This window comes from Rattus norvegicus, chromosome 2 (assembly GCF_036323735.1).
Source record: "Rattus norvegicus strain BN/NHsdMcwi chromosome 2, GRCr8, whole genome shotgun sequence".
Lineage (NCBI taxonomy): Eukaryota > Metazoa > Chordata > Mammalia > Rodentia > Muridae > Rattus > Rattus norvegicus.
The window spans coordinates 71398806-71470894 of NC_086020.1; positions in this window are offsets into that span (position 1 = coordinate 71398806).

Here is a 72089-nt window from a genome sequence, read left to right on the forward strand (position 1 = left end):
GGGGCAGAATTCAAACAATTGGGGCAGAAATTGTAAAATGGCAACTAGTCAAGGTACTATGCACATTTGGTGGAGACAACTTTCAGATTGGACTCAGTGTACCATTCAAGACTTTCCCAAGGGGCAGGAGGGGGAAGCCACAGATAGCTTTGTGTGATAGTTTGGCTTGTAGCTGTTCCAGGAACTAATCCAGCTTTTTTTTTCCTGGAAGGGAGGGATCCATGTGCTCAGAGGTTTGTGGTTGGAATTTTCCCACTGGCCCTGGATTGGTCCGAATTCTGGCTCTTTCAATATCTCCTACTCTGCCATCAAATGTAATAAAATCATTTAAGTAAATAGTGAATGCACGCTTCATACTTTTCAGTGGAAGTTCATGATCACAAGAAGATCTACTGTTTCTCTGGTGATGAGTTGAAGGACTTGTGGTCAACTCAAGGTGGGAATAACAAACAAGATTGTCTCATGTAGAAATTCATCCTGCCCCACAAGAGAAGGGCCCTGGACTGAGTAAAAAGAAGTTATGCTATATACCAAGAAGACATTCAGTGAAGAAGCACAAATATGATTACACTGGATTGTGGATATCAAAATGAGAGCTCTTAATTTGGTCATTATAAAAATGGAAAGAATGATACGCATTGTCTGACAGATACTTTGATAACTGGATCCCAAAATAACACATAGAATTAAAAAAAAATTAAATGTCTCTAAAGAAAATGTTATCTGGCAATATGAAAATCATTAAACAAAGAAGGAAAAAATCCCAGGACCAAAACATCCAATAATCAGCACGTTGTAACTACATATACCTGGTAACATATACCCTGTGGCAAAAATGTTCAGGTATATAGTTCTGAAGAAAGAATGCACTTTCAAAAACATGTTACAAAAATGCACCAGCCAAGCTTCCTACTAGGCTATGACATATGTGAACCACAACAATGATATCATAATCATAAGTGTATGCTCATACCTTAGCTATAGCTATTATACAACCATTATAACCTTAGCTCTTGTCTTAGGGTTTTACTGACGAGAAAGATACCATGAAGAAGACAATTCTTATAAGGAGAACATTTAATTGGGGTTGTCTTACAGTTTCAGAGGTTCAGTCCATTATCATCAAGGCAGTTTGGCATGGTGAAGGGGAGGTGATTGTTCACTGTTAGAAAAATATTGGCTTGCAGGCAGCTAGGACGAGGAACTTTTTTTTTTCATTGTATGAAAAGATTTTAATAAAAATTAACAAACCAAAAAGGAACATAAACAAGTTCATTAGAAAACAAATGTCAGGATGATACTAAAGATGTTTTCATTAGAGGCTATTGATGGATTTTTTTTTTCTGGCAAGTAAGGTTATACCTCTGCTAAAAAAAAAAAAAAGTACTGAAAGTTCTTCAGAATCTGTGCTTATTTACATTTGATTTGGACATTATTTAAAAAGATGCATATTTTAATAAGTCAAAATGGGGTGGGGAGAGATGCAATAATGAGAAGCTGAGGAACTGCAGCTGTGAGGGCAGTAGGTTCGTCTGGGACAAATAACAAATTTTATTTTGAGAAAAGAATGTTTCATGTACACCGGGAGATACAAGCCTGCAAGGAAATATTCAACCAATCGATCTAAAGCTGGTGCATCCATCTGATGAATATGTGGGAACTCATTTTTCTAATGCTTTTGTCTTTCTTAGGCTTAGACAAATTTCTTAAGAAACGAAGTTGAGGAAAACAGAAACTTTGAATCAGCATTTTACCTGGAGCCCTGAGGCAACTAGCATTACAGGACTAGAGTTCACCTGAAATAGATTTAAGATCCCACACGAAATTGAGAAGGGTACGGGTATTAGAACTTTGTCGAGGCCCTTTAATGAAAAAAATAATCCTCTTGGTAAATAGATTAGAAACTCCGTTCTACTTCAGACCCAGAGTGTAGGTGTAACATTTCAAGTTGCCCAAAACTTAAGACTACAATGATATATTTCTGTTCCCTCAAATGGATGGTATGTTATCTAGTTTAATGCCAACTTGACACTTAGGAAGAGTAAACTTTAATTGATAAAACACCCCAACCAAGCCTGTGAAATTTTTTGATTTCATAACTGATGTGGAAAAGCCCAGCTAACTCTGGCCCATGGCACCCTTGTGCTGGTAGTCCTGTTACTATGAAAAATGTGAGAAGGGGAGATGGGGAATAGACAGATAGAGGTAGACACACAGACATACAGATGTGTGTGTGTGTGTGTGTGTATATGTATATATATATATATACATATATATATATATATATGAAGAGAGAGGGAAAGAGAGGAGAGGGACGAGATAGATAGATAGATAGATAGATAGATAGATAGATAGATAGATAGAGAGAGAGAGAGAGAGAGAGAGAGAGAGAGAGAGAGAAACAGGCTGAAAAATCCATGAAGAGGAAGCCAGGAAGTAGCACTCCTCTGTGGCTTCTTTGTGAGCTTCTGTCTCTGTTCCTGACCTAATTGCCTTCATTGATGAACTATGTTCTGGAACTGTAAGCTAAAATACATCCCTCTTTGCCTATTTTTGTTTGGTTGGTTGGTTGGTTGTTTGTTTTTTAGGTTTGATTTGGTTGTGTTGTATTGTTTTGGGTTGTGTTGTGTTGGGTTGGGTTTGTATTTTTGGTCATAGTAAATTTTCTATTGGATATTTTCTTTACCTACATTTCAAATAGTATCTCCTTTCACAGTTTTCAGTCCATAAACCCCCTATTCCATTCCCCCTCCCCTTTTTATAAGGGTGTTCCCCCCACCCAACTAACCAACCACCCCTTCCCTCCTCTCCGACCTGACATTCCCCTATACGGGAGGTTCCCGCCTTGGCAAGACCAAGAGCCTCTCCTCCCATTGGTGCCCAACAAGACCATCCTTTGCTAGATATGGGGCGGGAATCATGGGATGCTCCAGATGTACTCTTTGACTAGTGGTTAGTACATGGTAGATCTGGGGAGTCTGGATGTTTGATATTGCTGTTCTTCCTAGGGGGTTGCAAACTCCTTCGGCTACTTCAGTTCTTTCTCTAATTCCTCCACTGGGGACTCCATTCTCAGTCCAATGGTTGGCTGTGAGATTCTACCTCAGTATTTGTCATGCTCTGGCAGAGCCTCTCAGGAGACAGTTATATCAGACTCCCGACAACATGCACCTCTTGGCATCAGCAACATTGTCTGGGTTTGGTTGATGTATACGGGATGGATCCCCAGATGAGAAAGTCTGTGGATGGCCTTTCCTTCAGTCTCTGATCCACATTTTGTCTCCATATTTCCTCCTGTGAGTATTTTGTTTTCCGTTCTAAGAAGAAATGAAGCATCCATACTTTAGTCATCCTTCTTATTGAGGTTCAGTGATCTGTGAATTGTATCTTGGGTATTCTAACCTTTTGAGCTAATGTCTGCTGATCAGTGAGTATATACCATGTGAGTTCTTTTGTGATTGGGTTACCTTACTCAGGATGCTATTTTCTAGTTTCATTTGCCTATGAATTTCATTTAGTCAATGTTTTTGATAGCTGAGTAGTACTCCAGTGTGTAAATGTGCCACATTTTCTGTATCCATTCCTCTGTTGAAGTACATCTGGGTTCTTTCCAGCTTCTGGCTATTATAAATAAGACTGCTATGAACATAGTAGAGCATGTATCCTTGTTACATGTTGGAGCATCATTTGGGTATATGCCCAGAAGTGATATAGATGTGTCCTCAGGTTGTACTAGGTCCAATTTTCTGAGGAACCACATGACTGATTTCCAAAGTGGTTGTAACAGGTGTAATACCACCACCAATGGAGAAGTCTTCCTCTTTCTCCACATTTTTGACAGCATCTGCTGTCACCTGAATTTTTGATCTTTGCCATTCTGACTAGTTGAGGTGGAATCTCAGGGTTGTTTTGACTTACATTTCCCTGATGACTAAAGATGTTAAACATTTATTTTTTTCTTTTTCTTTCTTTTTTTTTATTGGATTTTTAAATTTACATTTCAAATGTAGTCCCCTTTCTAGGTTTCCCATCCCTAAACCCTCATCTCATCCTCCCACCCCCTTCTTTTTTTTTTTTTTTTTTTTTTTGGTCTTTTTTTTTTTTTCGGAGCTGGGGACCGAACCCAGGGCCTTGTGCTTCCTAGGCAAGCGCTCTACCACTGAGCTAAATCCCCAGCCCCCTCCCACCCCCTTCTTCTATGAGGGTGTTCCACCACCCACCCCTTCTTGCCTCCCTGCCCTGAAATTGCCTTACATTCGGGTGTCTAGCCTTGGCAGTACCAAGGGCTTCTCCTCCCATTGGTGCCCAACAAGGCCATCCTCTTCTACATATGAGGCTGGAGCCATGGGTCTGTACATGTGTAGTCTTTGGATGGTGGTTTATTCCCTGGTGGTTTATTCCAATCTCTGATTGGATGGTATTTGTTCTTATGGGGATACAGGCCCCTTCAGCTCCTTCAATCCTTTCTCTAACTCCTCCAATGGGGACCCTGTTCTCAGTTCGATGGTTGGTGTCAAGCATCTGCTTCTGTTTTTGTCATGCTCTGGCAGTTCTTATCAACCATTTGTTATTCCTCAGTTGAGAATTCTTTATTTATCTCTATACCCCATTTTTAAAAGGATTATTTGATTCTCTGGAATCTAATTTCTTGACTTCTTTGTATATATTAGATATTAGCTATCTATTGGATGTAGGATTGGTAAAGATATTTTCCCAATCTCTTTATTGCTGTTTTGTCCTATTGACACTATTGAATGAGGATCTTAATGCCCACAACCATAGTGACACACTTCATCCAAGAAGGCCACACCCACTCCAACAAAAACATACCTCCACATAGTGCCACTCCCTTGGACAAACATGTCCAAACCGTCACATCTCTCTCATTAGACTTTAACCTGCTCATCATGAGAACAAATGAAAACTGGATTGGATTCTAAGCCAACAATGTAGATCTAATAATGTTATAGATCTTGCAAAAGAACCACCAAATGCTATTTTACTAAACCAACATAATACTGGACTACTATCTAAATATTTGCCCTTATATCAAAATGTAAGTGTACTCCCCATCCCTCCTCAAGTGAACTTCTCTGTGCAACAGACAGAGACCAATATCACAACTGATCAAAATACAGCTATTAAGGAGTTGGGCATTTTCTTATAAGGCTGTATTTATCCAGGAATATGAGATTAAACATGACAAACGTCTTTATAGACAATCAACAAGATCAGCACACAATCTGGTATGCTTAGCAAAACAGGTTTTAATATGAGTGTTATTTCTAGTATGGACCTGAAATATTTTAATTTTCAATATTTCCCTGATGTCATATATTAAATATCATATTCATAACTATATGGAATGTGTATTTTTAACTTCAAATCTGAGATATTAGAAAAGAAGCTTTTATATATGCTTCAAATTTTCCATTAATATCAGGATATTAATATTAATAATGTTAATATTAATAGCAGGATAAAGATATCCACTCTCCATGTCTCTTACTCAGCATAATAATCGAAGTTTTAGAGCAATAGACCTGCAGGAGGCATACAAGTTGGTAAGTAAGGAAGTATCATTATTTTTAAAGAGATAATTGTTGTGGTAATTAACAGAAAAAATGCACCAACCCATGCTATTGCAGGCACTAGTGTGCCACATGACATTTCTAGGGTATTTTCATCTCAGATAGTCAGACTCTAAAGACTCTCTGGCCCAGAGCTTTCAAATCTCCTCCACCTGACTTGCCAAATTCCCTACTTCCATCCCATGCTGCTGCTGGCTACTCTCTGCCTGCATGACTAACCCCATCAGCAGCCTCCCGTCTAGTTCCCATAGAGTGGATCTCATGGAAATATTCCCTCATGGGCGGTTCCTTTCTCTGTGGTATCTCCAGCTTGTGTCACACACAAACCAGCCACTACACTGAAAAAAAATTTGCTCCATAGGTATTGTAAAATTTATTAGACAATAAAAACTTTCTGATTTAATTATTTTACTTATTAAAAATACGTATCATGGGGTTGGGGATTTAGCTCAGTGGTAGAGCGCTTGCCTAGGAAGCGCAAGGCCCTGGGTTCGGTCCCCAGCTCTGAAAAATAGAACCAAAAAAAAATGTATCATTTTATTGAAGCAATAAACCAAATCTGAACCTAAAATAATTTGAGGTGAGACTTTTTTATTTTTTTAAATTTTATAATCAGTGCAAAATATTTATTAAAAGATTTTAATAATATTAAACAGCAAAGTAAGTGAAGAACATCTATTTATGATCTACTTCTCTCATGAAATAGTGGTTTACTGTGTCCAAAGACACAGTAAACTTTGTTTATAGAAAAACAAAGTTACTGACTTCTGACAAGGAGTAAAATTTAAGTAATAAATTACTAATTATCACAAGATTTGTTTTATTTGTCCATTCCTTCTCAACTCATTATGGAGGTGTAACATAGAACTGCAATAATTTATGAAATATGGATTTACCAAGCATCAGAGTAATGTTTATCAGAATACTATATCTCCTGTATAATTAGCTTGTCTGTTTTAATTTACAAACATGTGGATGCTATTGAAAATTCTTTTGTTATTCTTATTTGTTGTACTATCATAAAATTAATGTCAAGTAAGAAATTCCCTCTGTAAAATAGACTAAAATTTCCCAGAGACAATTTATTACATAAGAAATATTAAAACTATATAGTTTAGGTTTACATGTGAGACATAATTGACCATTAAAGTGTTAAGGAAGGATAATGTTCATTATAAACCATAATAATTTAAATTATTCCAAATCTATTTCTAAAATGAAAGCTAATATCATTTCTGGTAGAGTATTTCCTAAACATTAACATTAATTTTATTTAATCTTCTATCATCATCTATTAAAAGTAAATGAAGAATTGAAATGACATGAAAATTTTCAGTCTGGCCCATTATTCCAATATACATTATTTATTTCATGAGTTAAGATAATCATACTAATGGTTGTCAAGCATTTTTCATAATAGTCACATAAACTAGCACCTAGTTCTCAGAAACTTCTTTTAATACAAGTACTATTTTCATCTTTTTATCTTTTGATACTTGTATAAACTGAATTATAGCAGTTAATTTATCCAACAAAAGATCATTTGAAAAATGAAAGATCAATCTTATAGAATCTTACAGAAATTCAAAATCAGAATTTCCAAATTTGCTTAACTTTAAACCCTTATTCCATAGACATAGAAGGAAAGATGTGGTTTTGTAATTAATTGAATCAAAAAAAAATGAGAATTTAAAAATCGTTAGATATTAAAGAGATGACAGTATAGAAAATATTAAAATCTTTAAATATCAATGTCACCTGAAATTGGGCAAATTATGAAATATTTATTGTGCAAAATACTATCATATAAGACTGATGAAGAACCATTTTGTCTAGCCTCAAATATATATTATGCAGTAACATTGATAATGCTAGCTAATATCTCACTTCAGCAGTAAATATAAGGATTGATATTTACATTGCTATGTGATTTTTAGCTAAATTATACTACTTATGTGTGCAGATAAAGAAATGGAAAATAGTTTATACAACTAAGAAAGCATATGGAATAAAAACATATTTAAAATATAAAATTAAAATATAATTATAGATAAATAACTATTTGTCAAATTTAGTGTTATATGAATCAATACATGTTTATTTTACTTGATCTATTAACTCAGATATATTCTATTAATTATAGTAATTAAGTTAAATTAAAAATATAATCTTATAGATGCAGAATGAATGAGGGGCAAAGAGAAAATTGGAGAGAGGTAATGGTAGAAATATGTGAAATATAAATATATATCTTATATATTTTGATAAATATATATATATTCACATAATATATCGGATATATTTTCATATATATTTGTAAATTTATTGAATATCAAATAATAAAAATATTATCCAAAATTATTCTCTATTATTTATTAATATATTTTACTATTCAAAGCTAATAAAACTTTCTCTCAAATATGACCATTACTTTGCACATGTTATAAAAAGATTTTTTGTTAAATAAAATTTATATGATAATCTTCAATAAAATTTTATATCACTGTTAACATATAGTGGCACTATATATATATATATATATATGTATATACGTATATATATACACACACATATGTGTGTGTATTTATATATTTATATTACTCAATTTCAGCCTACTTTACATTAATAGACAACAACAGAATATATGTTTGTTAATGTTATTTTTCATTTTAAGTAACACAATAGGGCAGTATACTAAGTAAATTCCCTTTTTAATTTAAAAACATGCAAATTTAAAAATTAATTTAACTAAAACATCATGTTTTTATCTTTAAATTTCATTGTTTCAGGATGTTGTATACATAATTTATTTTACTATATTTTATCTTTTTTTCATTGTCTTCCATAAAATGCTTTTTGTTTCTTACTGAAAGTTAGAAGGAGATGGATCTAGATGGGGAGAGAAGGAGAAGTAGGAAGAAGCTGGGATAAATAGAGGGCAAATGGTAAATAGGAGATGCTTGCTATTGGATACATATCAATAGGTTTAAATTGGGAGCTTATCGTTAAATAATGAGCCATCTTTCCAGCCCATAAGCAATAAGTTTTAGTTAGAAAATGAGGCAGGCCAATTTCATTAGCTTCAAATAAGGACTTCATGGTGGATAGTTGATTCAAGTGATTCCCAAGCCATCCTTGAGATGAACTTCTAAAGATGTCTAAGTAGGTGCATATTAATAAGCATTCATGAAAATATATGTCCATAAATTATTCAACCTTAAGTCATGTTTATCATCACTTCATCATACATTTCATCTTTTTCTCTAAGGAATACATTGACATTTTCATGCTTTACTATCTCAATTTGTTTAAATATTTATCAATCTTCTGGGGTAGTTAAATTTCGCAAAACGCTGGTCATTAAAACTTAACATAGCACTTTCTGAGCTGACGAATATCTCTTTCAATTGTGGTTCTCGCAAAACAGATGAACAAGGTTGGTGATTTATTATTTAAAATAGACTAACATTCATTCCATCTCTAGTAAGATGTATCAGAAATATATTTCAGATGAGTTAAGACAATGTTATTTAAAACATACATTTTTAAAATTAAGACATTCAACAAAGAAATCTGGTATTACTTTGTTTTTACTGCTTTCTCCTTAATCAATAATATCTTAGGCTATAATATATACATATATTTGTATATGTATACATATGTGTATATGTATATATATAACATATACATTTTTAATATATGTGTATATATGTGTGTGGGTGTGTGTATTTGGCTTTGATAATGTGCATTGATAACATATAACGTGGTATATTGTTGAATTTCAATAGATTTACACAAAATACATAGAGTAAAACATGACTCCATTAGCATATTCCTCTTCGCTTCCCATCAATTCTACATTTGAATTAAGTTTCTATTTCATAACCTTAGCATATAATAGCAAGCACTCAATGTATTAAGGATTCTTTCCTTAAAATTCTGTAATGTTTTCATGCCATTCAAAGGTATTTTCCCACTGGAGAGCATGTTATTTGCTTTATTAATGATTGAAATATTAAAATATGAAGCCAAAGTCAGAATATGAATATATAGAACACTAAGAAATGAAAATAAAGAAAATGCCACATGTGACTCCCAAATTGATACTTGACACTGAAGAATCAACACATTTTTTTTTATATTTCTTCTTTTTATTTTATCTTTATTTTTACACTCCCGATTTTATTCCCATCCCAGTCCACCCTCTGCCTGTTCCACATCCCATACCTCCTCCCCACCTACCTGTCTCCACAAAGATGTCTCCATCCCACCCAACCCACCAGACCTCTAAAATCCCTGGAGCCTCCAGTTTCTTGAGGTTTAGATACATCTTCTCTGACTGAATCCAGATTCAGAAGTCCTTTGCTCTATACGTGTTGGGACCTCATATCAGCTGCTGTATGCTTCCAGGTTGGTGATCCAGTGTCCGAGACACCTCAGTTGTTCAGGTTAATTGAAACTGCTGGTCCTACTACAGGGTCACCTTCCTCCTCAGCTTGTGCTACTTTAACTGAGGGTCCAAGTTAATTGAGATTTTTCTAAAAGGTTGCCCTCCTCACTATCTTCCAGTTTTGTTTTGTTTTGTTTTGTTCTGTTTTAAATCAGTTCCTTGACCTTTTTGAGTTCTGTGGACTGTATCTTGGGAATTCTGTACATTTTTTATAATATTCATTTATCAGTGAGTACATACCATGTGTGGTTTTTTGGTGTGTTTGGTTTTTTTGTGTTTGATAATTTCGAGTTCCATCCATCTGCCTGCAAATCTCAGGATGTCCTCATTTTTGATAGCTGGGTCACATCCCATTGTATAAATGAACCACATTTTCTGTATCCATTCTTCTATTATGAGACATTTGGGTTGATTCCAGCTAATAGGTATCACAAATAAGGCCACTGTGGGTATAGTGGAACACATACTGAAAGATCCCCGAAGAGAGACCCTTACTCAAGTCTCGGGAAATCGTGGATGTAATACGCAAAGGCGAGGTTTATTACAGAGATCTATTATGGAGATCTCTGGGCCGACACCTATCCCACGCAGGAGACAGAGGTGTTGACCCCGAGTGACTGGGAGAAGGACATTTTAAAGAAAGAAGTCACAAGCTCCAGGAGGTGGGGGGGGGATGTCAAAAGGAAATACCAAAAATGCCACAGGGGGAAACTCTCAAAGTCACAGAATTGTTCTTAAGACTCTAGGATTTAAATGAGGGGAAAGGTCAAGCTCTCATTCTCCTGAAACAGATCTCTATTGTCCTTTAGGGTAAATGTTTGTCAGAGTTGATGAGGCATCTGCACCTGAAACACATCTGGTTAGGTTTGGCAGTCTGGTTTCCTGGAATACTCTCTGCAGGACACAATGGCTGGAGGGAACAGAGGGGACTTGAACAAACACACAGGGGCAGAACAAAACCCATTACTCTTTTACTCAGTCCGGTGATAAGTGGGAGGGTCAGTGTCTCTGAACCAGTTCTCCTGCATTTTTAACAATCTGTCTTCCTGAGTCAGATCCTGTTGCTGAGTTTTGAGCTAATTTAAAACTCTATCTTTCAATACCTCTGTGGCATTGTGGGGCATCTTTTGGGTATATTCTCAAGAGTAGTATTACTGGGTCTTCAGGTCGATCTATTTCCAATTTTCTGAGGAACCTCCAGATTGCTTTCAGAGTGGTTGTACCAGTAGGCAATCCCACCAGCAATGGAGGAGTGTTCCTCTTTCTCCACCATCCTCGCCAACATGTTTTGTCACCTAAGGTTTTGATCTTAGCCATTCTGATTAATGTAAGGTGGAATCTCAGGGTCATTTTTATTTGCATTTCTCTGATCACTAAGGACTTAGAACATTTCTTTAGGTGTTTCTCAGCCACTCACGATTCCTCTCTTGTGAATTCTCTGTTTAGTTCTATACTCCAATTTTAATTGGGTTGTTTGTGTTTGGGGTAGTTAGCATCTTCAGTTCTTTATATATGATTATATGATATTATATATATATATATATATATATATATATATATATATATATATATATATATATTACCTTAGAGAATGAGACATTGGAGTTCTGTTCAGGAAATTTTCCCCTGTACCAATAAGTTCAAGGCTCTTTCCCACTTTCTTTTTTTTAAGATTCAGTGTATCTGTTTTTTTGTGGAGGCCATTGAATTATTTGGACTTGAGCTTTATGCAAGGTGACAAATATGGGACTATTTTTAATTTTCTACATACAGGCAGCCAGTTAGACCAACACCATGCACTGAAGATGCTTTTTTTTTATTGTATACTTTTATTTTCTTTGTCAAAGATCAAGTGTGTGTAAGTATGTTATTTTATTTCTGGGTCTTCAATTCTATTCCCTTGATTAAGGTGTCTGTCTTTGTACCAATACTATGCACTTTTTTTCACTATTACCTTGTAAATACCTTGAGGTCAGGTATGGTAAATCGCCCAGCTATTCTTTTATTGTTAAAAATTGTTTTTGATAGTCTGTTTTGTTTTGCGTTGTTTTGTTTTGTTTGTCTTTCCACATGAATTTGAGAATTGCTCTTTCCATGTCTTTGAAGAACTGTGTTGGGACTTTGATGGGGATTGCACTGAATCTGTAGATTTCCTTTGGTAGGATGGCCACTTTTCCTAGGTTAATTCTTCCAAACCAAGAATGAGCATGGGAGAGCTCTCCATTTTCTAAGATCATCTTCAATTGCTTTCTTTCTTTCTTTCTTTCTTTCTTTCTTTCTTTCTTTCTTCTTTTGATTTTTTATTTTTGGCTTTCTTTTTTTAATGTCTTTTTTATTGGAATTTTATTTATTTACCATTCAAATGTTATCCGCTTTCTCGGTTTCCTATCCATAACCCTCCTTAACATTTCCCCTACCCCTTATCTATGAGGGTGTTCCCTCACCCATCCACCCACCCCTGCCCCCCATCCCTGGACCTGACATTCCCCTACACTGGGCTACCAACCTTGGTGGGACCAAGGGCCTCTACTCCATTGGTAGAAGGACATCTTATGCCAAATATGTAGCTGGAATTATAGGGCTTTCCATGTATACTTTTTTGATGCTGGTTTAGTTCCTGGGACCTCTGGTTGGTTAGTATTGTTGTTTTTATGGGGTTGCAAGCCCCTTCAGCTCCTTCAGTCCTTTCTCTAACTCCTCCAATGGGGACCTTGTTCTCAGTTCAATGGTTGGCTCAAGTTTCTGACTCTGTATTTGTCATACTCTGGTTGAGCCTCTCAGGAGACAGCTATATCAGGCTCCTGTCAGCATGCACCTCTTGGCATCTCCAACAGTGACTGGGTTTGGTGGCTATAAGTATATGTGCTAGATCCCCAGGTGAGGCAGTCTCTAAATGGTTATTCCTTCAGTCTTTGCTCCAAAGTTAGTTTCTGTATCTCCTCCTATGAATATTTTTGTTCCTCCTTCTAAGAAGGACTGAAGCATTCACACTTTTGTCGTACTTCTTGAGCTTCATGTGGTCTGTGGATTGTATCTTAGGTAATTCAAGCTTTTGGGATAATATCCACTTATCAATGAGTACATACCATGTGTGTGGTTTTTTGTGCTTGGGTTACCTCATTCAGGATATTTTCTAGGTTCATTCATTTGCCTAAGAATTTCATGAAGTTACTGTTTTTAATAGCTGAGTAGTACTACGTGTATAAATGTACATTTTCTGTATCGAGATGTTGAGGGACATCTGTGTTCTGGCAAGCTTCTGGCTTTTATAAATAAGGTTGCTATGGTCATAGGGGAGAATGTGTACTTGTTATATTCTGGAATATATTTTGATTATATGCCAAGGATTGGTATATCTGGGTACCGAAAAAAACCCTGCTGAGAACCTCTAATGACTTTCTACAAAAAAACCAACTTTTTTTCTTTTATGTAGTTTATATATACAGATCAAATGTTCATCTTTTGTTTGTCTGATACTGAATGTTGACTTGATGAATGGGAAAGTGAAGTACAAATTATCTGTCTATGCATTATCTGCGGGATTAGGCTAAATGAATGGTGTCTGTAGCTATCTGTGGTAGATTGACTTCACTATGATAAACTGCCTGGGATCACTATTCTCTGTGATAATTTCAATATGTTCTCTATTTATGTCTCGGCCCCAATAAGTGAAAGAAAACAAGGGGTAATGTTGAAACAAAGAACAAAACTCGAACTGGTGCTGAATCCACAGACAAACAAACAAACAATAAACAACAACAACAAAACAAAACCCCAAAAATGCAACTCAGAAGAATCAATTTATTATACAAAAATGAAATCTCCATACAGCAGCAAAAGTCTAATATAGCATATTAAACCTGTAAATAATGTAGAAGGACAACTTAAAAAACCAGCAACATCACATGTCTTTGTGTGCAACATTTTTAGGCTTAAAATTATATATTTTCTGTCTTATCAAGAAAATTCCTTTTAAGTAGTAAGAAGCATAGAATCTTAGAAATTAATCAAATACCTCTTATTAATTTATTCCTACTGTCTTTATTTTCTCAACCCAGAATCCAGTCTGTCAGGACATTGTGGTGCTTTCTATAGTGATTAATTTAATTAATAATAAATGCAAAGTTATCTCAAAACCATAGTATAGTATGACAGGAAAACATTACAAATATAAAGGGTACTGATAAATATAAAGAGTACTGATAGCAGAATCATTGAAAATATATTTAATTTTTTATGAAAGAAAAATATACGAATCTAGTACATTCACCTGTAACTAGTCTTTCAATTTTTGACTGCATTGAAAATGTGTGAAAATGATTTCTAAAATTCATCCTAACTAAATTCAGTGCTGACTTATAGACAGTCAATGATGTGTTTAAATAATACCAAGGTAAATTTCAAGTAATTTCTAATAAGCTATGCAATATTTCAAATTTTACTTATAATTTCTGAAAGGATACATCGATTATGTCAATGTTATGATAATTGAATGCCTTCAATGTGAACATGAATATAGATTATTTAAACAGTTTACATGTTCACACTTTGATGATAGCGAGTTCAGGATGTCTTAACTTCATTTGCTTGTTGACTAACCTTTAACGTAAACATCTTTTAGGAAAGTCCATTGTCAACATCAACTTTATTGGCAATCATAATGATGTCACTTTACAAAACAACTCAGTTTTAATCTTGAATAAAGATTCTGCTTAAGTCTAGGCATTTTAATACATTCATTCAAAACTCTTTTGTATCTGGATAAATCATATGCAGAAGCTACATAGCCATGGAAACAACATAGATGGACAGGTATGTGCTTCATAGCTATGGAAACTTCACAGATGTACAGATATGTGCTTCATGGCTATGGAAACATCATGGATGGACAGGTACCTGCTGTCACAGATGAAATGTTTTCCTCAACAGAGCAGAGGAACAAATTAAAAGCTATATTGTACAATTATAATTATTACTAAATTTTCATACCAGCAGCTTGGAACTTGCAGAGGATTCAGACAATATAAAATTTATGTTTGGAAATAAAAATAATATTTCGCACACATACACATAAGAGAGAAAAGCAGACAGAGACAGAGAGACAGAGAGAGACAGAGACTGCAAACAGTGCTCTTGTTAGCCAGGTAAAGCCAAAGCCTAAAGATTCTTAGTGCAGACAGTAGAAAAAAATTATAATAAAAGATTAAAGATTTTTTTAAATATCTTAAAACATAAAATAGTATATTTCACAAGTCATATTTTAACAGCTGCTACTTGTTATACATAATCAGCTAGCAGGTGCTTGATTATGTCATCACTACCAAACTACTGCTTTCAGAGGAGTCTTCTAGTAGGAACATAAAGCCATAATGTATAAAGGTTCAGATAGTCTCTGCACATGCAAGCTTAGATGGACAAGTGGCAATTCATTAATATACGAAACAATTTATAGTACTTTATTTCTTTGTTTTTTAAACTATAGATGACACTGAGTGAAGGTAAGTATAAATTTAAATTAATAAAATGTGCAGAAAGTTTAATTATTAATATGTCACCTTTTATACAAAATTAGTTATAAATTTATTAAAATGTTGATTATTGGCAGACTGTTGTTATTTGTTGTATCCGGAGTGCTTCTATATCTCACACAATGGTGAACTATTTATTCTTTACAGACAGTAGAGTTTTGCTTACAAATAAACAACTCATGTTTTGCAGATTAATCATAAATACAAGTCAAGAATCAAACTCATACACTTGTAAGACTTAAAATTGAACCAAAATGTTTTAGCTGCCTGTAAATACTTAAAATGATGGGTAATTTCCTACGGTAATTGCCTAGAATAGAATGGTATCCACAGTAAATTTTCTTGACACAGAAATTAAGTAGTTATTGATTTGCGCTTTAGAATTTATCTAAGTTCACATAGTTATAATTTTTAATTGCAAAAAACCACTAACAGGGTTTTGTTCATATGTTTATGTTTTATTTTTAGATTTCACCAAAAGATACACATTGGATCACTTTTACAAGTGAGAGGGAGTAGCAGAATACATGCTGGAAATGTCAGTTTGTTGCTGAGAATAGCTTGTTAATACCACTTTGGATCTACATTCTACTCATGGAACTCCATTAATGAAAATATTAAACACAAAATAATAATTTGTTATTACTTGGTACGACAATGAAATAATAACTTCTTTTAAATTTTAGTTGAGTGTCTTATAAATACATCAATACGACAACTCATTCTGGTGTTTAATTTGTCCTGGATTCGACCGATATAGGTCTCTTCCAGCTGGTGGTGGGGTTTTGTCATGTTCCCATCTGGTATTTTCTGAATATTTTACTGGGCTAAATTTGAATCTGCAGACAAAAATGAGCCTTTCCAACACATTTAATATAGCAAAGATTTTAAATGTCAAAAAAAATCATTGCCACAGAAAGCAAGATATAAACAGAATGTCTCTATTCCATATTATTCTTAATGTTAGTATAAGAATTTCAGCAGAATTATATTGATAACAGAAACTAGAATTACCCAACTTTAGGCTGAGAGTGATTTAGTTTTCTCTGTTCTGTATGAAGTTGGTCATTTCTATTGCCAAAAGAAAATATTGAAATACTTAAAAGGCAATGCTATTCTATGATATCCATTTACACTATGGAATTTACATAATTATATTTAAAAATCCTTCCTAAGAAAACGCACTTCTTAAGTTTCTTTCAACAAATAACTAAAATTAATTGTAACATGTAAATTCATTACAAATTAGATAATTATAAAAATGTTTCCAGTGGTACTTTGAAGGCCTATTGCTAGTTGTATCATTCACTATGACGACTTCATAAACTAAGACTTTCCAATTTAGACTGGATGAAAATAAAACAAATTAGAAAACTTCAATGACTTATAAATATGTGAACATATGAAAATTTTCACCATCAAGCACACTTTGCATAGTAAATAAATGTTTTCTGTAGCTTAAATTTTTTTTTACTTCTATCATATACTGTATCCAGGACTCTGTTTCCCTTCACTTGCCTTCCTTCCTCAGTTTCTCTTACTTCCTCTCTTCCCTAGATCCATGCCATCTACCTCTCCACAGAAAAGAGTAGGCCTCTGAGGGACATCAACTAAATATGGTATAAAAAGCTAAGATAATACTAGATGCATACCATCCCATCTATGCTGGACAAAGAAACTCAGCAAAATATAAGGGAGCCAACAACTAGACTGAAGAGTTAGAGACAAACTCTAGTCCCACGCTTAGAATCCCCAGAAGAGAAGCTACTCAGTCAAAATATACATTCAGAGGACCAAGGTCCACCCCTACAGTCTCCCTGGTTTCTGCAAGTCCCAATGAGTCTGTTGATTCTATGGCCCATGTTCTCAGTTTGTCCCATTTATTCATTTTTCCTATTTATTTCTATTTATTTTCTATTTTCATATATATATATGTATATATCCTATTTATTCATTTTTCCTTTTCTAAATTATTATTTTTTATTTACAATCCAGCTGTTGCCCTCCCCCTAGTACCTTCTCCCACAGTTCCTCATCTCTCTGTCTTCTAGGGGAGAAGATGTGCCTAATCCTATCTATTCATTTTAAGAATGTTTGTATCCTGCCTGCGAGACTTAAATATGTGACTGACTTAGTGCTCACATGTGTGTTTTTACTCATTCCCCTTTTGAATGAGACAACATCTACCTGGCCCACCACAAAACCCTTGATTTGTTCCATCATCCAATGTCCTGTTTCCATTCCTCACATTTGCCAATTTCCTGTAGAACTCCCAACAATATATCCAGTCCCTTGAAGGTTAAGAACCATGCTATAGGATGCTTTCAGTTCATATCTATTCCATAGTGTTTCTTCTCACTGATTAGTTCTATTCCAGTCTACTCTTTAGTTTAGAATAACTTAGGGCACAATCTGCTGACTTCAATTCTTGTTCCCTTAGTGAGAAACAAATATCTGTTTCATAAGCAACTAAGAGTAAAGGTTTCTGAATTCCTGATGTATGATGTTTTTGAAACCTGTTGTATTGGGTTAAGAGAGGCATTTGATAAAAGAACAAAATGCAGTGTAAGAAACTATTATATTAATGAAATAATGTTTGAAAGTCCTTAGATTGACATTGAATGAGATCTATAAAGAGATAGAACCACTCTTGTGGCATCATTTTTATATGTATATGAAATCTTTGTCCTATCTGCTCAGTATGTAAAACCATCTATTATAATTTTAATATATTGATTTTCCCCCTTATTATTGTTGAAGGCAAGGCTTTCTAAACATTCTTGAATGAGTATATATCATACTGCAAGAACTTTCATAATACAACTCCTTATATAATGTATACTCCTATTAAGAGTATACATTCTCAGTGAGATTCACACATTCCCCTTGATCCCTCCTTGTTACTTAGTGTCTTTCATTCACTAGTAATGGCTATGCTTTACTTTATTGCTAGTATTCACTAATAAATGAGTACATAGTTTATTTGTCTTTAGGAGATTCACTTACCTCCCTCAAGATGATCTTTTAAAATTCTATCCATTTGACTGCAAATTTCATGATTGTCTTTTTGATAGCTGATTAGTATTCCATGTGTAAATATGCCATAATTTTTAATCTATTTTTTGGTTGAGGGGAATCTAGTTTTCTTTTTCAGCTACTGAGTATGAGGCATAAAGTTACAAGAAGTGTCCTTGTGGGATGGTGAAACATTCTATGGGGAAATGTCTAGAATGGTTTAGCTGGGACTTGAGGGAGAACTATTAACAATTTTTTGGTTTGTTTGAGAAACTGCCAGATCGGTGTTGAAAGCTGCTGTACAAGATAGCACTCCAAGAAGCAATGCAGGAGTGTTCTTTGACTCCACATTCCCACCAACATGAGAAGGCTTTTGAGTTTTTGACCTTCCCAGACTGATTGTGTAATATGGAATCTCAGAGGCACTTTGATTTGCAAATCTCAGATGACTAGCAAAGGATGTTGAACTTCAGAAATTCCCCTGTTGAGAATTTTCTGTTTAGCTCTGTACTCCATTTTTAAAATGGGTTATTGTGTTTGTTGTTTTCTAATTTATTGTGTTCCTTCTATATTTTGGGTATCAACCATCTGTTTCATATGGAGTCAGTGACGATCTTTTACCATTATGTAGACTCATGTTTTGTCCTACTGATGATTTCCTTTGCCTTACAGAAGGGAAAATACAGATAATATGTGAAATGGTTTCATGCCAGGATCAGGAGAATATATATATATATATATATATATATATATATATATATATATGCAAAGGGTTAGAAATAAATATGTACAACCTACATAGAATAATTATATAGAGGCTTCATAGTAAGATTAAAAATTTGAATACTAGTATGTGATAGATTTTTAGAACAGATAGGAAGTACAATATGCTCATATCTTGAAACAAACTATAGGGAAAACTCAATACAAATCAAATACATACACACATTCATGGGGAAACATTGTTTTATATCCACAGGTTGTAAATAACAATCATTTATTTGGTCTTCTTATTTTCCAAGTAATGATCTTATTGTGGACATTAATATAAATCATATATAAGTGTTTTGTTGCTTTTGTTCAAGATCTTTTTGTCATTATCTTCCTTTTTGGACTTTTTGTATATTACTATGTTTAAGCATATTTGTGTGCATGTGTAATATTACACATATGCACAAGAATATTACATACATGCATATATACATGTGATTTTAAGTTGCATGTATAGATATGCATATGTGAACATAATATTTTATATGCATATGTATAAGGGTATATGCACATGCTATATTTCATATTATATTTCAGTAAAAGTACTACTTTAATTTCCACGAGCCTGTTGATGGAAAGCTCTGTTTCAAATTATCAACAAACATCAGAATAAAAGTTAACATATTAAAATACAATGTGGAAGACAAATTTCAAATATGAAAGTTCATTAAAGTATACAGTGTGGATTTATTTATAGATATATTCCTAAGTCATTAATTGCATCTACTCTATCCTTGAAGCTTCTTTTTTGGTGTGTTTAGTATATGTGTTAACTTCCTCCCTGAAAGTCTGCCTTTTTAGAGTGATTTTTTTTCTTATCCAACATTCCTCTCTCTTTCCTTCTCCTCCTCTCTCCTTCCTCTCTCCCCTCCTTCTTTCTCCCCCTCCCCTCATTTCTCTGTCTCTGTCTCAATCTGTCTCTTTCCTTCCCTCTTCCTCTCTCTCTATCTCCCCCTCTCCCTCCTTTATCTGTCTCTGCCTCTGTCTCTGTCGCTCTCTGTCTCTCTCTGTCTCTGTCTCTCTGTCTCTCTCTGTCTCTCTGTCTCTCTGTCTCTCTGTCTCTCTCTCTCTCTCTCCATTCTCCCCACAAAGATATATCAGAATTGTACACAGTGTCTGTAGCAATGAAAGAAAAATGCATGAGCTATGTAGAATCCAAATATTGGCTTTGTTTTCATTATGTCTTCTGATGAATGTGACTAACAATTCTATGTACTAGAACAATTGGAATAGCAATAGCTATGAACTCTTCCAACTATTGTAATTGAAATGAAGTAATTAAAACATCTACATATAAGTTTTCAATTTCATTGATTAAATATTAATGCTCATGATGATTAGAAAAGAATATACTTTGTAATATGTAATTAAACTCATGCACTTCAAAAATTTAAATGTCCTCATGGTTATAGAAGTTAATGAAGACAAAACTGCTTAAATAGTTTCTTGGGGGCTTTTATGGAACATCTGTGTCAGGTAGCAGTTGAGAAGGTAACCTGTAATTAATTAGAGTCACATATGTCCATGGCTACTAGGGCACAAAATAAGTGTGTTTCAGGGAATGAGGAAAATCAGTATTCAGTCACACGTAACAATTAAAAGTACCCCCTTGGCTAAACTTGAAATTACTTAGTTCTAATAAACCTACATTACTCATTGAGTCTTTATAAAGCTTGTAGATTTAGATTTGGAAAAGAGGATACTTGTAGAGACTTCAGTAATATTTTTGCGGTTTTACTAGTTACTTTGATAGTGTTTCTGCTTTAAGAGTTGGAATTATACTAACTGTAGCTTAAGTTGCTAGTAAGAAAGTTAAGGATAATGTCATGGTTAGTGATTTATATTTTTATTAATGTGATTCGACTTAGGTCTTATCACATATATGTATTTCTCTTCCTGTGGAGAAACATCTTCTTGGTGCAGGTATACAACCTTTGATATTACAACCTGTCTATCTCACACGATGACATTTATATACCTATTGCCTTCACTAGCTTTATGTAGTTACCTTATTATAAGATAACTAGAGAAATAGCAAGCCAGCTCCTATTAAATTACATATCAGATCTCAAAAATATATGTGTTGTATTAATTTAAATATAGACATTGAAATATTTGTAGATTTAAATATCTTCTTATGTATATATATCAAGCAAATAAAATGAACATGTGATTAAATTCTACAACTGTGTACATAGCCAACATTCCATTTATTCAAATACAACTGACATTGTTTGCTTTGCATTTTTAAAATTTATATTTGCAACTCTCGTAAATTATAATAAAGCTTGTTGGGGAAAAAAAAAACTGTATGTAAACCTGTGCTTTGTGAAAAGCAGGCAGATCTCTGTGAGTTTGATGGCAACCCAGATCATGTAGAAAGCTCCAGGACAGCCCAAAATACATAATGAGACCATATCTCAACACTAATTAAACAACTAAATAAAGTTAAAAATGGTTTCTCTCTGTTTTTTTTCCAAAATGACTACCTATGTGCCAGAGTACACATGGAAATGTCAAAAGGACAACTGAAGGCATTTGATCTCCTTTGATGACATTGTTTCTGATAATTGAACATAACAAGATAGGGCTATTGGCATATTGTCTTACTGGAAGAGCCAGCTGCCAGATCTCTAATCATTTTGAAATATTGTTTTGTAAATAAAAATTTTAAAAATACTAATTTGGTAGTCTTTGATTTATGAATTCAGAATGTCGATTGCATTCCCTTTACTGCTTTGCAAAAAAAGAAAAGACATCATCAAAGTATTTTGAATTAGCTTTTGCTGGTTTTTTTTATTGAATTTTTAAGTTACATTTCAAATGTTATTCCCATTCTGGTTTCTCAGACATAAGCTACCTATCCCATTCCCCTCCCAATCCACCCCCTCTTCCAGCCCTCCTGATATTCCCCTACAATGGGGTCCAACTTGGCAGGACCAACAGCTTCTCCTTCCATTGGTCCCCAACAAGGCCATCTTCTGCTACATATGCAGTTGGAGCCATGAGTCAGTCCATGTATAGTCTTTGGGTAGTGGTTTAGCCCCTGGGAGCTCTGGTTGGTTGGCATTGTTGTTCTTATGGGGTTGCAAGCCTTTCAGCTCTTTCAATCCTTTCTCTAATTCCTCCAACTGGGGTTCCAATCTCAGTTCAGTGATTTTGCTGTTTTAAATTGTGTCTCTGGTGATGAAATTTTGTGTTACCTGATTTGAAATCATTAGGTTGTATAAAGTTATGATTTGCTCAATTGTGACAAATGTGAATGGATTTAGGACATTCTACACACTAATTGCTATTTCAACAATTCTTCTAAAATAGAAACAAGAAATATGTGATAAATGATGATGCATGCATTACTTTTAGCTAAAACCTAAAAGTTGGAAATTATTACTCTATATTAGAAAACATTATTTGGCATGATATATCTACCAATTTAGATTGAAATGATAATTGATATAGCACAGAATAATGTGGATATTTAATATAATGTTTATATGTGTTATTACTGACATTTAGTCAATGAAATGAATATAAAATGATATAGAATTCAATGTTAAAAATTAAAGCTTAGAAAACTCTGCACTTAAACCATGTGGCCCTGGACTAATTTGCGCCGGGAAGTTTATGCTTCTATTTCATTAGAAGGTTATAGGACCGTTTACATTGTTTATCTGAACTTGGTTTAACTTTACTAAGTGGTATCTGTCCAGAAAATTAGCCAGTAAAAGTACAGGTTTTGGAAGTAAGACCTGCTGATTTTCTAAGTGATAGATTTCATCCTTGCATTTGACTCTTTTCTGCCATCCACTCATCTTGGGTGTGTTTGCTTCTCTTTGGTTCAGAGATTTCAGGTGTGCTGGTAAGTTACTGGTTTGAGATCACTCCAATTTCTCTGGGAAATGCAAATCAATACAACCCTGAGATTCCACCTCATATACAACCAGAATGGCAAAGTTCAATAACTCAAGCAAGAGCGCATACTGGCAAGGGTGTGGAGAAAGGAACACTCCTCCATTGCTGGTGGGACTGCAAACTGGTACAACCACTCTGAAAATCAATCTGTCAGTTCCTCAGAAAATTAAAAATTGTTTTACCTGAGGATTCATCTATAACATACCACAAGGGCATGAGCTTTGCTTTGTTCACAGCAGCTTTATTTATTATAGCCAGAAAATGGAAGCAAGCCAGATGTCCCTCAACCAAAGAATGAATGTGGGGGAGGGGATGGAAATGGGGGCTTATGGACAGGAAACCGAGAAAGGGAATACCACTTGAAATGTAAGTAAAGAAATATATCTAATAAAAATTATATAATAAAAAAATAAAGGTACAAGCAAAAATTTAGCTGTAAGGATGCTTAAAGTGATGTGAAAGGTCTAGATGTTATATAATTAATAAATGTCATCTATCTAAAAAGTGATGCTCTTGAAGTATAAAATAAAATCATAGAATTTGTAACAACAACAACAAAAAAGAAAATGGTGGTTCATTTGCACAATGAAATACTTTTCAGCTGTTAAAACAAAGGCATCATGAATTTAGCAAGCAAACAGATAAATATATTATTACTATCATCACCATAATATCATCATCATCATCATCATCATCATCATCATCATCATCATCATCATCATTATCATCATCACTAAAGTAACCTAGATCCAAAAGGACATATATGGTATGTACTGATAAGTGGATATCAGTCATAATGTACAGGATATACATGATACACCCCACAAATGCAAAGAAGTTAAACCAGAAGGGGGACTGAAGTGAGGGTGCTTGAATCTCATTAAGAATGGGGAATAAAATAGTCATAACAGGCAGAGAAAAAATGGGAACTTGCTGGGACAAGGGAGGTAGGATAGTCGTACCAGAATCAGGTGTGGGCAGAGGCAGGGGAGAGAGTCAGAGGGACAGGAAAATGAATGGAAACCTCCTGCTACTGGTGGGGTGGAAAGGAGAATTGTTAGAAAGTCCCTGAGACCTGAGGTGGGAGATGCTCATAGGAGTCAATGTGAATGACAAGATGGCTAACTGTGGGAACATGGAATCTGAAGAACCCGTCACCTATAGCCATACATGACCCCAATGTGGGGAAAAGGACATCAACACATCTACAAAACTTTCAAACCAAAATGTGTGCTGTCTATAAGAAATATTAGGACAAAAATGGAGCAGATACTAAAGGAATGGCCAACCAATAACCAGTCCAACTTTAAACCCAGACATGGACAAACACCAACACCTAACATTATTAATTATACTCCGTGGTGCTTGTAGAAAGTAGCCTAGCATAACTTTTCTAAAATGCAGAGCAACTGACTGACAGATGCAGATACTCCCACCCAAACACTGGACAGAGATTAGTGATTCTTTGGAAGAGTAGGGGAAGTGTGGAAGGTCCTGAAGGGGATAGGAACTCCACAAGTACAACAATGGAGTCAACTAATATGGTTCTCTGGCAGCTCTCAGAAACTGTCAACAGCCAAAAAGCATACCTGAGCTTTACTGAGCCCTAGGCTAATAGGACTGCCTTGTCTGTCTGCAACAGGAGAGACTGCCCTTAACCTTGCAGAGACTTAGTAAGCCCAGGGGGTAGGTGGCCTACAGGGGCCATATCCTCTCAGAGGAGAAGCAGATAGAGGATGAGGGAGCGACTCTGTAAGGAGATAAGTGGGACTGGAACACTGTTTGGGATGTAAACAAGTAATTCATTAAAAAGCTAAAAATGGTAACATTTGTATACTTTGATATCAACTATAGGGTCCTCTTCAGATCAATTTTGGATAGAAAATCATTAGGTTTTTATTTGTCATTTATAGAAATGATGACAGAAATCCACTTTTTCATTACCAGGTATCAGCTGGCACCTCCTTTTACCTTTTTGTTGAGTGAGGCAGAAACACTGCAGTAAGCCACTTAAATGATTCGGTGAGCAGGAGCTCTGTTTACATTTGTCACTATTATTTCTTGCAAATGGCATAACTTATATTCATTGGATAGGAAGTCCTTGATCATTCTATAATTGTCTTGATGTGTAACTAAAAGAGCGTACCCCTAAACAGGGAGCCGCGTCTCTCGCTCCGATCGCGGGGTGGGGTGCCCCCAGGAATCACGAGTAGCCATTCTTGATGTAAAAGCACGAGGTAGCTTTATTAACGAGATCCCGGGTCTTAGCGGGATCCCGGGTCGACACATATCTCACACAGGAGACAGAGGAATCGACCCCAAGCCTCCAAACTCGGGAGTTTATATAGGGGAGGTTAGGGGCATTCTCGAGGTTACACATGATTGGTCAATTCAAATGGTGCACAGTTACTTTCGGCGCGAAATTACATCAGCAAGGAGTACGTGCTCTCCAGCAGTTCGGCAGGCAGGTAGGGTGGCTCATCTCAATCAGGGGGGTGAAGGAAGGGGAGGGGGTGGCTACAGATGATCAATGTCCTTGGGGCTGATAGCTGGTTTGGCAAGTCCTGTCTCTGGCTCTCCCTCAGGTACGTCCGGCCCTGCACATCCGGACTCTGACAATAAGCAACCTTTATGAAACTCTAGTTCTACACATCCAGGCTCTGACAATGAGTAACCTTTATGAAACTCTAGTTCTACATAACATTGCATGCTATCTGATCAGGGGATATAGAAATCAGAATGATGGAAACTATGTTATAAAAACACCAGGAAGAAAAATCAGATAGTAGTAAGGACACCTAATTTCCACATATGAGTCAAGGAACTGTTACAAACATTTTCTACTGAGGCAAGAAAATAGGCAGTAGTTCAAAAAATAAATATGAGAATTTAAAGAAGTAAATTATTTAAGGATGTCTATTTTTTTAAATACAGAATATAATGGAGCAATCGATAAGGATGTAGTCAACCTTGGAGTATTTTGAGCATACTGAGGAGAGCAAGTTTCAGCTAAATAGACTACTAAAATTTGATTATGTTATAAACAAGTTTAAAAGGTAAATTATAGCATTTGAAAACTAAGGAGATAGTGTTTGAATTAATGTATAAACCCATATGGCGAATATTAAATGTCAATGTGACTACATATAGAATTATCTAAAGCCTAAGCAGCTTCCACACCTGTCAGTGACTTTATTAATTGTATTACTTGTTCAAAATCTGGGCCACACCTGCTGGTGGCCACTAACATACCAGGAAAAGGAAGAGGCAAGAATTTTCCCTGCTTGCACTCTTTCTTTTGCTGACAAGCTCATCTCTCCTTTTATAAAGGTTTCTGTCTACTGATATTGGAAGCTTTTTTTCCTGCTTCTTCATAATTTCAACTTTTACTAAGACCCGTAGCTTTCTAGAAATCCTCTAGACTCCAGAACCATATTGGGACTTGAAGATGCCCGCACAAACACAGCATTGAGAACCGGGCATAAACCTGCGGGATTAAAAAACACATATATGTGTATCATTCATGTTAAGAAAGAATGTCCAGGGGGTTGGGGATTTAGATCAGTGGTAGAGCGCTTGCCTAGGAAGCACAAGGCCCTGGGTTCGATCCCCAGCTCCGAAAAAAAAGAACCAAAAAAAAAAAAAAAAAAAAGAAAGAAAGAATGTCCAGGAGAGAGAGAGACCCAACCGCCTGGTTAGGTGGGCACTCCTGAGGCTGCAGAGCCGGAAGAGACCACCAACACTGCTCACCCCTGCCCACATCCCTAGCCCAAGAGGAAACTGTATAAGGCCTCTGGGCTCCCGTGGGGGAGGGCCCAAGAGCAGCAGGACCCCGGCCTGAGACACCGCCGGAACCTGAAGGAAACAGACCGGATAAACAGTTCTCTGCACCCAAATCCCGTGGGAGGGAGAGCTAAACCTTCAGAGAGGCAGACAAGCCTGGGAAACCAGAAGAGACTGCTCTCTGCACACACATCTCGGACGCCAGAGGAAAAAGCCAAAGACCATCTGGAACCCTGGTGCACTGAAGCTCCCGGAAGGGGCGGCACAGGTCTTCCTGGTTGCTGCCGCTGCAGAGAGCCAGTGGGCAGCACCCCACGAGCGAACGTGAGCCTCGGGACCACAGGTAAGACCAAATTTTCTGCTGCAAGAAAGCTACCTGGTGAACTCAAGACATAGGCCCACAGGAACAGCTGAAGAACTGTAGAGAGGAAAAACTACACGCCGGAAAGCAGAACAATCTGTCCCCATAACTGACTGAAAGAGAGGAAAACAGGTCTACAGCACTCCTGACACACAGGCTTATAGGACAGTCTAGCCACTGTCAGAAATAGCAGAATAAAGTAACACTAGAGATAATCTGATGGCGAGAGGCAAGCGCAGGAACCCAAGCAACAGAAACCAAGACTACATGGCACCATCAGAGCCCAATTCTCCCATCAAAACAAACATGGAATATCCAAACACACCAGAAAAGCAAGATCTAGTTTCAAAATCATTTTTGATCATGATGCTGGAGGACTTCAAGAAAGACGTGAAGAACTCCCTTAGAGAACAAGTAGAAGCCTACAGAGAGGAATCGCAAAAATGCCTGAAAGAATTCCAGGAAAACATAAATTAACAAGTAAAAGCCCATAGAGAGGAAACACAAAAAGCCCTGAAAGAATTCCAGGAAAACATAAATAAACAAGTAGAAGCCCATAGAGAGGAGACACAAAAATCCCTGAAAGAATTCCAGGAAAACACAATCAAACAGTTGAAGGAATTAAAAATGGAAATAGAAGCAATCAAGAAAGAACACATGGAAACAACCCTGGATATAGAAAACCAAAAGAAGAGATAAGGAGCTGTAGATACAAGCTTCACCAACAGAATACAAGAGATGGAAGAGAGAATCTTGGGAGAAGAAGATTCCATAGAAATCATTGACTCAACTGTCAAAGACAATGGAAAGCAGAAAAAGCTACTGGTCCAAAACATACAGGAAATCCAGGACTCAATGAGAAGATCAAACCTAAGGATAATAGGTATAGAAGAGAGTGAAGACTCCCAGCTCAAAGGACCAGTAAATATCTTCAACAAAATCATAGAAGAAAATTTCCCTAACCTAAAAAAAGAGATACCCATAGACATACAAGAAGCCTACAGAACTCCAAGTAGATTGGACCAGAAAAGAAACACCTCCTGTCACATAATTGTCAAAACGCCAAACGCACAAAATAAAGAAAGAATATTAAAAGCAGTAAGGGAAAAAGGTCAAGTAACATATAAAGGCAGACCTATCAGAATCACACCAGACTTCTCGCCAGAAACTATGAAGGCCAGAAGATCCTGGACTGATGTCATACAGACCCTAAGAGAACACAAATGGCAGCCCACGTTACTGTATCCAGCAAAACTCTCAATTAACATTGATGGAGAAACCAAGATATTCCAAGACAAAACCAAATTTATACAATATCTTTCTACAAATCCAGCACTACAAAGGATAATAAATGGTAAAGCCCAACATAAGGAGGCAAGCTATACCCTAGAAGAAGCAAGAAACTAATCGTCTTGGCAACAAAACAAAGAGAATGAAAGCATACAAACATAACCTCACTTCCAAATATGAATATAACGGGAAGCAATAATCACTATTCCTTAATATCTCTCAATATCAATGGCCTCAACTCCCCAATAAAAAGACATAGATTAACAAACTGGATACGCAATGAGGACCCTGCATTCTGCTGCCTACAGGAAACACACCTCAGAGACAAAGACAGACACTACTTCAGAGTGAAAGGCTGGAAAACAACATTCCAAGCAAATGGTCAGAAGAAGCAAGCTGGAGTAGCCATTCTAATATCAAATAAAATCAATTTTCAACTAAAAGTCATCAAAAAAGATAAGGAAGGACACTTCATATTCATCAAAGGAAAAATCCACCAAGATGAACTCTCAATCCTAAATATCTATGCCCCAAATACAAGGGCACCTACATATGTAAAAGAAACCTTACTAAAGCTCAAAGCACACATTGTACCTCACACAATAATAGTGGGAGATTTCAACACCCCACTCTCATCAATGGACAGATCATGGAAACAGAAATTAAACCGAGATGTAGACAGACTAAGAGAAGTCATGAGCCAAATGGACTTAACGGATATTTATAGAACATTCTATCCTAAAGCAAAAGGATATACCTTCTTCTAAGCTCCTCATGGTATTTTCTCCAAAACTGACCATATAACTGGTCAAAAAAACGAGCCTCAACAGGTACAGAAAGATAGAAATAATCCCATGCGTGCTATCGGACCACCACGGCCTAAAATTGGTCTTCAATAACAATCAAGGAAGAATGCCCACATATACTTGGAAATTGAACAATGCTCTACTCAATGATAACCAGGTCAAGGAAGAAATAAAGAAAGAAATTAAACACTTTTTAGCATTTAATGAAAATGAAGGTACAACATACCCAAATTTATGGGACACAATGAAAGCTGTGCTAAGAGGAAAACACATAGCGCTGAGTGCCTCCAGAAAGAAACAGGAAAGAGCATATGTCAGCAGCTTGACAGCACACCTAAAAGCTCTAGAACAAAAAGAAGCAAATACACCCAGGAGGAGTAGAAGGCAGGATATAATCAAACTCAGAGCTGAAATCAACCAAGTAGAAACAAAAAGGACCATAGGAAGAATCAACAGAACCAAAAGTTGGTTCTTTGAGAAAATCAACAAGATAGAAAAACCCTTAGCCAGACTAACGAGAGGACACAGAGTGTGCGTCCAAATTAACAAAATCAGAAAGGAAAAGGGAGACATAACTACAGATTCAGAGGAAATTCAAAAAATCATTAGATCTTACTATAAAAACCTATATTCAACAAAACTTGAAAATCTTCAGGAAATGGACAATTTCCTAGACAGATACCAGGTATCGAAGTTAAATCAGGAACAGATAAACCAGTTAAACAACCCCATAACTCCTAAGGAAATAGAAGCAGTCATTAAAGGTCTCCCAACCAAAAAGAGCCCAGGTCCAGACGGGTTTAGTGCAGAATTCTATCAAACCTTCATAGAAGACCTCATACCAATATTTTCCAAACTATTCCACAAAATTAAAACAGATGGAGCCCTACCGAATTCCTTCTACGAAGCCACAATTACTCTTATACCTAAAACACACAAAGACCCAACAAAAAAAGAGAACTTCAGAACAATTTCCCTGATGAATATCGACACAAAAATACTCAATAAAATTCTGGCAAACCGAATTCAAGAGCACATCAAAACAATCATCCACCATGATCAAGTAGGCTTCATCCCAGGCATGCAGGGATGGTTTAATATACGGAAAACCATCAACGTGATCCATTATATAAACAAACTGAAAGAAAAAAACCACATGATCATTTCATTAGATGCTAACATTAAACTAAATGGAGAGAAACTTGAAGCAATCCCACTAAAATCAGGGACTAGACAAGGCTGCCCACTCTCTCCCCACTTATTCAATATAGTTCTTGAAGTCCAGCCAGAGCAATCAGACAACAAAAGGAGATCAATGGGATACAGATCAGAAAAGAAGAGGTCAAAATATCACTATTTGCAGACGACATGATAGTATATTTAAGTGATCCCAAAAGTTCCACCAGAGAACTACTAAAGCTGATAAACAACTTCAGCAAAGTGGCTGGGTATAAAATTAACTCAAATAAATCAGTTGCCTTCCTCTATACAAAAGAGAAACAAGCCGAGAAAGAAATTAGGGAAATGACACCCTTCATAATAGACCCAAATAATATAAAGTAACTTGGTGTGACTTTAACCAAGCAAGTAAAAGATCTGTACAATAAGAACTTCAAGACACTGAGGAAAGAAATGGAAGAAGACCTCAGAAGATTGAAAGATCTCCCATGCTCATGGATTGGCAGGATTAATATAGTAAAAATGGCCATTTTACCAAAAGCAACCTACAGATTCAATGCAATCCCCATCAAAATACCAATCCAATTCTTCAAAGAGTTAGACAGAACAATTTGCAAATTCATCTGGAATAACAAAAAACCCAGGATAGCTAAAGCTATCCTCAACAATAAAAAGACTTCAGGGGGAATCACTATCCCTGAACTCAAGCAGTATTACAGAGCAATAGTGATAAAAACTGCATGGTATTGGTACAGAGACAGACAGATAGACCAATGGAATAGAATTGAAGACCCAGAAATGAACCCACACACCTAAGGTCACTTGATTTTTGACAAAGGAGCCAAAACCATCCAATGGAAAAAAGATAGCATTTTCAGCAAATGGTGCTGGTTCAAGTGGAGGTCAACATGTAGAAGAATGCAGATCGATCCATCCTTATCACCCTGTACAAAGCTTAAGTCCAAGTGGATCAAGGACCTCCACATCAAACCAGACACACTCAAACTAATAGAAGAAAAACTCGGGAAGCATCTGGAACACATGGGCACTGGAAAAAATTTCCTGAACAAAACACCAATGGCTTATGCTCTAAGATCAAGAATCGACAAATGGGATCTCATAAAACTGCAAAGCTTCTGTAAGGCAAAGGACACTGTGGTTAGGACAAAACGGCAACCAACAGATTGGGAAAAGAACTTTACCAATCCTACAACAGATAGAGGCCTTATATCCAAAATATACAAAGAACTCAAGAAGTTAGACCGCAGGGAAACAAATAACCCTATTAAAAAATGGGGTTCAGAGCTAAACAAAGAATTCACAGCTGAGGAATGCCGAATGGCTGAGAAACACCTAAAGAAATGTTCAACATCTTTAGTCATAAGGGAAATGCAAATCAAAACAACCCTGAGATTTCACCTCACACCAGTGAGAATGGCTAAGATCAAAAACTCAGGTGACAGCAGATGCTGGCGAGGATGTGGAGAAAGAGGAACCCTCCTCCATTGTTGGTGGGATTGCAGACTGGTAAAATCATTCTGGAAATCAGTCTGGAGGTTCCTCAGAAAATTGGACATTGAACTGCCTGAGGATCCAGCTATACCTCTCTTGGGCATATACCCAAAAGATGCCTCAACATATAAAAGGGACACGTGCTCCACTATGTTCATCGCTGCCTTAGTTATAATAGCCAGAAACTGGAAAGAACCCAGATCCCCTTCAACAGAGGAATGGATACAGAAAATGTGGTACATCTACACAATGGAATATTACTCAGCTATCAAAAACAACGAGTTTATGAAATTCGTTGGCAAATGGTTGGAACTCGAAAATATCATCCTGAGTGAGCTAACCCAATCACAGAAAAACATACATGGTATGCACTCATTGATAAGTGGCTATTAGCCCAAATGCTTGAATTACCCTAGATCCCTAGAACAAACGAAACTCAAGACGTATGATCAAAATGTGAATGCTTCACTCCTTCTTTAAATGAGGAAAAAGAATACCCTTGGCAGGGAAGGGAGAGGCAAAGATTAAAACAGAGACTGAAGGAACACCCATTCAGAGCCTGCCCCACATGTGGCCCATACATATACAGCCACCCAATTAGACAAGATGGATGAAGCAAAGAAGTGCAGACCGACAGGAGCTGGATGTAGATCGCTCCTGAGAGACACAGCCAGAATACAGCAAATACAGAGGCGAATGCCAGCAGCAAACCACTGAACTGAGAATAGGTCCCCCGTTGAAGGAATCAGAGAAAGAAGTGGAAGAGCTTGAAGGTGCTCGAGACCCCAAAAGTACAACAATGTCAAGCAACCAGAGCTTCCAGGGACTAAGCCACTACCTAAAGACTATTCATGGACTGACCCTGGACTCTGACCCCATAGGTAGCAATGAATATCCTAGTAAGAGCACCAGTGGAAGGGGAAGCCCTGGGTCCTGCTAATACTGAACCCCCAGTGAACTAGACTATGGGGGGAGGGCGGCAATGGGGGGAGGGTTGGGAGGGGAACACCCATAAGGAAGGGGTGGGGGGAGGGGGATGTTTGTCTGGAAACCGGGAAAGGGAATAACACTTGAAATGTATATAAGAAATACTCAAGTTAATAATAAAAAAAAAAGCCAACAGCAGTTTAGCATTTCTCACCCTTTGTATTGCCTTTCGATAGAGGAATAAATAAATAAAGGTTTCCTTTTTTATAAAACTCCTACCCAAGAAAAAACAAAAAAAACAAAAAACAAAAAAAAAAAGAAATAATGTCCATTCTGTAGTTTTTTTCACCAAATATTCCCCAAGTTGACCAGGTGGAAAAGTCTAGGAAACCCAGTGGGAAACCCTAGCTTAAGTCTTCATTAACAAAAGACTGAATAAGTGCCCCAAATTTACTGGGGAGAAATCCAGGAAGGCCAGCCTAAATTCCAAGAACAAAGACTAGAACCAAAGACAGGAGGGAATAGACCATCACCCAGGTGTATGTGCAGATGTGTCACTACTAGGCCTGGGCGTTCCTCTGTTAGGAACAAAAGGCTTCCACATGCATCAGTGGGTTTCAGCAGGGGTCAATCCCTGCAGGGGACCCAAAAGAGTCTGACAGGGGGTCAAACACTGCAGGGGACACAGGAGGCTTTGACAGGGACTGCTGAAGTATCCATTCCTACATAATAAACAACTACTAGATTCTTAGCCTTTCTTTCATCTCACACACACACACACACACACACACACACACACACACACACACACAAAACTGATGAATTTGATAAAACATATATTTCAAGTTTACTTTGAAAATTAAGTTAGTGTGGATGTGTCCATATATACCACATAGCAAAGTGAGCAGCAAATATGGAAAATGAAGAACGACTCATCTATCAAAAACAGTGACTTCATGAAACTTGTAGGCAAATGATTGAACTAGAAAATATCATCCTGAGTGAGGTAACCCAATCACAAAAAAACACACATTGTGTCCGCTGACTGATAATTGGATATTAGCCCAAAAGCTTGAATTACCCAAGACACAATCCATAGACTACAGAAAGCTCAAGAAGAATGATGACCAAAGTGTGGATGCTTCACTGCTTCTTAAAAGGGGGAAGAAAAGTATCCATAGGAGGGGATATGGAAGTAAAGTTTGGAGCAGAGACCGAAGGAACAGCCATTCGGCTCCTACCCTGCATGGGTATACAGCCCATATATACAGCCACCAAAAATAGATAGGATTGATAAAGCTAAGAAGTGCATGCTGACAGGAGCCAGATACAGCTGTCTCCTGAGAGACACAGCCAGAACATGTCAAATACAAAGGCAAATGCTAGCAACAAACCATCGAACTGAAAATGGGATCCTGGTTGGAAGAATTAAAGAAAGGATTGAAAGAGCTAAAGGGGCTTGCAACACCATAAAAACAACAATGCCAACCAACCACAGTTAACAGGGACTAAAACACTACCCATGTACTATACATGGACTATACATGGACTGACCCATGGCTCTAGCTGCATATGTAGCAGAGGAAGGACTTGTTGGGCACTAATGGAAGGAGAAGCCCTTGGTCCTGCAAAGGTTGGACTCCCAGTGTAGGGGAATGTTGGGGGTGGTGAGGAAAAGAGGGGTGAATATGGAGGGGAACACCCTTATAGAAGAAGGGGGGAGATGGTGAAAGACCCCCCCAGAGCGGGGAGACCCTCACTCAAGTCTCAGGATGACACGACCCCCCAAGAGCTCACACAAGACCATCCTTGCTGTAATGACATGAGGTTTATCGATAGGAACCAGTGCACTGGGATCAAGACTCATTTCCCATGCAGGGGCAGTGGAGTTCGACCACGAGAGACTGGGAGAAGAGGTATTTAAAGGAAGAAACCACAACCCAAGGGAGCAGGGATGGCATCATTGGAAAGTGTGGAGAATACCAGTGAAAAATCACAAGAAGGAGCTTCCTGTTTCTCAAGATTGTTTCACTTTTTGGTCCTCCAGTTCCTGGGAGAAGCTTTCTGCTTCTCAAGATTGTTCTCTAAGATTTTAATCTAACTTTATGGTCAGCTAGTTCCTGGGAGAAAGCTGTTGAACTGGCCGATGTAATTACCTATTCTATATCCCTGGAACATACAATTCTGGGGCCTAACCTGTTTCTCTCTTCTGCTCTAAACTTTGTGTCTAGGTGGGCAGCTTTAAAACTCCTACCTTTCAATGGGATGGGGGCTTATGTCCAGGAAACCGGGAGAAGGAATAACATTTGAAATTAAAAAAAAAAAATCCGAGACCGGATAAACAGTTCTCTGCACCCAAATCCCTTGGGAGGGAGAGCTAAACCTTCAGAGAGGCGGACATGCCTGGGAAACCAGAAGAGACTGCACTCTGTGCATATCCAGACGCCAGAGGAAAACACCAAACGTCATCTGGAACCCTGGTGCACGGAGGCTCCCGGAAAGAGCGGCGCAGATCTTCCCGGTTGTTGCCGCCGCAGAGAAGACTTAGGCAGCACCCCACGAGCAAACTTGAGCCTTGGAACCGTAGGTAGGACCAACTTTTCCCCTGCAAGAAACCTGCCTGGTGAACTCAAGACACAGGCCCACAGGAACAGCTGAAGACCTGTAGAGAGGAAAAACTACACGCCCGAAAGCAGAACACTCTGTCCCCATAACTGGCTGAAAGAAAACAGGAAAACAGGTCTACAGCACTCCTGACACACAGGCTTATAGGACAGTCTAGCCACGGTCAGAAATAGCAGAAGAAAGTAACACTAGAGATAATCTGATGGCGAGAGGCAAGCGCAGGAACCCAAGCAACAGAAACCAAGACTACATGGCATCATCGGAGCCCAATTCTCCCACCAAAGCAAACACGGAATATTCAAACACACCAGAAAAGCAAGATCTAGTTTCAAAATCATATTTGATCATGATGCTGGAGGACTTCAAGAAAGACATAAAGAACTCCCTTAGAGAACAAGTAGAAGCCTACAGAGAGGAATCTCAAAAATCCCTGAAAGAATTCCAGGAAACCACAATCAAACAGTTGAAGGAATTAAAAATGGAAATAGAAGCAATCAAGAAAGAACACATGGAAACAACCCTGGACATAGAAAATCAAAAGAAAAGACAAGGAGCTGTAGATACAAGCTTCACCAACAGAATACAAGAGATGGAAGAGAGAATCTCGGGAGCAGAAGATTCCATAGAAATCATTGACTCAACTGTCAAAGATAATGTAAAGTGGAAAAAGCTACTGGTCCAAAACATACAGGAAATCCAGGACTCAATGAGAAGATCAAACCTAAGGATAATAGGTATAGAAGAGAGTGAAGACTCCCAGCTCAAAGGACCAGTAAATATCTTCAACAAAATCATAGAAGAAAACTTCCCTAACCTAAAAAAAGAGATACCCATAGGCATACAAGAAGCCTACAGAACTCCAAATAGATTGGACCAGAAAAGAAACACCTCCCGTCACATAATTGTCAAAACACCAAACGCACAAAATAAAGAAAGAATATTAAAAGCAGTAAGGGAAAAGGGTCAAGTAACATATAAAGGCAGACCTATCAGAATTACACCAGACTTCTCGCCAGAAACTATGAAGGCCAGAAGATCCTGGACAGATGTCATACAGACCCTAAGAGAACACAAATGCCAGCCCAGGTTACTGTATCCTGCAAAACTCTCAATCAACATTGATGGAGAAACCAAGATATTCCATGACAAAACCAAACTTACACAATATCTTTCTACAAATCCAGCACTACAAAGGATAATAAAGGGTAAAGCCCAACATAAGGAGGCAAGCTATACCCTAGAAGAAGCAAGAAACTAATCGTCTTGGCAACAAAACAAAGAGAATGAAAGCACACAAACATAACCTCACATCCAAATATGAATATAACAGGAAGCAATAATCACTATTCCTTAATATCTCTCAACATCAATGGCCTCAACTCTCCAATAAAAAGACATAGATTAACAAACTGGATATGCAATGAGGACCCTGCATTCTGCTGCCTACAGGAAACACACCTCAGAGACAAAGACAGACACTACCTCAGAGTCAAAGGCTGGAAAACAACTTTCCAAGCAAATGATCAGAAGAAGCAAGCTGGAGTAGCCATTCTAATATCAAATAAAATCAATTTTCAATTAAAAGTCATTAAAAAAGATAAGGAAGGACACTTCATATTCATCAAAGGAAAAATCCACCAAGATGAACTCTCAATCCTCATCTTCGATTCGTTTATATACAGGTGTGCAATTTCTAGGCTTGAAAGTAAAATGATGCTATCTGGTGCTGGATAGAGGAGCCTTATTTTTTATTATGGCAGCTTGCTATTTTTGTAACATGGTGATTTGGTTGAACACAATAAAGTACAGTAGTAACTGATCTCCCCCTCTTCCTGGATGAGTGAGGTGATGATTAAATGTTGATGTCAGCATCCTTGAGCATATTCAGATGAGCTTCTGCTTCTGTTGAAAAGGATGCTGTGTTTGATTGTGGTCCGAAGCTTTGAAGCACTACTTGGCATCTCCTTCCTTGGAGGTCTCACTGTTTAAACATAACAGATTTGATAGCTTGTTGGTAAGGTGAGGTCCAGCTTGTCTCCACTAGGTCATCTTCATGTGAATCCGGTGGTTATACGGTTTTGTTCTAGGGATATTTCATTTTTTTAATAACGGTTTTAGCTGACATTCATGGAGAGAATGAATCCTTAGAAGTGTGCCACTAGTGAAAGGAAATCCTGTCTAGAGTATGTTTCTTTACAAAGCTGTGTCACACCATCCTTTGGGCCCTCTGCTGGAAAAGTAGAATCAAGTCTCAAATAATGCCTTTTAAATTGTATCCTCTAGTATTATAGATGTAGGACAGTACTGTATCATACCTCTATGGATGTAAAATAGCTTGTACCTGCTTTATGATACGTAGTAGTGACCGTGCTTTATCAGAGCTGTTTTTAATGATGTTGCTCAGAATGTTTTCTTTCCAGATGATGATTGAGAAGCTAATTTAAAAAAAAATGGTGCCAGGTACCACAAGAGTAACAGAACTGTGCTCTTTTCTCGGGTTTTGTTTTTTTACTCTTTTTTTTAATGGAGTGTGCTGGATGTCTCTACAGTTTTGTTCAGATGACTGCAGAACCTGGAAAAGCTGTTACTGCTGTTGATGCATAACACACTGCTATTATTGGTCTTTTTATATAAATATAAATATATATATATATATATATATATATATATACAGATATATAATTTGAATTTTTTGAAACTTTACCTGTTCTGTCAACTTTGGAAAAAAAGTATCCCCGTTTACTGTGTTGAGTTGGCACTGTACAGAAATTAACAGCCATATTGGTCTAGAAATGTTGAACTTAAGTTTTTTCCATTTGTACAGGGGTAACACACTGTATTAAATATGTAAGGTCTTATATACGTGGGTTTGATTACAAAAACTAATAAAGTATTCTCTAAATTAAAAAAAAGAAGAAGAAGATGAAGAAGAAGAAGAAGAAGAAGAAGAAGAAGAAGAAGAAGAAGAAGAAGAAGAAGAAGAAGACGACTCAAAATTGAGTGGGAAGTTGGGGGAGGGAATATGAATATGTTCTAAATGCATTGTATGAAATTCTCAAAGCATTAACAAAAATATTATTTAAACAAAAAAAAAGAAATGTAGATCAGGGGTAGAGAAGGTTGCCTGTTTGTCATTATAAGGTTCTGGGTTTCATTTCCAGAAAACTGTGGGAAAGTGACACACATATAAATATTGGGGATGTGACTGTATATTTGGATGACATAATTATATAAAGAGATGCAAGCTAACTGCTTGCCTTAACAGGTAAAAAAAATCCAATAAAATAAATAAATAAATAAATAAATGGAAGAAAGAAAGAAAGAAAGAAAGAAAGAAAGAAAGAAAGAAAGAGAGCTAAAGTCCCTCAGAATAGAAGGAAATGGTTGGCATATGGTACCATTCTGATTTATAGCTCCACTCACAGGAGCTGTAGTAGTAAAGGAAAAAAATATTTAAAATTAGGTTTGGGGAGAGAAAGCACAGGATGTTATTTATATGGTTACTGTTCCGTTTCAGGAATTTTGAAAGAGACAGTTAAAGTTCTATTAAGAGATCAGACTTTTTAGGTTCACACTCCATTTTAGAGAACCTGACCTATGGCCGTACTCAAGTTAACTAACCTAGCACTAGTGTATAGCATGTGTATAGCATGAATTTTCATGTTACCTGCAACAAAACCTGCATCTTGTATCAGTTTACAGGATATTCCTCAACACACCTGCATCCCCTAGGTTACAAGTCTGCTCCTGGCACTTCACTTCCTAATAACCACCAATCAGTACAGAAGAGGAAGTTAAGTTTATGGTTTGAGGCCCAGTACCAGCCAATTATGTTAAAGGCCATAATGAACCCTAATTAGATATGTGTCAGGCTAGGTAACCCCATTCTCTTCTATATAAATGTTTGCCTGAATGTGGTTTTGGGGCCCCTTCTTGTTCTATTTCTTCAGAGACGGTGGTGTGGCCCAAACTCGAGCCTAAATAAAGGGACCCTAATGGAATTGGATCTGAATAGGCTCCTTGGTGGTCTTTTGGGGGTTCACAAACATTTCTGGCAAAACAATCTCAGTATGTTGGACAGAAAATTAAGTGCAAACTCTAAGATAAAATTATTTGTTTCTCTAATGGTAGATTAATTTAGGGGAAAGTAAATGCATATTAGAAGAGTTTATTATATTATTAAAATTTAAATTATGAAGTGGAATGAAATGTATTCATATAAATATACATTTGTCTCAGAAGCTAAAGCTAGAGTGATATTCAGAGACCTAAAACAACTAGCTTCAGAGCCTAGGAAAATCATTGACAGAAATGGAAGGAAGAATGGTGGAAATATTTATAAATCTCAAGCTCAGGTGACAAAAAAGAATGGGGATTCCCATTTTTCTAGCGGATGTCAATGAAATGAGAGGGCAGCCATCTGTCCTCTATGAAAAAAGCAGAGTTCATTTGACAATTAATATCAGATAGAATTTAGAATATCTGATAAATAAAGAACAAATTAACTGCATTTAGTAATGGAGATTTAAGAGACATTAATGACCATAAATCAATCATGACATTTTCTGCTTTAATGGATATATTGACATGAATTTCGTCAATAGTTCTTTACAACTTCAGTAGCCAAAACTTGCATAAGAAGTAAAGTATCCCTGAGCATAAAATGATGACCTAAGACATTTTAGATTAAAGAATGGAAAGTGAGGAAAGAAAACGTTATACATGAGAGAATTTAGGAAGTTTGAAGCAAATATCAGGGAGGGTTTAGAAAAACTTGATAACACTATAAAAACCAAATTTCCTGACAGCCCTTTCCCTAATTAACCCAAACAACTAAAATACAACTGCATGTTCAAATGCTCAACTCAAGTCTATATATTTTTTAATACTCCACAGATATCTGTAGGCAATTTACTTGAATATTTTCAGCAAAGCTTTATATCATTATATTGAATAATTTCAATCCACATGTTTCCCTGTTTTCTCTTCTCTTTTGACATAATCTGCTATGGTCTGAATGTGTACTCTAAGTTCATGTAATTCAATCCTAGTACAACAGGGACCTAAACATTGTATCAAGAATGCTTTGCTGCACATGTATTAATGTAAATATCACTGCAGCAGGTTACTGATTTTGAGAGTATATTTGTTACAAAATCTTTTTTTTTCTTCTCAACCTGAGTTTCAAGTTTTTGCCACACAATGACTCATCACAAGGTCCCATGACTGAAGCTATCTCCTCAGATTCTACAGGACCATGTACCAGAAATACGTGTGCGTCTTTATTAATAGTTCACTCTAAGCACAGAGAAAGGACTGAAATGAATTTTCCTTCAAATCCTTGAGTAGTGTGATGTAATGTATTTCCTGTGAATGAATGAAAATTTTCCTTTATGCTGCTGTATTATCTAGTTTGCTTTCTTATTACACTGTCTTTACATTGAGAGGAACCAAAGTTATTTTCATACATATCATTACATGCATTTGGTTTTACATAAATAAATAATTCACAACATTCTAGCACTCATTGAACTTTATTTCTACTGCTTGATATTCTCTTGATGGGATTCTCCTGGTGATATGAAATAATAATAAATAGAATTGTTTTCTTATTATGAGTCAATATACACAGATTAGCTAGTGGATTTAATTTTATAGCTACCTACTCAATACCTCTTTAAGATTCAATACTCTAAGTAAGTTTCCCCCACTATATCATAGTTGTGTATTGTTTTCTAAAACCTACAGTCTACTTTCCAATTTTATGTCCTCTTTTAAATTACTTATTTGTTTGTTTGTTTATTTGATTATTTTTCTGTATTTTTCCATCTTTATTAAATTGGGTATTTCTTATTTACATTTCAAATGTTATTCCCTTTCCCGTTTTCCATGCCAACATTACCCTAATCCCTCCCCCTCCCCTTCTATATGGGTGTTCCCATCCCAATCCTACCCCCATTAACACCCTCTCCCCAAGAATCCCATTCACTGGGGGTCCAGCCTTGGCAGGACCAAGGCCTTCCCCTTCCACTGGTGCCCTTACTTGGTTATTCCATGTTACCTATGCAGTTGGAGCCCAGGGTCAGTCCATGTATAGTGTTTGGGTAGTGGCTTAGTCCCTGGAAGCTCTCATTGGTTGGGATTGTTGTTCACATGGGGTCTCGAGGTCCCTTCAGCTCTTTCAATCCTTTCTCTGAATCCATCAATGGGGGTCCTGTTCCCAGTTCAGTGGTTTGCTGCTGGAATTCCCTATATATTTGCAATATTCTGGCTGTTTCTCTCAGGAGAGGTCTACATCTGTTTCCTGTCAGGCTGCAATTCTTTGCTTCATCCATCTTATCTAGTTTGGTGGCTGCATAGGTATGGGCTACATGTGCGGCAAGCTCTGAATGGGTGTTCCTTCTGCCTCTGTTCTAATATTTGCTTCCAGATCCCCTCCCAAGTGTATTCTTGTTCCCCTTTTAAAGAAGGAGTGAAGCATTGGCATTGTGATCATCCTTCTTGAGTTTCATGGGTTCTGGGGATCTAGAGTAATTCGAGCATTTGGGCTAATATCCACTTATCAATGAGTGCATACCATGTGTGTTTTTCTGTGATAGGGTTACCTCACTCAGGATGATATTTTCCAGTTCCATTCATTTGCCTACGAATTTCATAAAGTCATTGATTTTGATAGCTGAGTAGTACTCCATTGTGTAGATGTACCACATTTTCTGTATCCATTCCTCTGTTGAAGGGCAACTGGGTTATTTCCAGCTTCTGGCTATTATAAATAAGGCTGTTATGAACATAGTGGAGTATGTGTCTTTATTATATGTAGGAGCATCTTTTGGGTATATGCCCAAGAGAGGTAGAGTTGGGTCCTCTGGTAGTACAATGTTCAATTTTCTGAGGAACCTCCAGACTGATTTCCAGAATGGTTGTACCAGTCTGCAACCCCACCAACAATGGAGGAGTGTTCCTCTTTCTCCACATCCTCGCCAGCATCTGCAGTCACCGGATTTTTTGAACTTGGCTATTCTGACTGGTGTAAGATGGAATCTCAGGGTTGTTTTGATTTGCATTTCCCTTATGACTAAAGATGTTGAACATTTATTTAGGTGGTTCTCAGCGATTTGGCTTTCCTCAGCTGAGAATTCTTTGTTTAGTTCTGAACCCCATTTTTTTAATTGGGTTATTTGCTCCCTGCAGTCTAACTTGGTCAGTTCTTTGCATATTTTGGATATAAGCCTTCTATCAACTGTGGGATTGGTAAAGATCTTTTCCCAATCTGTTGGTTGCCATTTTGTCCTAACCACAGTGTCCTTTGCCTTAAAGAAGCTTTATAGTTTTATGAGATCCCATTTGTCAATTCTTGCTCTTAGAGCAAAAGCCATGTTTTTTTTTTGTTTGTTTGTTTAGGAAATTTTCTACAGTGCCCATGTGTTCGAGATTTTTCCCCAATTTTTCTTCTATTATTTTGAGTGTATCCAGTTTGACGTGGAGGTCCCTGATCCACTTGGATTTAAGCTTTGTACAGGATGATAAGAATGGATCGATCTGCTTTCTTCTACATGCTGACCTCCAGTTGAACCAGACCTATTTGCTGAAAATGCTATCTGTTTTCCACTGGATGGCTTTGGCTCCTTTGTCAAAAATCAAGCGACTATAGGTGGTTCGGTTATTTTCTGGGTCTTCAATTCTATTCCACTCGTCTATCTGCCTGTCTCTCTACCAATACCATACAGTTTTTTATCACTGTTGCTCTGTAATACTGCTTGAGTTCAGGGATAGTGAGTCCCCGGGAAGTCCTTTTATTCTTGAGGACAGATTTAATTATCCTCGGGTTTTTTTTGTTATTCCAGATGAATGTACAAATGGTTCTGTCTAACTCTATGAAGAATTGGCTTCGAATTTTGATGAGATTTCATTGAATCTGAAGATCACTTTTGGAAAATCTCCATTTTTACTGTATTTTTCCTCCCAGTCCATGAGCATGGGAGATCTTTCCATCTTCTGAGATCTTATTTAATTTCTTTCTTCAGAGGCTTGATGTTCTTATCATACAGACTTTTCACTTGCATGGTTAAAGTCATACCGCGTTATTTTATATTATTTGAGACTATAATCAAGGGTGTTATTTCCCTAATTTCTTTCTCAGCTTGTTTCTCTTTTGTGGAGAGGAAGGCTACTGATTTATTTGAGTTAATTTTATACGCAGGCACGTTGCTGAAGGTGTTTATCAGGTTTTGTAGTTCTGGTGGAACTTTTGGGATCACTTAAATATACTATAATATCATCAGCAAATAGTGATACTTTGACTTCATACTTTCCAAACTGTATTACTTTGATCTCCTTTTATTGTCTGACTGCTCTGGCTAGGACTTCAAGAACTATATTGAATAAGTAGGGAGAGAGTGGGGAGCCTTGTCAAGTCGCTGATTTTAGTGGGATTGCTTCAAGTTTCTCTCCATTTAGTTTAATGTGAGCTACTGGTTTCCTGTATATGGCTTTTACTATATTTAGGTGTGGGCCTTTAATTCCTGTTCTTTCTAAGACATTTATTATGAAGGGGTGTTGAATTTTGTCAAATGCTTTCTCGGCATCTAATGAAATGATCATGTGTTTTTTAACTTTCAGTTTATTTATATAGTGAATGACTTTGATGGTTTTCTGTAAATTAAACCATCCCTATATACCTGGGAAGAAGCCTACTTGATCATGATGGATGATTGTTTTGAAATGCTCTTGGATTCGGTTTGCACGAATTTTATTGAATATTTTGCATCAATATTCATAAGGGAAATTGTTCTGAAGTTGGGTGTTTGTGTGGTTTAGGTATAAGAGTAATCGTGGCTCCATAGAAGGAATTCGGTAGTGCTCTGTCTGTTTCAATTTTGTGGAATAGTTTGGATAGTATTGATATGAGATCTTCTATGAAGAACTGAAAGATTTCTGCACTGAACCCATCTGGACCCAGGCTCTTTTTGGTTGGGAGACTTTTAATGACTGCTTCTATATCTTTAGGAGTTTTGGGGCTGTTTAAATGGTTTATCTGTTCCTGATTTAACTTCGGTACCTGATATCTGTTTAGGAAAATATCCATTTCCTCCAGATTTTCAAGTTTTGTTGAATATAGGTTTTCGTAGTAGGATCTGATGCTTTTTTGAATTTCCTCTGAATCTGTAGTTATGTCCCCCTTTTCGTTTCTGATTTTGTTATTTTGGATACACTCTCTGTGTCCTCTGCTTAGTCTGGCTAAGGGTTTATATACCTTTTTGATTTTCTCAAAGAAACAGCTCTTGGTTCTGTTGATTCTTTGTATAGTCCTTTTTGTTTCTACTGGGTTGATTTAAGCTCTGATTTTGATTATTTCCTGCCTTCTACTCCTCCTGGGTGTATTTGCTTCTTTTTGTTCTCAAGCTTTTAGGTGTGCTGTCAAGTTGCTGATATATGCTCTCTCCTGTTTCTTTCTGCATGCACTCAGAGCAATGAGTTTTCCTCTTAGCACAGTTTTCATTGGGTCCCATAATATTGGGTATGTTGTACCTTCATTTTCATTAAATTCTAAGAAGTCTTTAATTTCTTTATTTATTTCTTCCTTGATCAGGTTATCATTGAGTACATCATTGTTCAACTTCCATGTATATGTGAGCGTTCTTTCCTTATTGTTATTGAACACCAGTTTTAGCTCCTGGTGTTCTGATAGGACTCATGAGATTATTTCTATCTTTCTCTATCTGTTGAGGCCTGTTTTGTGCCCGATTATATGGTCAATTTTGGAGAAAGTACTTGAGGTGTTGAGAAGAAGGTATATCTATTGTTTTAGGAAAGAATGTTCTATAAATATCTCTTAAGTTTCTTTGGTTAATGACTTCTCTTAGTCTGTCAATGTCTCTGTTTAATTTCTGTTTCCATGATCTGTCCATTGATGAGAGTAGGGTGTAGAAATCTACTATTATTGTGTGAGGTACAATGTGTGCTTTGAGCTTTAGTAAGGTTTCTTTTATTTATGTTGGTGCCCTTTCATTTGGAGTAGATATTTAGGATTGAGAGTTCATCTTGGTTGTATTTTCCTTTGATGTATATGAAGTATCCTTCTTTATCTTTTTTGATGTCCTTTGGTTGAAAATTGATTTTATTCGATATTAGAATGGCTACTCCAGCTTTGCTTCTTCAAACCATTTGCTTGGAATGTTGTTTTCCAGCCTTTTACTCTGAGGTAGTATCTGTCTTTGTCTCTGAAGTGTGTTTTCTGTAGGCAGCAAAATGCTGGGTCCTCATTATGTATCCAGTTTGTTAGTCTGTTTCTTTTTATGGGGAATTGAGTCCATTGATGCTGAGAGATATTAAGGAATAGTGATTGTTGCTTCCTGCTATTTTCTTAATTGGAGGGTAGATTATGTTTGTGTGCTTGTCTTCTATTTGTTTTGTTGCAAATGCTTAGTTTCTTGCTTTTTCTAGGGTATAGCTTGCCTCTTTGTGTTGGGCGTTACCATTTATTATCCTTTATAGGGCTGGATTTGTAGAAAGATATTGTGTAAATTTGTTTTTTGTCATGGAATATCTTGGTTTATCCCTCTATGTTATTTGAGAGTTTTGCTGGATACAGTAACCTGGGCTGGCATGTGTGTTCTCTTAGGGTCAGTATCACATCTGTACAGGATCATCTGGCTTTCATTGTCTCTGGTGAGAAGTCTGATGTAATTCTGATTGGTCTGCCTTTATATGTTACTTGACCTTTTTCCCTTACTGCTTTTAATATTCTTTCTTTATTTTGTGAATTTGGTGTTTTGAGTATTATGTGATGGGAGGAGTTTCTTTTCTGGTCCAATCTATTTGGAGATCGGTAGGCTTCTTGTATGTTTATGGGCATCTATTTCTTTAGGTTAGGGAAATTTTCTTCCATGATTTTGTGAAGATATTTACTGGTCCTTTGAGTTGGGAGTCTTCACTCTCTTCTATACCTATTATCCTTAGGTTTGATCTTCTCATTGAGTCCTGGATTTCCTGTATGTTTTGAACCAGTAGCTTTTTCCATTTTACATTATCTTGCACCGTTGTGTTGTTGATTTCTATGGAATCTTCTGCTCCTGAGATTCTCTCTTCTATCTCTTGTATTCTGTTGGTGATGCTTGTATCTATGCCTCCTTGTCTCTTCTTTTGGTATTCTATATGTAGGGTTGTCTCTCGATGTACTTTCTTTATTGTTTCTATTGCCATTTTTAATTCCTTCACCTGTTTGATTGTGTTTTCCTGTAATTCTTTCTTTCAGGGACTTTTGTGTTTCCTCTCTAAGGGCTTCTACTTGTTTACTTGTATTTTCCTGCATTTCTCTAAGGGAGTTCTTTATGTCTTTCTTGAAGTCATCATGATCTTTCCATCATCATGATCAAATGTGATTTTAAATCTAGATCTTGCTTTTCTGGTGTTTTTGGATATTCAGTGTTTCCTTTGGTAGGAAAATTGGGTTCCTATGATGCCATGTAGTCTTGGTTTCTGTTGCTTGGGTTCCTGCGCTTGCCTCTCAACATCAAGTTGTTTCTGGTGTTACCTTATTCTGCTATTTCTGACAGTGACTTGACCATCCTATAGGCCTGTGTGTCAGGAGTTCTGTAGACAGGTTTTCCTGTTTTCTTTTAGCCAGTTATGGGAACAGAGTATTCTTTCAGGTGTGTAGTCATTCCAGTCCTCTGACTTTCAGCTGTTCCTGTGGGTGTGTGTCCTGAGTCCACCAGGCAGATCACTTGGAGCAGAACAGGTGGTCTTACCTCTGGTCTCAGGCTTGAGCTGCTCCTTAGTATTGAGTTTCAGCTCTCTGTGAGGACAGCCTCCAGAAGAGCCTACCCCTCGTTCTCCGGGGTCCCTGTGCACCAGGGGTCAAGATGGCAGTTGTCATTTTCCTCTAGGGTCAGAAATGTGGGCAGAGTGTAGTCTCTTCTGCTTTCCCATGTGTGTCTGCACCTCTGAATCTGTTTACCGTTTTTAATCCCCCAAGTTCAGTTGCTGTCATTTTGTTCATGGTCCTATGATCCATTAGGGTTTGCAGATCCAGTGGTTAGTCTCCTGAAGTAAAGTCACCCTTGATACTCTAGTATCCAATAACTTTCCAGCTAGGGTTTGAACTAAAATATTTTAAACATTCTTTTATTTTCAGTTATGCTCTATGTATCTCTGTGTGTAACATGAACAAACAGATGCATTCAGAGGACTAACAAAGCATCAGATTTCTCGGAAGTGAAATTATATTTATTTGTGAGCCATCCAGTAAGGATAATGGAACTGAACCTATGTCATCTGCAAGAACAGTAAAAGCCCTATTGCTGATCTATCTCTCCTCTTTACTTCAGTAATATTTTTTAAGTTTACTCATTCATAATTGGTGGGGAGACGTACTTAAATTCAAAGGACAACTTTCACAAATGTGTCCTATCATTTTGGACTTGGAGACTGACTTCAGATCATTGTCAGTAAATACTTTTACCTGCTGATATGTCATACAGGCCCATGCTGGAACTTTTAACTGGATTGATCTTTTTCAAATCTTCTATGGGTATACACAGTATTTATGAGTTTTTATGTACAACAACCATTTTATGTCCAGAAGATAAAGAGTTCATAGACTTCTTCACATCTTTCATATCTTATATTTGTACTACTTTTTTTTAAACTTTGAGGTACGGATGTTAAAACAGATGCATTATGTATAACTAGCCACTCTCTATCACTAGCTTCCTGTACTTAGAACAGTTATGAGTGTCTGAATCAATTACCACAAACTGCAATATGAAACTTCTTTGCCAGGTTTGGGAGGTACACCAACCTATGGTTCTGAATTGCTTAGAAGACACTTTGATAGTGTGTATTTTTAGAAACACAACACCAATATGTTCTCCTCTGGATGTGAGTATTCTATCATGTTTTGATCATGTTTCCATTATCCGGCATAGATGTCTTCCTGTGGTATATATACCAAATCCAATCATGACAGTGCTTGGGTACCCCAGTAGATGTGTGTACTCTTATTGTAACAATGAGGATTATTGCTTGGAAAGTCATTACTATAAAATGAAATGTATAGCATTAGGGAAGAACACTATTCTCTTTCACAACTCTGCATAATACATTCTGGCATTATAAAAGCTACTAGCAGGGAGAATATTTTGGTCACCTCAAGGCCAGGCTTTCAGAATGAAGAGCACTTGTTGTTCTTGCAGCAGATCTGGATTTAATTCCCACCACTACCCTGGTGACTCACAATCATCTGTAATCCATGTTCCACGAGATATCATATGTACTCTTATGGTATCCATTAGATGCATATGATATTCATTAGTTAAAACATTCATACACATAAAGTTAAACAAATATAAAAAATATTTACTGTGACCTACAACTAAAATATGTGTTACCTTCAACAAGAACCTTACCATTAGTTATCTAAGTTATGGTGGGTTACAAAGAGCAATCCTCAGGGGACTTTGTAATCAATTGCTCATAAGAAGGCAACACTGAGATTTTCATTTAAAAATTAGTATCTTCTGGGACAACCAGTATTGTTCATTAATGTAGGGTACATTTATTCAAACCTGTTTCAAAGTATGCATTTTCATTAACTTACTTGGTGAGTTAAGTGAGAAAGGCTCCCTACAAGGCTCCCTACAGGTTCACAGATCTGAACACTTTGCCAGTAGACAGTGGCGCTGGTACAGAAGTTACTCTACTTTTAAGATATGTGACATCACTGGAAGAAATGTCAGTGGAGACAAGTATTAAAATTGTATTCTTCTTGTGCACTTTTATTTAATTATATCTCTGTTTCCTATTTGTAGAATTTGAGGAAAGAGATTGGATTTTTTTAGTATTTGCATGCTACCAACACCCCTGTTGATCTGGACACTGCCCTTGAACTGTATGCAACAAGAAAGAAATCCTTAAATTTATTCATCCTTAGTAATTCCCCACAACTACAGAAAAGCAAATAAAGTAGAAGTTGTTGTTGAGAGACATCGTTCTTGTTAAGAATGGTCCACAGCCTTATTGTTTGTATAGGAGTGTGGCAGCCTTAGAAAAAGAAAAGTAGTTGAATAATGTGACCAGAAATTGAAGGGTTTTTCTAGCAGATGGTAAACAATGGTGCAGAGAGAGTATGCTACAGTAAAGTCCTAGTTCTTGAGCTTTCCAAAGAAGACAAAGTCTCAGCAGTCCAGTTAGAAACAACTCACATTATAGTTTGAATATGAATCTTGGTCTTTTTCATGTATTGAAAATCTCACATAAGGAAAAAATTAAAATGTAAGAGCTTAATAACGTCTATGTCATAGGAAATTTAAAGGCAAGCTTCTATTGGGTCCATGGCTTGGTTATTAGTGAAAATAATATAGTAATGAGGAAAGAAATATAAAATATAAACTTAAGTAGAAGAGAAAACACTATGAATACTAATGTTACCCCTGAGGAGTGTGCTGAAAGAGATGCTGTAGTTATTAATAAAATAGATACCATTCCATAAACCTCCTTCTCTATACTAAAGCCATAAGAAAGGCTCCCTGAGATTGAGATAATGCACAGCCAAGCCTTTACCTTGTGAATGAGAATGTAACATTTTGTTGCACATAAAAAAATCACAGTAAGACAACACATTGCTAATGTGGTGCAAGTGCAAGATGCCTGTAGAAAGTGGCATGATAGTCCACATGGTACTGGCTTTTCAAGAAATAAAAAAAAGCAAAAGTGAAGGTTTCCTAGTGTTTCCTCTATTGCTGGAGATAACTACAGAAGATGTACAGCATGTGGCAGTGCTGTAGTCATTCAAAGAATAGCATAAGAATCCAGGAAGCTGTGACAGATGATTATGACGTTGTGAAAATGAAGCAGGGAGGCATCAGAAATATCAAGGTGTTTGTTACTAGAACCGTAAGATGTCTACCAAGAAACATTGCATACAAGGAGTCAATCCATACCAAGGAAGAATTGGAAATTACAGGCAGCAGATCTGGAAGGACAGAAATATCTAAGTCCCTTTACAATTAAAGTCCCAGACAGAGGACAAGATGTTTCATGATTTAATATTGTTCTGTCCAAAGCTCTAGATTTGGATGAGTAATTCCCCACTATATCCTCAGTCATCCATTTTAGAATGGGAATATATTTTCTGTGTCCACCCTTTTGAGTAAAGGTTCACAGTTGAATTTCAGGGGGAAAAACAGCTGAATTGTAAACAGTGTTGAGAATATTAATGCTAATAGACTCATAAATTTGGATTAAATTCATCTTGCTTTATGATATTTCCACGAACCTATGGTGATCAGAGGGGGGAATATGGTGTTATAAATTATAAATTATCCCTGTAAGTCCACATATGTGAACACATGTTCCTTCGTTCACTGTGCTGATTGAGGAGGCCATGCAAGTTTAGGACTTGTTGCTTTACTGGAGGAATTGGATCACTGGAAGCAGATTTTGAAACTTTATACACTTGCCAGAGTTTTAGTTCACTCTATGTTTCCTGTTTGTAGCTGAGGTAAGGTATGCTATCTCAAGTTCCCAGTCTCTGCTACAGTGTTTGCTGCCTGGTGCTGTGCTTTCCCACCATGATGGTCTTCTATCTCAGAGGAACTATAAGCCAAAACAAATGCTTTTGTCTATACCTTGCTTTGGCCATGATATTTTCCCACAGTATTATAAGTATCTGATGCATGTTAAAAATTGGGGACATTGGTAAAAATTCTTCATACAGCATTAATTCTTGCTAACTCATTCCATACGTTAAGTTTCCCCCTATCCCCTGTCTCTGTTCATACTTAAAATTTTAGCACTCAGGAGAACTTAAGTAAATTACAGCAGTTACTTGTGGAAGTAATTTCTGTAAGATATATGTGAAGATCATGATTTCATGCTTTATGATTTAATGCTAATAGACTACATAATTACATGTAGTAATAACTACATAGTTTGGTAAATTTTCATGATTTTTTAATGATAAATGAAGCCTGATTTTTTTAAGGTTTTTCTAATATGTTTTATTCTATTACATAATGTTTCTGAATATAAAAAATATTCTATTTATTCATTCTAGAATATTATCACAGGACTCCATATCCATAAATTGTTGACTATTCATATTTTCTGAGAGATAGGTTTAACATTACTTAGCACGTCTAGTAAGGAATTTAAATTAGGGCAGGAACACATATTGTTGAAAATGGATATCATAATCATGTGGTAAAAAGTATCTCACTGAAACAAAAAAGGAGAATTTTTTCAGCAATGTAAATTGTGTTAATGATTTGGATAGATTTTTATGACAGAAATAAAACTAATGTGATAGTATATTATATTTAGCAACATCAGAATAAAATACCCCTAAAGTCAAAACAATTGCCATAAATTTGAATATATGAACTTCTAAACTATTCCTGATTCACTAAAGTTGTAGAAATACTGGTAGAAATTACTTTATATGACAAATTTCTGTTAAGTTAAATCTTTAAGTAAATGTATCAGATGCCAACAAAACATAATTTACTTTACTAAATATGAAACCTTCAAAGTAGAAATCAGCTGATAGAGTAGTCTTATGGCATGACCCAAGACAGTGGTTCATCTATAGAAGTACAGATACAGGAAGTTGTGCCATATTTATATTATCTCAGAACTTGGAAGATTAAGGCAGAGGCATTAAGAGCTCAAGATACATCTCTACTATGTAGAAATATGAGGCTAGCCTAGGCTACACAAAACTCTCCTAATTAAAAAATAAAGAAATAAAAATTTGTTCTTCATTCATGCTAGAATATAATCCATACCATAAAAGTGTTAATCATTCATGTTTTCTAAAGAATAAGTTTAGTAACATTTTCCCTTTCCATTGGCAATTAATGCTTTTGAAGTGATCATTAGGATAAGGTTAGGAAGGAACATGAAAAGACAAAAAAGAAAGCAGAGTGAGTGATGTATATATAAAATTTAGTGTGAAAAAAATGAGACAAAATATATACTATCTTCCCATAGATTTTTATACCTTTATTACTTAGTTTTGTAAGTATTACTATTTTTTTCATTTACACCACCAGGGCTAGAGAGTTAACTTAGCCCCAAGTACTTGATCCTATACAATACTGAGTTCAATTCCCAACACCCAGATAGTGATTCACAACCATCACTAGTAACTCCAGTTCTAAAAATCCTAATGCCATTTCTGATCTCTGTGAGTATGAAGCCTATACATGGTCTAAAGCCTTCTGATTGATTTGGCCTTTTCTTTTGTCATCTAGGGATTTTAATATTAAAGCCTAAACTCTAAAAGTTTCAACAAAATCTTACATGTCCACAAGCTTTCTTCATATAATGGTGATATATTCAACTGCTTTAAGTTCTTCAAAAATGAAAAGTTATTTCTTATGTCAGTGTACTGTAATCTATTGTGTTTACACAGAACATTCCTTATCTTTACAGGATAATTATTGCCTTGGATTTGTCTTTAAATAAAATAGCTAATAGGAAGGCATATTCTTCCTTTTATTTCTCATATCTTTCTTTACATATCTTACCATATTCTAAAGGTCATAAAGCATTTTTTTGGTTCCTCTATGCCATACGTTTTGCACTGAACCTTCAACTCATTCATGAATGGATTTGCCTGGAAGGCAGTTCCAAAGTGAATTATCTTCCAAAATAATTCAACATGCTTCTGTTTACATGGAAAAGTTAAACCCTAACTTATCTATGTGGATGAAAGCAGAAAAAAATCATAAAATGTCCATTTATTTCTATGCTTTCAAAACAGTAAAAGTTATAGACATATAAAGCTATTCAACAAATATTTTATTAAAATGACTGCAAATGAGTAAAGAAAAGTAAAATTATGGCATGAATTTTATCTATGCATATATTAGCACTGTAAGAATCTAATGTATATAATCTAGTCATATGTGATTCCTTTGTTCATTTTGCAGATGAGTGTGCTAAGTTGAAAGTGTATTCTCTATTAACTTGTCACTCAATAGGTCAGATAGGCTTATTCGTCTAAATATTTTATCTTGCATAGAACACTCTTAAATTCATAATCATGCTATCATGGGAAGTATTAAATTTTATGTTATTACCTATAGTGAAGTCAGGTGTTTGATAGGAGACCATGCGATAATGTTATAGAGGAAAAAATTACCATCTTACCTACCCAGTGTAGAGAAAATAATTACTTAAATTTTTAAAAATGTGTTAGAGAATGTCATACATAATTTTTTTTAATGAGGAAAACTGGATAGTCAGTGAGTAAGGTTTAAGACATTAAGTTTATATTTAAATACGGAACTCTTTCTTTATATTCAGTAACAATAACATCCTTATCTGGTGTTCCATCAAATCTTGATGCTTTTTATTGAACATGGAAAGATAATTCATTCTCTGAAAAATTCATACTTTCCTTTTGAATTTATATGAATAAACTTCCTTATGAATAAAGAGGACTTCCTATAGGTGTTACAGGTTGTTAGAATTTGATATACAATTTATGTGCTCATAAATATTACATCATTAAAATAATCTAAGTGTAGGTATGAAAACCTGTTCATTGAACACTTACCACTTTATTTTTTCCTTTACCTGCTAATGATATAAGGAACTATATGAAACTCTTTGTTCATATTTAATTCTTCCTGCACAAAGTTTGCTCACTTGAATATTGTTATTATTCAGATATTATGACAAATCTTACTTCGTGTTCTCTTCACTGCTCCACTTCAGCAGAAATTACCTTAGCTTTGAACTCTCATCGGGTAGATTCTTTCTTACTTCATTTAACAAAAATTTCTAAGAATAACAACTTCATCTATAGTACATCATTGAACAATTCAAAAGATCTACAATTTAGGTTGCTATTATATAATTCTAACTACCCAATTCTTTGCAGTAAGCACTGGACATATATTTGGTAATTTTTAACAAAATTAATAAATGCATACTTCACCTCTTGCTCTATGTGTAACTATTTATTGAAAAATGTTTTATATCATGCTAAAGTTTGAAGACAATAATTTTCATGGATACCTTAGTTTAAGAAACTTAACACATCCAAAAGGTGTTAAAGCTTATTTTGTTTCCTCTATGCCATATATTTTGAGTTGAACCTTGAACTCATACTTGAGTGGATTTTCTCATAAAGCAGTTCTAAAGTCATTAAATTATCTAAAAAATGTAACGTGTATCACAACATGTCATTAGGAGTGTATGCCAACTGATATTAAAATATGAAGGCAATGCAGTTCTCAAGATAGTGCAAGCTACAGCTGTAAGTACTGATTCAATAAGAGATGCCTAAAAGCATATTTAATCATATCCTCACACGCCTTGGTCATCTGGGAACACTAGAGTAGAGAGATGAAAAATATAATCTGAGTATACCTTGCCTCAGATATTCATAAGCCCTCTCTTGTATTTATGAATGACATTAGTAATTTTTTTTTGTTTCTCTGGGCTTTTTCCCCCTAAGAATTTCCAGGCAAGGAAATGTTGTCTTGAGTTATTCATGAGGGGACATTCAAGTAATTCTCCAAATAATTATAGTCCATTTTTATTCTATTTTGTTCCCTCCTAAAAGTTTAGATAACTCCAAATATACTTCACAAAACCATCTAGAACTTCTTTTTTTTTTCTTTCATGAAGCCCAGTAGGCTTAGTTTTTATTTTAGAGTTTATTTACATTTTATTTTTTCTATTTTTATTAAATTGGGAATTTCTTATTTACATTTCAAATTTTATTCCCTTTCCTGGTTTCCTGTCCATCAGCCCCCTAACTCCTCCCCTTCCCCTTCTATAAGGGTGTTCCCTTCCCCATCTACCCCCTTACCACTCCCCAACAATCCCCTACACTGGGGGTCCAACCTTGGCAGGACCAAGGGCTTCCCCTTCCACTGATGCCCCAACAAGGCTATTCAATGCTACTTATGCAGTTGGAGCCATGGGTCAGTCCATGTATACTCTTTAGGTAGTGGTTTAGTCCCTGGAAGCTCTGGTTGGTTGGCATTGTTATTCTTTGGGGCTGCAAACCCTTTCAGCTCTTTCAGTCCTTTCTCTAATTCCACCAATGGGGGTCCGATTCTCAGTTCAGTGGTTTGCTGCTAGCATTCACCTCTGTATTTGACCTGTAGAACTTCTTCAGTAGATAAAATGAACTGTCATTGATCTCCACTCCTGAAAACCAGCTCTTTTAGTTTCCAAGGTGCTATGTAAGCTTTCAAGAGGATGGGAGGCGGGGTGCTGGAAAAGGAAATATTGGAAATATAAATACATAAAACATCCAATAAAAATAAATAAATAATTCTACTCCTCTGTCAAGCCTCAGATCCTCAGTGACCAGCCTGACAAAACAGCCCAAGTGGTGTACCAGGGTTATTTGATCTTGGAGATAACTAACAACTGTCTATTTGGCCACACAGTACCTAGAAATTCATTACCAGATCGTGAAAGTATCCCCCTACCCATGGCTGGAGGGCAATGGACCCTCCTGAAGAACCGACTACTGCCCATTTTCTAAAGCAATACATTTTCATATATAATCTAAATACAAATTTTTACCGCTGTACCTAAGAAGTGAAGCTCTCCACCCTCTTTAGTGGAATTGTCCTTTTTACTTTTCTTTTATTTCTGGCATCAAATGGAGTCTATTATAGAAATCCACAAGTGATCAAAATGCTATGAATAAATGGCAAATGAGAGTCCAACCACAGTGGGGACATCAAAAATGAAACACTGAAACACTTAATGGTAAAGGTCTGTAACATCATGGAGAAAGAAAGAAAGAAAGAAAGAAAGAAAGAAAGAAAGAAAGAAAGAAAGAAAGAAACAAAGAAAGAAACAAAGAGAGAGAGGGAGACAGAGGGAGGGAGGGAGGGAGGGAAGGAGAGAGAGAGAGAGAGAGAGAGAGAGAGAGAGGGAGAAAGAAGAGAGAGAGAAAGAAGGAAAGAAAGAAAGAAAGAAAGAAAGAAAGAAAGAAAGAAAGAAAGAAAGAAAGAAAGAAAAAGAAAGAAGGACTGTAAAACACAGAGAACCTGGAAGTTACCTTCAATATAATGGCTTTTAGAAATTAGAGAGTTGCTAATATTATGAAATTTCAACAAATTACATGAGTGATAAGATATAAATCATGTATACAGTATGCAAGAACATAATCAGACCACTATCCCATGAAGAGAAGCTACAAAAATCAGGGTTTTATTTGTTATAGAAAGAGAGAACCAATTTTGCCAGTGATGAACTCATCTCAAGTGACCATGTCTAAAATCTGCACATAATAACAACACTAAATAAACTTAGTAGGTTTTTAATACCATATTATGTAGTTTAAAAGTATATATTATATATTGTGTAATTTAATTGTATAATAAATATATTATATTATTATAGATATGTATTTAAAGAACAAACAAAAGAAAGAAGGAGAGAGAAAGAAAGAAAAAAGGAAGGAAGAAAAACAAAAAAAGGAAGGAAAAAAGAAAGAAAAGAAAGAAAGGAAAGAAGAAAAGAGGGAGGGAAGGATGGAGGGAAGGATGGCAGGCAGACATACAGGCATGTAGCAAACGCAAAGGAAAGCAAATGTCACTGAAAATATAAGTAAATTGACCCTAACACAGAAAAACATAACTTTGCATTCTGTATCTAATACATATATCTATTAATCCTTCTTTGCTCTATATTGCTGTGATAAAAGACCATTTCTGAAAAGTACTTTGTTACAGTTTACTTTTGCAATACTGTTTTTTTTTCAAAAGCATAATTAAAGCTTATTTATTGTTAGGTACACAGAATTTTGTTTGTGTGGGGACCCATGCATAAAGGTCAGAGGACAACCTTCAGAGATAGTTACCTCTTTTTATTTTGTGGGTACTGGAATATTAACATGGCTATGGGTCTTGTTGACAATTAAGCTTGTTCCCAAAGTCAGCCTGCTCACTCTATCCAAAAATATTTTAAATGATAACATCCCTTCTTTTTCCTCAACATTACCTTCACTTAGTAACTAAAATAGGCTACAACTTGAAAGGTCCACAAAGGATTTAACAGTTATAACACTTTGAATGACTACAGTCTATGTCTCATGTGAGACTTATGGCAATTTCTTAACCATGAGTTCCTACAACATAAAAACAAGTGATTACTTTTCTACATACTGGTATAGAACACCTGTTCTAAAACAGAAGAAACAAAAGACAGCAAGGAAGGATCACTCTCAATCTGGAAGGACAAACACACAGATTGAGAGCTCCAATGTTGACATGATTGTATGAATGATTCCAGAGACTTTACCACATTTCCTAAACTTATAGTACTTCTATTCAGCATGAAGCTTTTGATAAATTTTAGGATATGGAGATGTGTCAGGTTTTTATGAACATTTTAACATTTATACTATTTCACTCCAGTTTGAACTACCTTGTGTTAAGAAATATAAGAAAGTTTATTTAAAATTTTCAATATTTTTAACACTTGTGCAATATTCTCTTAAATGAAGCTAGCAGAGAAAGTCAAAGAAGGAATATGGAAGAAGAAACTCAAGCAGAGATCATTTAAAAATATTGCATAATGGCTTGTTGTTCGCTGATTGCTCAGTACCCTTTCTCACAGCATCCAGGAACGTCTGGCTAGATAATACCACTTCTAGTGGACTGAAAAAATAATTTTAATGTGATGATATTTTCTGGGTGAAAGTGTGGGTATTTGTGAAGGTTTAGAAAAGTAGATGGGCATGGTGGATCATAGCTTCTCATATGCTGATAGAATTTACTCCTCCAGAGTCTTGAGATTTAGCTTACTCTGAATTACATAGAAATAATGCCTCAAACTGAAATAAAACAGTTCAACATAGGGTCTGCGATATACCTTCAAAACCAGTCTGGGCTATAAGATAAACTTGTGTACATGATATGATCCCTTGGTGAACATCTCATCCAATATAAACACACACACACACACACACACACACACACCTATATATATATATATATATATATATATATATATATATATATATATTATATATATGTGCATATTATAGATTCTACCCTCACAATAAAGTGATAAAATCAAATGAAAAGTTATTTAATACATGTGCTTACAGGAGACACTCTGTAAAGGTTATGTGCTTGTTTTATTCTCCAGGCTAAGTTATTCAGTCAGCCTCAGCATAATGAATATTCTTTTGCAAGAAGATACGTTCTCTGTCAATATTATACCTCATATCGAGCTTGGTGTCTTATTTGTCATCTGGGTCATGGCAGTTAGAGCATTACAGTCAGGTTTAGTCTTGTGCTTGCTTATTTATTTCTAAAATAACTTATATCTTTATAGTTTTATACACACACACACGCCCGTGCGTGTGTGTGTGTGTGTGTGTGTGTGTGTGTGTGTGTGTGTGTGTATGTATGTATTTATCTCAGAAGAAATTAATAGAGAGGATAAATATGTCTTGAACTCAAGGTCACTTAACTCATAAGTATCCATAAAAGAATAATCACATTACAGAAACAGGAAAAAAATGGTATTTATTAGAGTTCCTGTTTTACATTTTTCTAAGATGTGGCCATATATATAATAGACCTAATACAACCAACATCTGCATTCAGATGTTTGTACAATTAGAATTTTTATGGAAAGTAGTCTACATAGAGTACATTCTTTTTTGTGTGTGTTATCACATTCGGGAGTAAATATTTAATCCCTCACAAAAGTCCAGAGCCAAATTCAAAACGTCTGTTGTGCTTCTTGTGTTGTTTCCTATTCCTCAAGTTTTGATTCTTGGGTCGTCCATGGAAACGAAAAGCCACTCATTAAAAAGAAAGAGCAAGGCTCTCAGTTGGTTTTGGCAGGTGTGTAATGTGTCACTGAGAAAACTTTCTGATTCCTGTCAATGCAAATTTAGAGTGCAGAAACAATAAGCAAGGGAGAAGACAACACTCATGAATAACAATACGAGAGTTTGGTTGCTGTCTTATTATGTTAGGGAAGGGGATCATTAAACAGAACATGCAATAACCAATGTCAGCATCCCAAAATGTTGTCATGTGAAGTTCAAGTGGGACATTTTTTAGCCCTTTTCAACCAATTCTTCAAGCAAAGAATTAAAGAATATAAATAGAAGTTGGTTTTGAAAGTGATAAACCTATGAATTAATTAAAGCCTTACCCCTATGAGATCTAATCTTTCTTCTTAAAATTTCCATCCACAGTTACATAAATCCTCTAAGGAAACCCCTGGTGCATGTAGATCTTATTATGTATGTCTATTAGTTTTGTTTTTCTCCTTTCTTTTGGGAATTTATCTGAAACATGATAGCAAGCTTTCTTGAATATATGCATAAAATACCTCACAATTGAGTAGGAGAATAAAAATAATTGAAATGCTTTCTTTTCCTCCTTTCTTCCATCTCAGTCCAATCCGTGTGCCCTTTTCATTCTTTTCATACTTCTCCAAGAATCATGATAAATTATTCTACATTTTAGTACATTCACCTTTGTACAATTAACTAGAACACACTATATAATGATTTGCAACAAATCATTGACGTCTATTCCCATGTAATAAGCTTTGCTTGACAAATAAACAAATTTGGTTACTCCTCTTTGTTTTGAACATGCTACTCTTGCATTACTGACAACATGAAGTCAGCTCTGTCTTTTCCTTAGTAACTACTCTGCAATTGATTTACATCTTTGAAGTAATTTTTATTCACACTGTTGTATTTGTTGAATGTAATTTCAGTGGTGATCAAAGAAAATGTCAGAGTCTGCCTTGTGTTAAGAAGTGTCACTAAGGTTTGTTTTTCCAAGTGGATGGTTTCATGCTGCTAGAGTTGAGGTGATAGATGAGAACTGGTAGTATTTCTTGCTGTGAATCAATGTGAAAACCAAAAATTAAATGGCATTATTGATCTTTTCCCCTCTTCCTTTAAGTTATTTTCTATGTCTTGAATTGCAAATAATTTCCTAGTGTTTTATTTTTACCTATCCTTAGAAGTGAGAGTTGGAAACAGAAAAATATTTAGAGATAGAGATGATATGGACATTTAAGATTAAATTACTTTGGAGGAATTACTTATAACCAGGTTTTTGTTTCTATTCAGTGTTTCAGGTATGATTCATGGTGAAAAACAATTACTCCAAATTCAGCAATTTAAGTGTCAATCTCAGCTAACAATACCCAGGCAAATGAAGGGAATGGCATTGTCAAACACTTGGGACCAACACCAAAAACAACCACACAAAATTATTAGCTGTCTAAACATTACTCCAAATGAGTGATTCTTTTATTTGGTATTAAATTTTCTTGTAATGACCTTAGTGTTGATAATATCCCTATTCCCCAAAGATTATGTCTTAAAGCAAAACACACAACAATGTAGAGACACTTCCCTTGATAGATATAGAGAAGAAAAAGTGCTATAGCAAGTTACTTTCTAACAAATAAGAGGTTCTTATTGTTTCCTCACCTAAGTGTAGTCTGCTTCAATAAAAATAACTTTTTCCATTGGTACTTTAGATTGTTTTTTTTTAGTGATTTTTATGACATATAAGTGATTTTAAAATGGTAAGCTTAAATGGGGATAATTTTTTAGTGTTTCCATTCTTACAGGCTTTAATAAAATAATTCCAATGTATTCAATATTGACTTGTGGTTTCCTGGATAAAGGTACATTACAGTATGGCAGCATACAAGTAATTTGTAGGCATCCATTTTGGAACAAAACTTTAGTTAAAAATATTTATATATTTTGGCTTAAAAATAATGGATGCTCCTTATTCAGATTACACAAAATTTTAGTCAGTATTCTACATATAGTTAGTCCAGGTTTCACTTTTCCAAAATAGTAATCAAAGTAGAATCTGAAACTTCCTGTTGATAAATATACTCACTTGTCATCTCCTGAAAGATCAAGTATTATAAACAAACAAACAAACAAACATTAATTGTTGATTTCTCTTATATGCAGGATTTGGTACTGTTTATGTATGACTTTTGAGAATTGTAATGTTGATAACGCTTTTTAAAAAGGGATATTTTCATCTTCATCCACACCCAGTTCACTGGAAAAAATTTTATTCTATTTCCTTGTCCTAGGGAAAGTCATGTGTCTCTTCTTGAGCCTTCCTTGTTACTTAACTTCTCTGAGTCTGTGGATTGAGCATGATTATCCTTTACTTTATAACTACTAAACAATTATGAATAAGTTCATATCATGTTTGTATTTCTGAGTCTGAATTACTTCAGTCAGGATGACATTTTCTAGTTTCATATATTTGCCTGCAAATTTCATGTTGTCATTTTTTTCAAACCGTTGAGTAATACTTCCTTGTGTTAGAGTACCACATTTTCTTTATTCATTTATATCTTGCGTGACATTGGATTCTTTTTAGATTCTATTGTAAATAAAGCCATATTTAACATAGTTGAGAAAGTGTCCTTGGGGTAGAATAAATAGATTTTCTTTTTATTTGATTACCTGAGCTGAATTTTGAAATAGATCGATTCCCAATTCACTGAGAAATCACTATATTGATTTTCACAGTGATTGTACAAGTTTCCACTCCCCTTGGCAATGGGTGAATGTTTCCCTTGTGCCACATGCTGCTCTCAGCATGAACTGTTATTGTATTATGATCTGAACCATTCCCATAGGAGTAAAATGGAATCGCAGGTTCATTTTGATTTGCATATTGCTAATGGCTAAGAATGCTGAACATTTAAGTGATTCTCAGCCATTTGAGATTTCTGTGTTGAGAATTGTCCATTTAGAACTGTATCCCTATTTTAATGGGATAACTGGTTTGTTGATTTCTAGTTTTTTTAATTATTTTTATATATTTTTGGAAAATAGCCTTTTGTTGAATGTGGAGTTGGTGGGAACAGGAAGGATCAGGCATGTGAGGTGAATAGAGGGGATGAGCTTTGTGGTAAAAAAATTATAATTGTGTGTCATTTGGTGGTGGTGTGGAAACCTGGTGCAGTGGAAACTCCCTGGAATCTCTGAGAGTACCCATAGCCATGTTTCCTAGTAATGATGGATAAGGGGGTGAACTGGCCATTTCTACAAAAAGGCAAGGCTCCTAGCAAGGACACTGACGACTAAATTAAGCCACAAATCACTCAACCTATGATCTGTCCTTCCTGGAAGACTTGCTGGAGCAATGGTGGTACAGAGCTGGGTGTGGTCAATCCATGACTGGTCTAATTTGAGGCCCAAGCCATCACATGGATGCCTGAAACTACCTGGATGGCCTGCGAGCAGAGGCAGGACAATCCAGAAACTCAGCATAATCATAAAGAGGACAGGCAGAGCAAACCAAAATAAACAAATATAAAACAAAGAAATAAAAAATGTCAATTAAATGGTGGCTAATGCTATTTTGCTATACTCATAAGTCATTGCCTATGGCAATTGACACCAAAGAGCCACCATCCAGCAACAGACGGGAGATAGAAATTCACATAGGAAAGGTAGGGGAGAGCTTGGAGGAAGGGAGACAGGGGAAACTACATTTATTCAGGCTGTAATTTATGAAAGAAGAAAAGACTTAAAAATTAAATTGTTAAATTTTTCCTTAACCACAATTCAAGTATAACTGAAATTGTAGTATAATTTTTATTCTTATATTTTTATTTGTAATCAATTGTTCTCAATACTTATGCTACAAAGTATTATTCTATATCCATATTTATATACCTTCAATATAATTAGAAATGAAACTATATGTGATAAAAACATTAAAAGTAAAGAAAACATAATTAGTGCCTTGGTGGAATATTTTTAAAAACCTATTACTCAGAATCATAGTGAGAAAGGTAGTATGAACAACACCTTCTGTGTGCTTGGTGTAAAATTCCTCAGTTATATATTTTTTACATATTAGTTAATTATTGCTCATTGTATGTTGATTATATTTTATGTTAATAAAATCCTTGTTCAATAGGCTTATGATTTTTCATTTAAAACATTGAATATCTTATTAAGTTCTGTGCATATATCAGAAAGTTAGAAAGTCATACTGCTATATTCTTTTATCCAACATTACACACACTCATGCACACATGCACACATGCATGCATATATATATATGCATATATGTATATATAATACAACAAGCTAATGAATGATTAGTTGGTCACTGAAAACAATTTAAAACAAAATTAAAAATGTCTTGAAACTGAACAAAAATGACTACAAGAATGAGCATGGGACTGACATATCCATATCTGTTGTGTGCAATAAAGTCAGTTCTAAGATGAAAAGTTTATAGCCTGACATGCTTTAATCAAGTTTAATCCCAGCAAAAATCTGCCAGTTGAGATAGAAATGGGACCTACCACTGTCTTTAGACTTATTGACAAGGACAGTGAATAGCTATGAAGAGAATAACCAAATTTACTTTTAGGTTGTATTTCCTGGTTTTTCAATCACACTTCAGAAGGTCACCATATTCAAGATAGTCTGGGTTGAATAAAATAAATTTAAGGACTTAAAAACTATTAAAAAAATACATGGGTATGTGATATAGCTGTTGAGGTAAAGAGGAACCGACAGGAAAGTAATAGTAAATTAGATTGTAATATGCAATGTAAAATTCCAACTTATTAATAAAATGTCATTAAATATTTGAAAAATTTCACATGAAAATTACTGATGCAATACCAAGGATTAGAAAAGCAAGAAGAAACCTAACCCACAACAAGTATGTAAGAGAAATAATTAAGAAAAGAGCAGAAATCAATATAATAGAAATAAAACAATAGAATTAATAAATTAATCTAATCTGCAAAAAGAAAAATATGACAGACAAATGCCTAATAAAATTAGTCATAAAGCTAAATTAATTTTATTAGAGTAAATTAAATTGTAACATATGCTAAGAAAAGCATAAGAACACAATTTAAAAACCTATATTTAATTAAATTGAAAATGTAAAAGAAAAAGTTCAATATCCAGATACCTATGAACTTCAAAATATGTATTAAAATGAGATTAAATAATTTAAGCACATATATAACCAACAATGAGGTTGAAGAAAGAGTTTCAGTTCTTTAATGGGGAAAAAAATGAATACCTTGAATGTCTTTGTAACAGGAACTGCTGTTGTATAAAAATAACGCAAACATAGATGTCCTTAGTTTGAATAGTTGAATAGTATTCTACTGTATAAATGATCCACATTTTCTGTATCCATTCTTCAGTTGAGGGTCATCTGTGTCATTTCAACCTTCTGGCTATTACAAATTAGACCACCACGAACATAGTGGCACACATATCCTTCGGGTATTGTTGGGGATATTTTTGCTATATGCCCAGGAGTGTTATAGCTGTGTCCTCAGGTAGAACTACTACTTTTTTTAAAATTTTATTTTATTTTATTATTTTTTCTTATTAACTTGAGTATTTCTTATATACATTTCGAGTGTTATTCCCTTTCCCGGTTTCCGGGCAAACATCCCCCTCCCCCCTCCCCTTCTTTATGGGCGTTCCCCTCCCCATCCACCCCCCCATGCTGCCCTCCCCCGCAACAATCTAGATCACTGGGGGTTCAGTCTTAGCAGGACCTAGAGCTTCCCCTTCCACTTGTGCTCTTACTAGGATATTTATTGCTACTATGAGGTCAGAGTTCAGGGTCAGTCCATATTTAGTCTTTAGGTAGTGGCTTAGTCCCTGGAAGGTCTGGTTGCTTGGCATTGTTGTACCTATGGGGTCTCGAGCCCCTTGAAGCTCTTCCAGGTCTTTCTCTGATTCCTTCAACGGGGGTCCTATTCTCAGTTCAGTGGTTTGCTGCTGGCATACGCCTCTGTTTTTGCTGTATTCTGGCTGTGTCTCTCGGGAGAGATCTACATCCGGCTCCTGTCAGCCTGCACTTCTTTACTTCATCCATCTTGTCTAATTGAAATGGCTGTATATGTGTGGGCCACATGTGGGGCAGGCTCTGAATGGGTGTTCCTTCTGTGTCTGTTTTAATCTTTGCCTCTCTATTCCCTGCCAAGGGTATTCTTGTTCCCCTTTTAAAGAAGGAGTGAAGCATTCACATTTTGATCATCGGTCTTGAGTTTCATTTTAGGCATCTAGGGTAATTCAAGCATTTGGGCTAATAACCACTTATCAATGAGTGCATGCCATGTGTGTTTTTCTGTGATTGGGTTACCTCACTCAGAATGATATTTTCCAGTTCCAACCATTTGCCTACAAATTTCATAAAGTCATTTTTTGATAGCTGAGTAATATTCCATTGTGTAGATCTACCACATTTTCTGTATCCATTCCTCTGTTGAAAGGCATCTGAGTGCTTTACAGTTTCTGGCTATTATAAATAAGGCTGCTATGAACACAGTGGAGCATGTGTCTTTGTTATTTGTTGCAGAATCTTTTGGGTATATGCCCAAGAGAGGTATAGCTGGGTCCTCAGACAGTGCAGTGTTCAATTTTCTGAGGAACCTCCAGACTGATTTCTAGAGTGGTTGTACCAGCCTGCAATTAAACCAACAATGGAGGAGTGTTACTCTTCTTTACATCCTCACCAGCATCTACTGTCATTTGAGTTTTTGATCTTAGCCATTCTGGTTGGTGTGAGGTGGAATCTCAAGGTTGTTTTGATTTGCATTCCTTTGATGACTAAGGACATTGAACATTTCTTTAGGTGTTTCTCAGCCATTCGGCATTCCTCAGCTGTGAATTCTTTGTTTAGATCTGAACCCCATTTTTAATAGGGTTATTTGTCTCCCTGCTGTCTAACTTCTTGAGTTCTTTGTATATTTTGGATATAAGGCCTCTATCTGTTGTAGGATTGGTAAAGATCTTTCCCAATCTGTTGGTTGCCGTTTTGTCCTAACCATAGTGTCCTTTGCCTTACAGAAGCTTTGCAGTTTTATGAGATCCCATTTGTCGGTTCTTGATCTTAGAGCATAAGGCATTGAGGTTTTGTTCAGGAAATTTTTTCCAGTGCCCATGTGTTCCAGATGCTTCCCGAGTTTTTCTTCTATTAGTTTGAGTGTATCTGGTTTGATGTGGAGGTCCTTGATCCACTTGGACTTAAGCTTTGTACAGTGTGATAAGCATGGATCGATCTGCATTCTTCTACATGTTGCCCTCCAGTTGAACCAGCACCATTTGCTGAAAATGCTATCTTTTTTCCATTGGATGGTTTTGGCTCCTTTGTCAAAAATCAAGTGACCATAGGTGTGTGGGTTCATTTCTGGGTCTTTAATTCTGTTCCATTGGTCTATCTGTCTGTCTCTGAACCAATACCATGCAGTTTTTATCACTATTGCTCTGTAATACTGCTTGAGTTCAGGGATAGTGATTCCCCCTGAAGTCCTTTTATTGTTGAGGATAGTTTTAGCTATCCTGGGTTTTTTGTTATTCCGGATGAATTTGCAAATTGTTCTGTCTAACTCTTTGAAGAATTGGATTGGTATTTTGATGGGGATTGCATTGAATCTGTAGATCGCTTTTGGTAAAATGGCCATTTTTACTATATTAATCCTGCCAGTCCATGACCATGGGAGATCTTTCCATCTTCTGAGGACTTCTTCAATTCCTTTCTTCAGAGTCTTGTAGTTCTTATTGTACAAATCTTTTACTTGCTTGGTTAAGGTCACACCAAGATACTTTATATTATTTGGGTCTATTATGAAGTGTGTCGTTTCCCTAATTTCATTCTCGGCTTGTTTCTCCTTTGTGTAGAGGAAGGCTACTGATTTATTTGAGTTAATTTTATACCCAGCCACTTTGCTGAAGTTGTTTATCAGCTTTAGTAGTTCTCTGGTGGAACTTTTGGGATCACTTAAATATACTATCATATCATCTGCAAATAGTGATATTTTGACTTCTTCTTTTCTGATCTGTATCCCCTTGACCTCCTTTTGTTGTCTGATTGCTCTGGCGAGAACTTCAAGAACTATATTGAATAAGTAGGGAGAGAGTGGGCAGCCTTGTCTAGTCCCTGATTTTAGTGGGATTGCTTCAAGTTTCTCTCCATTTAGTTTAATGTTAGCAACTGGTTTGCTGTATATGGCTTTTACTATGTTTAGGTATGGGCCTTGAATTCCTATTCTTTCCAGGACTTTTATCATGAAGGGTTGTTGAATTTTGTCAAATGCTTTCTCAGCATCTAATGAAATGATCATGTGGTTCTGTTCTTTCAGTTTGCTTATATAATGGATCACATTGATGGTTTTCCTTATATTAAACCAACTCTGCATGCCTGGGATGAAGCCTACTTCATGGTGGATGATTGTTTTGATGTGCTTTTGGATTCGGTTTGCCAGAATTTTATTGCATATTTTTGAGTCGATATTCATAAGGGAAATTGGTCGGAAGTTCTCTTTCTTTGTTGGGTCTCTGTGTGGTTTAGGTAGAAGAGTAACTGTGGCTTCATAGAAGGAATTCTGTAGTGCTCCATCTGTTTCAATTTTGTGGAATAGTTTGGATAATATTGGTATGAGGTCTTCTATGAAGATCTGATAAATTCTGCACTAAACCCGTCTGGACCTGGGCTCTTCTTGGTTGGGAGACCTTTAATGACTTCTTCTATTTCCTTAGGAGGTATGGGGTTGTTTAACAGGTTTATCTGTTCCTGATTTAACTTCGGTACCTGGTATCTGTCTAGGAAATTGTCCATTTCCTGCAGATTTTCAAGTTTTGTTGAATATAGGGTTTTGTAGTAAGATCTGATGATTTTTTGAATTTCCTCTGAATCTGTAGTTATGTCTCCCTTTTAATTTCTGATTTTGTTAATTTGGATACACTCTCTTTGTCCTCTCATTAGTCTGGCTAAGGGTTTATCTATGTTGTTGATTTTCTCAAAGAACCAACTTTTGGTTCTGTTGATTCTTTCTATGGTCCTTTTTGTTTCTACTTGGTTGATTTCAGCTCTGAGTTTGATTATTTCCTGCCTTCTAGTCCTCCTGGGTGTGTTTGCTTCTTTTAGTTCTAGAGATTTTAGGTGTGCTGTCAAGCTGCTGACTTATGCTCTTTCCTGTTTCTTTCTGCAAGGCACTCAGCGCTATGAGTTTTCCTCTTAGCACAGCTTTCATTGTGTCCCATAAGTTTGGGTATGTTGTACCTTCATTTTCATTAAATTCTAAAAAGTCTTTAATTTCTTTCTTTATTTCTTCCTTGACCAGGTTATCATTGAGTAGAGCATTGTTCAATTCCACGTATATGTGGGCATTCTTCCCTTATTGTTATTGAAGACCAGTTTTAGGCCGTGGTGGTCCGATAGCATGCATGGGATTATTTCGTTCTTTCTGTACCTGTTGAGGCCCGTTTTTTGACCAATTACATGGTCAATTTTGGAGAAAGTACCATGAGGAGCTGAGAAGAAGGTATATCCTTTTGCTTTAGGATAGAATGTTCTATAAATATCTGTTAAGTCCATTTCGCTCATGACTTCTCTTTGTCTACGTCTCTTTAATTTCTGTTTCCATGATCTGTCCATTGATGAGAGTGGGGTGTTGAAGTCACCTACTATTATTGTGTGAGGTGCAATGTGTGTTTTGAGCTTTAGTAAGGTTTCTTTTACATATGTAGGTGCCCTTGTATTTGGGGCATAAATATTTAGGATTGAGAGTTCATCTTGTTGGATTTTTCCTTTGATGAATATGAAGTGTCCTTCCTTATCTTTTTTGATGAATTTTAGTTGAAAATTGATTTTATTTGATATTAAAATCGCTACTCCAGCTTGCTTCTTCTGACCATTTGCTTGGAAAGTTGTTTTCCAGCCTTTCACTCTGAGGTAGTGTCTGTCTTTGTCTCTGAGGTGCGTTTCCTGTGGGCAGCAGAATGCAGGGTCCTCGTTGCGTATCCAGTTTGTTAATCTATGTCTTTTTATTGGGGAGTTGAGGCCATTGATGTTGAGAGATATTAAGGAATAGTGATTCTTGCTTTCTGTTATATTCATATTTGGATGTGAGGTTATGTTTGTGTGCTTTTCTTCTCTTTGTTTTGTTACCAAGACGATTAGTTTCTTGCTTCTTCTAGGGTATAGCTTGCCTCCTTATGTTGGGCTTTACCATTTATTATCCTTTGTAGTGCTGGATTTGTAGAAAGATATTGTGTAAATTTGGTTTTGTCATGGAATATCTTTGTTTCTCCATCTATGTTAATTGAGAGTTTTGCAGGATACAGTAACCTGGGCTGGCATTTGTGTTCTCTTAGGGTCTGTATGACATCTTTCCAGGATCTTCTGGCTTTCATAGTTTCTGGCGAAAAGTCTGGTGTAATTCTGATAGGTCTGCCTTTATATGTTACTTGACCTTTTTCCCTTACTTCTTTTAATATTCTTTCTTTACTTTGTGCATTTGGTGTTTTGACTATTATGTGTCGGGAGGTGTTTCTTTTCTGGTCCAATCTATTTGGAGTTTTGTAGGCTTCTTCTATGCCTATAGGTATCTCTTTCTTTAGGTTCTGGAAGTTTTCTTCTATGATTTTGTTGAAGATATTTACTGGTCCTTTGAGCTGGGAGTCTTCACTCTCTTCTATACCTATTATCCTTAGGTTTGATCACCTCATTGAGTCCTGTATTTCCTGTATGTTTTGGACCAGTAGCTTTTTCCCCTTTACATTATCTTTGACAGTTGAGTCAATGATTTCTATGGAATCTTCTGCTCCTGAGATTCTCTCTTCCTTCTCTTGTATTCTGTTGGTGAAGCTCATGTCTACAGCTCCTTGTCTCTTCTTTTTGTTTTCTATATCCAGGGTTGTTTCCATGTGTTCTTTCTTGATTGCTTCTATTTCCATTTTTAATTACTTCAACTGTTTGATTGAGTTTTCCTGCAATTCTTTCAGGGAATTTTGTGACTCCTCTCTATAGGCTTCTACTTGTTTATTTATGATTTCCTGGAATTCTTTCAGGGATTTTTGTGACTCCTCTCTATGGGGTTCTACTTGTTTATTTATGATTTCCTGGAATTTTTGCGATTCCTCTCTGTAGGCTTTTACTTGTTCTCTAAGGGAGTTCTTCACGTCTTTCTTGAAGTCCTCCAGCAGCCTGATCAAATATGATTTTGAAACTAGATCTTGCTTTTCTGGTGTGTTTGGATATTCCGTGTTTGCTTTGGTGGGAGAATTGGGCTCCGATGATGCCAGGTAGTCTTGGTTTCTGTTGCTTGGGTTCCTGTGCTTGCCTCTCGCCATCGGATTATCTCTAGTGTTACTTTGTTCTGCTATTTTTGACAGTGGCTAGACTGTCCTATAAGCCCGTGTGTCAGGAATGCTGTAGACCTGTTTTCCTGTTTTCTTTCAGCCAGTTATGGGGACAGAGTGTTCTGCTTTCAGGCGTGTAGTTTTTCCTATCTATAGGCCTTCAGCTGTTCCTGTGGGTCTGTGTCTTGAGTTCACCAGGCAGGTCACTTGCAGCAGAAATTCGGTCTTACCTGTGGTCCCGATGCTCAAGTTTGGTCGTGGGGTGCTGCCTATGAGCTCTCCACGCTGGCATCAACCAGGAAGTCTGTGCTGCCGTTTCGGGGAGCCTCCGTGCACCAGGGTTCCAGATGGCGTTTGGTGTTTTCCTCAGCGTCAGAGATGTGTGCAGACTGCAGTCTCTTCTGGTTTCCCAGGCATGTCTGCCTCTCTGTAGGTTTAGCTCTCCCTCCCATGGGATTTGGGTGCAGAGAATTTTTTTTGTGGTCTGTCCTTTCAGGTTCCGGCGGTGTCTCAGGCGCAGGGGTCCTGCTGCTCCTGGGCCCTCCCCCATGGGAACCCAGAGGCCGTATACAGTTTCCTCTTGGGCCAGGGATGTGGGCAGTGGTGGGCAGTGTTGGTGGTCTCTTCTGCTCTGCAGCCTCAGGAGTGCCTACCTGACCAGGCGGTGAGGTCTCTCTCCCACGGGGTTTGGGAGCAGAGAGCTACTGCAGTCCGGGATCCGCGGGTTTGGGACTCCGGTAAACCCGAACTACTTCTAATTTTCTGAGGAATCACTAGATTAATATCTAGAGTGGAATCCCCCCAACAATGGACCAGTATTCCTCTTTCTCTATATTCTCACCAGCATGTGCTGTCACATCAGTTTTTGATGTTGGCAATTCTGATTGGTGTGAAGTATAATTTCGGGTTAGTTTGATTTGCATATCCATGATGACTAAGGGTATTGAACATTTCCTTAAGTGCTTCTCAGAAATTCAAGATTCTTCTATTGTGAATTCTCTATTTAGCTCTGTACCTCATTTTTAATTGGGTTATATGGTTTTTGGAGGTTAACTTCTTGAGTTCTTTATGTCTTCTGGATATTAGCCCTGTGTCATACATCGGGTTAGTGAAGATCTTTTTCCAATCTTTAGGTTGCTGATTCATCCTATTGGCTATGTTGTTTGCCTTTCAGAAGCCTTCCAGTT